Source organism: Galleria mellonella, unplaced genomic scaffold (assembly GCF_026898425.1).
Source record: "Galleria mellonella isolate WM207_F2 unplaced genomic scaffold, CSIRO_AGI_GalMel_v1 utg312, whole genome shotgun sequence".
Taxonomy (NCBI): Eukaryota; Metazoa; Arthropoda; class Insecta; order Lepidoptera; family Pyralidae; genus Galleria; species Galleria mellonella.
Window position 1 is genome coordinate 9553397 of NW_026442074.1, and position 72089 is coordinate 9625485.

At 34.5% G+C, this 72089-nt stretch overlaps 1 protein-coding gene across 1 annotated transcript; it reads left to right on the forward strand.

The window, feature by feature from the left end:
- Positions 1-24863: 24863 nt before the first annotated feature.
- On the forward strand, positions 24864-40966 carry LOC128200929 (craniofacial development protein 2-like). Its single transcript, XM_052895907.1, has 2 exons — positions 24864-26010; positions 40851-40966. The coding sequence occupies exons 1-2, from the start codon at positions 24864-24866 to the stop codon at positions 40964-40966; spliced, it is 1263 nt and encodes a 420-aa protein (XP_052751867.1).
- The last annotated feature ends 31123 nt before the right edge of the window (positions 40967-72089 follow it).

A 72089-nucleotide genomic window follows, 5' to 3' on the forward strand; every position in this document is an offset into this window, starting at 1 on the left:
AAGAGACTCGCTGAAAATCGTAGTGAGTGGCAAGAGCTCCACCGACAAGAGCGCAGCTCTTAAATAGATAGATAGATATGTATATCGTTTAATATACATATATAATGAATTGTTTTCAATTGTTTACGCCCAATTATGTGTAAGTGCTCGTCTTATCAAAATCATGCTGAAGCACATGTTGTATTTATTAACGATATGATTTGTGAATCGTTGTACATTCACTGTCAAGGTTTGGACGCTTGTATTATTCTATACATAGAGTTCAAAGCTTTTTTGTTATTGTTTTTCTTTCGTTATTGTTGTTTTTTGCTTATCTATTGTTTTGCGCACGTTTGTGTTACCTTGTATTATGTAACTCAAAATATTAATTTTTGATCTTTATGAACCGGGCAAGGATATCACCTTAAATTAAAAAAAATAGTACCTTATCTTTTTTTGAAAGGATGCTAATGGAATAGTAACACCGTATGCGCTATCGGTTTACGTTGGTGGTGACGATGGAAGCTAGTCAGAGTTAATTTACAATTATTAACAATAGTTTCCAGGAGTGGCCGCGTGGAGGCCCGCCTGAGTGGATATATTGCTAGCAATATGGCCGGTAATCCCTGTTACTAATAATCCTTTTCCCCAATAAGGTGCTAATTGAAAATCAGTGTTCTTGTTTCTGCAAGAAGTAAATAGAATTGGCATCCTTTTTCAATTTCCATTATGTTCATTTCCATATATTTATAAACATTTTTCTATATTATATTAAGTTGTTACTAATAATGTCTAACTGTATGTATGTTTTGTAGATTAATATAATAAATTTTCATTCATCATTCATAAATAATATTACATTATGGTATCCTTATTCACGCACACATAGATAAAACTGGTAACCTGTGTATGACAGAGCATTTGTGTAGGTACACTCCATCACCACTGTTGTGCGAAATCTGAGCGTCTACCATGAAATGTTTTCCGAAATTTCGAGGCCGAACGAAACACAAAAGTCATATTAGAACTACATAATACGAGTACATACCGTTTAAAAATGTTAAAATATCGTTCGTTCCTTTGGACTTTTATCTATATACTCAAAGTGAGGTTTCAAATTAATAATGAATAAATAAAAAAAAAGCAAATGGTGAACAAACCGATCTTATAATGTCCAATGTATGATCGAAAATACAAGATCTATAGTCCGAAGTCCACGCTCAAGTGCCAAGCATACTGCGTTAAACCGATCTCTCGGTACGTACTTGCCTTTTATTTATAGACATATAGAAATCGATTACAGCAGATGGGTAAAAATAAAAACTGGAGGAAAAGGACTTTAGCACAATACGTCATAAGCACGCTATGTAAATGTGCGTCATGATGCAAATAATCTATAAGAAACACATAGTTCTTATTCCTTAGCGCTACGGTTTGAGTTGTGTGCAGTTTTCTTGCTACAATTGTGTTAGCCAACTATGCTTTGAGCGTGTATTTTTATTGGGAGTTTTTGTCAACGTAACCAATGAGTGGACGACCTGTTTTATTTCCGATTTGAGTAAAGTTCAACATTAAAACTATATATAAATGGTATGGACAAAGGACTCCATGTGGTGTAAGAATACGTGTCATCTATTTCATAGTATAATTACTAAAGTACAATATGGATACACCCTGCCGCCCGCTGCGATCTGACCTCAACACCTTTCAGATACGCGTTAGCACCCAAACTAGTACATTTCTTACTACGAGGTTTCCCTCGGAAACCATCGTGGTTAATCTTTATTAAAGAGGAGGAAGGGATTGTTAGTAATACGGACTATCAGTCCCATTGCCAGCAATATCACTATTAGGTCGACCTCCACGTGGTTCTCCGTGGAAACTATCGTGCTGAATTCCAGGTGTATTCACCACGATGGGCTAACTGACCTGCCCTTTCATCCTCACTTATCACCCCTCACTGGTGCCCCGCCAGCGTATATCATTAGCGCAGGCGAAGTTGCGATTCCATTATCATCCATTGCAGAAAAATCCTTATTAAATTCATCATGTGGGCCAACTGACCTGCTTTCATCGTCACTTATCATCCCTCATTGGTACCCCGTTAGCGTAGCGTAATAGCGCAGATAGGGTCACTATTTATTTTTATCCATTATTAAAAAAAGTTATACAAACTGGTCACGTGGTTAATTCTAGTTGAATTTGTCACAATGGGCTAACTGACCTGCTTTCATCGTCACCTATCATCCCTCACTGGTGCCCTGCCAGCGTATACCAATAGCGCAGGTGGGTTTACCATTCCGTTATCACTCATTAAAAAAACGAGCATGCGGCTCACCTAATGGTAAGTGACTACCGCCGCCCATGATCACCAACAACACCAGCGGCATTGCAGGTATCGCATTGCATTGCACATGTTTGCAAATGTAATTCGCTCAAAAACGGCAACAAGCAGTTTTGTTAAGAAAAACAGTATCTTCAGTCGTGATAAATTCGCACAACAAAATTGCAAACCGATCGCTCTGAATTAAGTAAATCCTCTTTAAAAGTCGCTTAAAAATTGTTTTTCTCTATCGACGGTAGAACCATGCAGTTATGTATCATCTTAAATATTTTTTGCCACGTATCAATGCATTGTATTTCAACATGAATAAATCTTTTCCTGTTAAATTTACATATTTGTATTAGATATTAGCATATAAAATAAACAAAGAAACATACTCGCTTTCATATTTATAATATTAGTAATAATATTACGATTAAAGTTAATTTCTTTTTCGAAGCATATATACATATATACATATATATATATATATATATATATATATATATATATATATATATATATATATATATATATATATATATATATTCAACCAATTTCAGAAAAGGAGATTGTTCTTAATTCGGTTGTGTTTTTTTATGTGTACCTCAGAGCTCCGTCATTTGTAAACGGACAATAAAAAATTCTTTTTATCTAAAAGAATATACTTTAATATTAATCCCATAGAAGTTTCATCAAAATCAGTTCAATCGTTTAGTTTTCAAAATTAAAATAACTAGTTGTTCCATGACGGAAGTGGGTATTGATTTCTGGAACAAAATATTAAAATTGTATTATTACCATGAAAGTGAAACCGCGTGCGAAACCATACAACACATTCTTCATACTATGTAAACACACAGAAAATATAAATGAAAAATGTTTTATGTAAATATACAAAATATATTAACATTTAAATATATTAGGTTTGTAGTGATCTCTCTGCCTTCCTGGGTCACAACACCTCACTCCGACGATACAATGTCAAGGAATAGAAAAAAAAAACAAATGTTACTTTATGTACGGTCAAGACATAGATAAAATATTAATATTTTTTTTTTCTTATAGTTAAATTTTGTCTCTTATTAAATACTAGTTTATGCCCGCAACTTCGTACGCATGGATTTTAGAAATATAAATAATATAAATAATAAATCAGAAACAATAAATAATAATAAGCTCTTTTAAGTCATTTTTTATTATTCTACTGCTGATAGGAATGTCATCTCAAATTTTTCAAAATATCTCCTATGTATAGACATCGTGTAGTTACCATTTTATTATATTAGTAAGGTATTATAAAATATAATTATTAATATAATTATTATTAAAGAGTATATTCCTTTTTAAAAGGCCGGCAGCACACCTGCAATGCCGCTGATGTTGTGGGTGATCATGGGCGGCGGTAGTCACTTACCATCAGGTGAGCCGCATGCTCGTTTGCCCCATGTGTTGTAAAAAAAAAAAAAGGTATACGATATTGAGAAATAGATATTGAAACTATACATAGTATGCTACACCCGTGTAGCATATGTAGTTTATATAAAATCTTCCATTTTAATGTCACTTACAGTGCTATGTAAGTAATGGTCACGTATAGTGCAATTTCAAAAGAATTATCTCCCTCGAACGTACAGGCTGTGAAATAAACTCTCTACCTAGGTTTTTCTAAAGATGTATGGTTTTTATAAAGTATGGGGTTCTTCAAAAAGGGTATATTAAGGCTTTTTCAAAGTCGGCAATGCGCACATAACATCTCTAGTATAACAGACGTCTAAGGACTACTACGTATGGGCAAACGCAGTGTAGGACGATCCCCCACTAGATGGAGTGACGACCTGAAATGCATTGCAGGGAGTCAGTGGATGCTGGTGGCTCAGGACCGTTCTTTATGGCAGTCTATGGGAGGGACTTATGTCCAGCAGTGGACGGATAATGGCTAAAATAATGAAGAAAGGCTACAGTAACCGTTTACCATCAGACGGGTTGTATGCTTGTTTACCACATTCGTGATATAAAAAAAAGAACCTAAACCTACACATGTTTACAATAGTTTTTAATACCCCAAATTCCGTATTGTGATAGTAATTAAGTCATTATAACAATTAAAACTAATATAGAATCAAACAAAACACTTTCTCTTGCATATTTTAGTACTAGCTTGCGCCCGCGACTTTGCCCGCGTGGTATTTGTTATTCCTGTTTTGTATGTATCGATGTATGTACCTTATTATGTCTGGGAATATTGTACCGAAATTACTAAATGACGTGTCGTTCTCACTCTTCGCCTTAGGCCAAAATGGCTTTACTTAAGTAGGTCGTGTACTAAACTGTATAAGTTCCTATAGTTTTTTAACTATCCCACGGGAACTCTTTAATTTTCCGAGATTAAAAGTATCTAAAATATTGACCCGAGATGTAAGGTACCACCATGCAAAATTTCATTTAAATCGGTCCAACAATTTCGAATATTAGCCCGTTCAAACAGACAAACAGATAAACAAAAAAAATCAAAAAATAAAAAACATTCCACTGACTCGGTTTTATGCGTTTTTTTTATGTACAGACATTCGACCTCTACAGTTTTATTATATGTATAGATTATTTACAAAATTATCATTCTATAGTTATAAATGAGAAAGTTTGCCATGACATTTCGATGTTTGTTATTCAATAACACTTAACTGCCCAAAACGAACTCAAATTTAATATTTATTAATCGTCATAATTTATATTAGATAAACATACACAAAATGGGCCACCAGCATAGAATAGGTCACTCCTTTCTTTCCCGTGGGTGTCGTAAGACTAACAAAGTCTATGGTGGAGGGATGGACAGCAACGTTTTAAAACATCTCTAAAACCTAACTACGGTTACCAATCCACCTGTCAAGCGTGGCAACTACTGGCAAACCCCCTTAAGGAAGGCTTATGTTCAGCAGTGGATAATTGAAGGCATATCAGCCTTTAACTATCCACTGGTGATGATGAAAGATGTACAAAAGGCGAGCCTAACTCTGCAAGAGGTTTATTTAATGGGTGATAATGAAATGGTATGGCCTGCGCAAACGATATACGCTGGCGAGGCACCAATGAAAGATGATAGATGAGAATGAAAGCAGGTCAATTAGCCCATCGTGAAGAATTCCACGAGTAGTTATCACGATGGTTTCCAGGAGGAACCACGTAGAGGTCGACCTGATTAGTAACATTACTAGCAATAGGACTATAAGATCGTATCGCTAACAATCCCTTTCTCCCCACTCTGCAAAAGTTCTCTTCCAGCAATCTCTGAGTGAAAAGGAGCATTAATTACCAGCTGACAGGGTGCGTACAATAAAAAATGGAAACAATGTGATTGTTTCTATTAAGAAATAATAAATATACCTTACTAAGTATAATATAATATTATATATATCACATTATGTAACACCAATCGCGACGATGATGTAAGGTATCAGGTATTTAAATACATTAATACTCTAATTCCAAATATAGACAATTTAATTTAGACACTCCAAGTAGGTACATCACACATAGTTGTTCGTATGCTAAAGTTTCACATTACTCAGCGAGCTATGAAGAGGGCATTGCTCGGAGTTTCTCGGCGTGATGGAATCCGAAATGAGGATATCCGTAAAAAAACTAATCACCTTCTGTACATCTTTCATCATCGTCATATCAGCCACTAACTGTCCATTGCTAAATATATGCCTTCCCCTTAAGGGTTTGCCAGTAGTTGCCACGCTTGGCAGACGGTTTGGCAACCGCAGTTAGGCTGTAGAGGTATTTTAAGAGAGATGCTACTGCCTATCTCTTGCCCTTTATTAGTCGGCTCTTACGACACCCACAGGAAAGGAAGGGGTGTCCTATTCTATGCCGGAACCACTAATAAAATGGCAACCCTACTTACGCTGGGGGAAAAGGGATTGTTAGTAATAGAGACTCAGAATCCCATTGCTAGCAATATACCCAATCAGGTCGACCTCCTCGCGGTTCTCCCTAGAAACTATCATGGTTAATTCTTGATGAATTCATCATGATGGGGGCTAACTGGCCTGTTTTCATTCTCATCTATCACCCTTCACTGGTGCTCCGCAAGCGTATCCCATTAGCATATACCATTTTCACCCATCAAAAAAAACCCTGCTTGCGCTATTGGTATACACTGGCGGGACACCAGTAAGGGATGATAAATGAGGCTGATGAGAGGCAGGTCAGATGACCCATACTGACAAATTCATAAAGAATTAATCAAGATGGTTTCCAGGGAAAACCGCATGGAGGTCGACCTGAGAGGGTTTATTGTTAGCTATGGGTTTGTTAGATCCCCAATATTAACAATCCCTTTTCTCCCCCACATGGCGAATTTAACGAATTCCTTCCTCCCACGAACACTCAGGTTGTGGAATGAGCTCCCTGCCGAGGATTTCCCAAGAGACTACAACATTGGGTTCTTCAAAAGGGGGGTAAAGAGGTTTCTTCAGGGTCGGCAACGCACGCGTAATACCTCTGGTATTGCAGGTGTTCATAGGCTACAGTAACCGCTTACCATCAAATGGGCCGTATGCTTGTTTGCCACCTCAGTGGTTTAAAAAAAAATAATTAAAAAAACAATTCTGACTAATTGAGAACACTTTTTTATTAGCCTAAAAATTAACAGAGATCTAATAATAATGGCCAACTCTGGCGCCAAGGCTTAGAAAGTAATACTATTACAATATCGTATTACGAATTTTATGTCAAATAGGCATTACTAATGCAACATGCTATGAGGAACGTGCGTCGTTTTTAGCCTACGTATAGAATAGAATAGAATAGAATAGAAATCATTTATTCAAATAAACTTACATTGAAGCACTTTTGAAAAGTCATTACATTTTTTTTAATTTACCGCTCGTTCGGAAAGCTGTCTCATCACAAGAAGAACGAGCAAGAAACTTGCGTGATGCTCTTTTAAATAATTTTATTATTACTTTACATTTTTAAGTTTAATTGTGTGAATACAAACCACCAATTAGCACTAATTCAATTAAATACTCAAAAAGAAAAAAAAAATATTGAATACATAACCAACTGGTTAAACAATTAATAAGAGGAAATCAGTCATAGTGATTAGAGCAGACCAGTCCCTACAAGCAGCACCCGTTCACGAGTATGACGGATGAGCCAGCCATCACTGCGCTCGACCATATTTTAGGGAGCCCAATGACCCGGCCCACCACGCCGCCACAAGTCTGGACATTTTAGTGAGCATGACTACTCAAAACACTAGACCACGTCAAAGCTACTCACAATTGCCATCTGATAGTTATAGTATTCACATTTTACATAAGAATGCATGCGGCAATTAATATAAAAAACCGCTACGCTTTCATATTTCTAAAATTAATCAATTAAATCAAGAAAGCAATGAGAAAATAAAATTATAACGTTGTATGCTAATAAACTAATTATTTACTTGATATGTTGTCATCTATGAATTCATCTATCCTGTAATAGGCTTTCTTACATAAAAATTGTTTAATATAAGATTTGAATTGCCTCTCTGTCAGATTTAATGCAGATTCCGGCAGTTTATTATAAAATCTTATGCAATTACCATAGAATGAATTACTGATTTTGTGCAGACGGCATTTAGGTAAAATAAGCTTATTTATATTGCGTAAGTTTCTACTTGTACAGTCTTTGAGTTTTTTAAAACTCGCTAAGTTCTTCCGTGTATACATAATATTTTCATAAATGTATTGTGAAGTAACTGTGAGGATATTTGAGTCTTTAAAGCACTGACGTAATGACTCTCTTGAACCCATACCATAAATAGAACGTATGGCTCTCTTTTGTAAAACAAATATAGTATTTATATCGGCTGCTTTACCCCACAGCAGTATGCCATAAGACATTATGCTATGGAAATAACTAAAATATACAAGTTTAGCCGTCGCCACGTCTGTTAATTGCCTAATTCTTCTAATTGCATATGCAGCAGAACTGAGTCTACTGGCCAATTTTGAAATATGGGGCCCCCATTGTAATTTCGAGTCCACTGTTATACCTAAAAAAACTGTATCATTAACAAAATTTACTATTTCGTCATTAAGCAATAACTGTGTATTTATTAGTCTTACATTAGGAAGTGTAAATTTTATACACTTTGTTTTGCTGGAATTTAATAATAGGTTATTACATGTAAACCAATTTAATATTGCAGACATAGCACAATTTACATCGTCTAATTGATTACTTTGACGTCCAATTTTAAACACTAACGAAGTATCATCCGCAAACAGCACTATATCTGCAATTTTCTCTACCATAAAGGGAAGGTCATTTATGTAGATTAAAAAGAGAAAGGGGCCTAAGATTGACCCTTGTGGAACGCCCATCTTAATATTAGCTCCTTAGATTTTACACCGTCAATATCTACAGTTTGAACCCTATCCTCTAAATAAGTTCTCATTAATTTTAGATCATTATCTCTTATACCATAATGTTCGAGCTTGTACAAAAGCGTTTTATGATCCACACAATCAAATGCCTTTGATAGGTCACAAAAAACTCCGAGTGCATCCTGTGACCTCTCCCAAGATTCGAAAATATGTGTCATTAGCGCAACACCTGCGTCAGTGGTAGACTTGCCGGCGGTGAAACCATATTGCTGACTGTGAAGCAGTCCGTTAACCCTGAAGTGATGTAACATTTGATTTAACATTATCTTTTCAAACACCTTACTTAGAACTGGCAAAATAGATATAGGTCTATAGTTCCCTGGCTCAAATTTATCTCCTGATTTAAATAGTGGGATTAATTTGCTAAATTTCATTAAATGTGGAAAAACGCCATTATCAATACATTTATTAAAAATAGTGGCTAGATATGGAGCAACAATATCTATGAAAGAACTAACTACTTTTACAGACATGCCCTAAAGGTCTTCCGTATTTTTTAAATTTAGCTGTTTGAATATTTTTATGATATGAAAGGGGCTAACATGTGAAAATTTAAATCTTAAAGAACAACAACCGATATTAGTCTCTAGTAATTTTTTTGCTCGAGATTGAGATGAGTCCAGAGAAGATGTAATATCAATCGGAATATTAGCAAAAAAATCTTCAAAAATATTAACTACATCTTTTGTTGTTGTTATTAATTTATTATCATAATTTAATGTAAATTGATTACAGGCTATTTTAGATCTTCCAGTTTCTTTATTTATAATGCTCCAGATGGTTTTAATTTTGTCAGAAGACTGCTTAATTTGTTTATTAAAATAATTAGACTTAGCCATAATACAAACTTTTTTAAAAATTTTAGAATAATTTTTTACATAAGTGGTGAATTTGTCATCAAATCGATATTTTTTTTGATCGTATAAATCAAACAAAATATTTCTACTTTTAAGTATTCCTACTGTTGCCCATTCCGTGAATTTAGATTTAACATGAACTTCTTTTTTCTTGAAAAATTGTTCATATTCTCCGGATAAAATATTAATTAGCTTGGTGTAAAGATAATCAGGATTATTACTAGATTGTAACAGCAAATCCAATTTATTTTTAATCGCGCTTTTGTATTTTAATAAATACAAAAGCGCGATTAAAAATCAAAAAGACAAATAAACGTTTACAATATTAATATATTGTAAACGTTTATTTGTCTTTTTGATTTTTTATTATTGTTGACTTTATTGATTTGACTGCTAAACTTAACAACTTGACCACAGTGATCTGAAGGAAGTTTATTTATTATGAATTTTTCTGTATACTCGCAGTTACAAAAAACATTGTCAAGACAAGTAGCAGACGTGGCAGTTACACGAGTGGGTTCATGAAAGACATGACATAAATCAAATGACTGAAATAAACTAATAATTTTTGTACATGTGGGTGTGTTACAAAGAATATCAACGTTAAAATCTCCACATACAATAATTTTTTTAATACTATTAAATACTTTTTTTAAAATATCCTCCATCACCCCTTCAAAAACATTGTAATCACTATTAGGAGGCCTGTACACACATATAAGGATATAATTTTCTAGTTCTATACAAGATAATTCTATACAACACTCAATAGAAAGTCTAACAATGTCAGCACGTTCCTTTACTTTAATATTATTTCTTGCAATTATCATAGACCCGCCTCTGTTAACTGACTTTCTATTGAAGCAGCTGACAACGTTATAATTATTTAAATTGAACATCATATTGCTTTCTTTAAGCCAATGTTCTGTGAAACAGACAATATCAATATTATACTTTTCTAAAAATAATTGTATAATTAACTCGCTGCCGTGAAAACTTTGTATGTTCTGATGAACAATTATTAATTCTGATTGCTTTCCCTTTGTCTTTGTGAGCAGTTTAAATCTGCAGTCATAGTACTTATGTCACAAATATTAATAGAATTATCTGTTATGTCAGCATTTTTATGTTTAAGTTTACCATGTAAACTGTTCATGTAGTCAATATTATAAGCCACTAAAGTGGCTATTTTATTTTTAGATGATTTAGAAAGATACATTGTATCTTTTGTCAAATAAAAATCACTAATAAAACTATTAGTATCAAAAAATGTCAAAATGTCACTATGACGACATGTCAATGTATGTAATAAGTTATTCAGGTAATGTACCTTACTGTTAATTTTTTTATGAAGATGTCTATTTGTGTAAGGAAAAGCGCACAATACAATCTTATAGATTTTAATAAATCAATTAGTTCAGCACAAGTTTATAAAATATTTTAGTTATTAGTGAAATAAATGTAAATCATTATCATCGTCATATTAGCCATTACCAGAGGGAGACTTCGTACAAAAGTCGATTGCTTAGGTACCTCTGTCCCATTCGTGTTTCTACCGTGAAGCAGTTGTGTTTGCATGGCTGTGTTTCGGTTTGAAGGGTGGGATATGGCATGAATGTACAGGGTACAGAGGATTAACACCTGAGTCCTCAGGAATGGTAACGTAAGGGGGGTATCATGGGCGAAAAAGTATACTCTGTTATGTCCATGGTACTGCTCATTTCTATAAGCGACGGTTACTACTTTTTATCAGGTGGGCCGTCAGCTTGTTTGCCATAAGACTGCCTTTAGATGGCACGCTTGGCAGACGGGTTGGCAATCGCAGTTCGATCTTATTTTGCATTGTAATTTCAGCACAGAATGGACCACCCGTCCGTGAGTGTCGTAAGAGGCGACTAAAGGAACTTAATAGGTGAAGGATGAAGAGCAGCGACGATAGATGAAATAATGAAGGTGAAGTCAGATCTTAATAGATGAAAATAGAATAGTAACTCCTCCTACGTTATTGGTATACGCTGGCGGTGCACCAGCGAGAGATGACAGATGATCATGAAAGCAGGTCAGTTAGCCCAACGTGGCGAATGGGACAAGAAATAACCACGATGATTTCCATGGGGAACCCCATGAAAGTCGACCTGATACTATATGTTGATAACAATAGGGCTATTAGGGCTATTATCAGGAGAGCTGCATGTTGATTAACTAAACAGGGTATATTGCTAGCAATGAAGATTACTAATTATTAACAGTCTCCCCCCCCCCCACTACCTTATTAGATATTATAGTAGTAAGTATATTTTTACATGTCCTCACATGTGGACTATAAAAATGTCAAGTCATCGAGTTGATATGTGTAACTTTAAAATAGGTCATTCTGCAGTCATTTAAATAATGTACGAATAAAAACTAATAGTATGTTTTTTACCTGACAACGCCATTTTAAAATCCATATGTCAGTATGACGTCTGTGACTCAAAAACTGCGTCATTCTTTAGTCACTTTGAATAACCCTAAAACGACTAAAAATAATTGCGTATTTTGTACCTTTTTTGCCTAACAAGGCAAAAAAATTAAGCTTTTTTTACCACATTCACCAAGATACCATTGGATTTCGAAATTTGGATATCTATACTAATTAAGAAAAAGGTTTTATTTAAAAGAAAAAAAAATATTAAAAGAAAAACCTATTTGACTGAAAGAAAATAGATGTGATTGTATGTTTGTTTGTAATGGATAAACTCAAAAACTACTCAACAGATTGTGAAAATTCTTTCATCCGCAGAGAGCTACATTAATTGTATAGGCTTTATATTATTTTCGAAATTTCTATTTAACCATGCGAAGCCAGGCCGAGTCACTAGTGTAATAGATAAACGTTGTGTTCAGTTGATGAATAATTATTCTTAATCGCTTGTCACAAGTTAGTTTTTTCCTTGCTTCTCTTCCTGTTGTCCTTGATCTGACAACCCTTTCTGACAACTTCCGAGTTCAATGTACTAGTATGTGTAACTTTTCACATATTTCACTGAACAATGAATTCAATTTGGTATACAAAACATAAATCACTTGAGCATCGTGACAAATGAGCGCCATTATTTCAATTTTGTATGTTTTTAAACAATTTTTTTATTATTCTTACAAATTCCATATTATTTTTATCAACATTATATTCTTTGTTTCGGTATAAGGTTGATGAACTACTGAACCGGTTTTCATTGAATTCAAACGCACATTCCTACTTCGTACCTAGTAACAGCATAGTCCCGGCATAGAAGGAGCCACCCCTTCCTTTCCAGTGAATGTCGTAAGAAGCGACTAAGGAACTTAATGATCTCTCTTAAAATATCACCAAAATCTAACTGCGGTTGTCAACTCTCCCGCCAAGCGTGGCCACTGCTGGCCTCTCAATAGGCCCCTATTGAGAGGCCAGGCCTATGTTCAGCAGTGGACAGTTAACGGATATCATGGTGATGTTAATTCTCTTGAATTTATTGTATTTTTTTTTTTGGACAGTCTCCTAATCGACATTAATGTCAATATATAAATAGATAGATAATTTATTTGCATTACTTACAGCACACAAATTACAATACAAACATACACATAATGCAGACATACACAGTAAAAGAGATAAAAGAATGAAAAACAAATAAATAACAAAAAAAAAACAATAAGCAAAATATAAAAACAACTGTGGTAATTGGGCACAATTATGGTAATAATATATGACTGTAGTAATTAGAGACTTAGCACAAAAATTGTCGACATAGGTAGCTCTTTCGCTCTCTTGTTCTTACCTCTCAGGAGCTATAAAACGCATAGATGGATTCCGGTTTGTAGAGTAGAAAATACCGTTCTTACACCATGACTTGTCAAACTGTCAAACAAACATTTACCAGAGGGAGACTTTGTACAAAAGTCGATGGCTTGGGTACCTCTGTTCTATTCGTGTTTCAATCGTAAAGCAGTTGTGTTTGCATGTTTGTGTTTCGGTTTGAAGGGTGGGATATGGCGTGAATTTACTGGGTACAGAGGAATAACACCTGAACCCTCAGGAATGGCAACGATTGGGGGGTATCATGGGCGAAACAGTATACTTTGTTATGTCCATGGTACTGCTCATGTCTATAGGCGACGGTTACCACTTTCTTTCAGGTGGGCCGTTAACTTGTTTGCCATTCTAAGTTGTATAAAAAAAAAACTTCAAGAAATACATGTAAATAATTTAGCCAAATTAATTCAATCATTCTTGCGATTAATTTCTATTCAGATGTATCAATTTTAAAATATTATTCACATCAATATTATTGGAGTTATAGATTCAAACAGTTGCGACTTGCGTTTAAAATAATAGGAAATGAAAACAAATTAAAAAGCATTCATAAAACTCAATCTGTTTTCATTGAGGAGGACGCCTTTTACAGTTGTACAAACAAAGCTACCTTCGATGAAAGGGACAATTGTGGCCTGTTGATATAAAATAGATTTGTATTCTCTCTAGTTACGGTTCAATGGAACAGAAAGGAAAAAACAACGGAAGGTCATAGCCGTTTCGTTGTTACGTTTTACACAAAAAGCAAATTGGTATCCTCTTGAAGAGGAACGTCCAATTAGTCGTACGTCAATTATTTTTATAAGGCTTCTCAAAGGAGATCTCATTTGTGATGCTATTTTTCGTACATATTACGCGATATCTTCGCCAATTATAAATCGATTTTTAAAGTATTTTTTTTAACAGGATTTACTTCCGTGTTTCCAAATTTGTCACGATTGAAATCGCTTGTTTAAAAAAATAAAAATCGTCTTGTTATGTTAAAAACGCTTTAAAAGAAAATCTTTATAAAATACCATTCACACAAAGAAAACAAAAAAATAACATTTTTGTTTTTAATTATTTTCCATCCATTACAATATGTGTTCAAAATTTCAAATTTCATTTAGTAATTGCCAAGATATAATGTCATATATTACAGCGGACAGATAAAAGAATGGAGTCATACTATAAGGGTTACTTTGTACCTTTCTGATTCGGAGCCCTTAAAGAATCAATACAGTTTTAGTTTTAGTACACTAAAATTTTTTAAATTGTGCCCTTGCCAAAGACCGTAATTTAGTTTATATATATATATATATATATATATATATATATATATATATATATATATATATATATATATATATATATATATATATACTAGTTTTTACCCGTGACTTTCTCCGCGTACCCGGGATATATTTGTATCTATAATTATTTTAATATTGTAATCTTTTAGATACTTGCTAAAATTATGATAATGACAAATCTTTGGGAGGAAACAATAAAGAGTATCTATCTATTTATGTTTACCAACCTTCATGTAAAGCCTATGTCCATCTCCATCTCGTCTAGTACCTGTATTCCAAATTACATTGTAATTAGTAAAACTGTTAAGACGCCAAATGGTAACAAACTCATTGTCATATTTATAACATTAGTAAAGATTATTTGTATAATCTTGATAATCAAATCAGATCTTATAATCTGAATTTATGTTCTTAATATAAATATTACAAACAATAGAAACGACCCAATATACAGCGGGATCCTCCCGGCATCCCAACATCAAACGGCACAACTTTATATTTCGAACTCGACTACAGGAGCACACGGTGGTGAATTTCCATACAAAAGGTGTGCGCAATTAGAATACTATTTGAATAGGTGGAAAACGTTGATAATTAATTAATGATGATCACGTACGGCCTACTTTGTGTCACATGAGTGGCGTCCTCGCAGACGCGGAAGGGAGAATGCGACGTTGACACGTAGATATAGGTATATAGTTTTAATGAAGTATAGACAATAGTGGTCATTTATCTCAGTTTTGAAGACAGAATAGTTATATAACTTTATTTTGATATAGATAGAAGGAAAAACAAGCTAAAGTGGCAATAGGCTGGTCATAGCTCGAAGAACCGACAACTAATGAGAAAGAAACGTTCTTGAGTGGAGAGTAACGACCTTAAACGCATTACAGGGAGTCAGCAGATGCAAGTAGCCCAGGACCGTTCTTTATGGCAGTCTATTGAAGAGGCCTATGTTTAGCAATGGACGGATAATGGCTGAGATAATGATTTCCATCTATTAAAGGTTTTGCCAGTAGATGCCACGCTTGACAGGCAGATTGGCAACCGCAATTAGGATTTGATAATGTTTATATAGAGCCGCTTTCTGCCCCTCCCTCGACCTTGATCTTGTTCCCTTAGTCGCCTATTACGACACCCATAGGAAAGAAAGAGGTGGTTCTATGGTATTCTATGCCGGGACCATCCTAACCATGTAATAGCCGGGGGGAAAGGGATTGTTAGTAATGGAGACTGAAAATCCCATTGTTAGCAATATACCCAACCAGGTCGACCTCCTCGCGGTTCTCCCTGGAAACTATCATGGTTAATTCTTGATGAATTCATCATGATGGGCTAACTAGCCTGTTTTCATTCTCGTCTATCACCCTTCACTGGTGCTCCGCCAGCGTATCCCGTTAGCGCAGGCGAGGTTACCATTCCATTTTCACTCAACAAAAAAAAAACATGTAATAGTATAATATTTGTAGAAATTTAACAAAGGTATTGTCTAAGTGGAAAACTATGTCAGTGAAATTATAAAAACTTTTCCTCGACTCGTCTCCTTTGATTACAATAGCAAAAAAGCTATTTGAATCGCTGGACATGTATCGGAAAGTGGCGCTGTCTCTTCAACTAATATCACTTTCAAATAATATATACTACATTTAAATTTCTTCAGAATTGAGAGATTAGAAAATATGATCTTTGACAATTTAGAAATAAAGCCCTATTATAATATATTAATTATAATTATAAATCTAAATATATAAGTCTATATCCTTCTCTATATCACATAGTTACGCTCTTAAAATGCTATGAGGGAATAAACAGACTCACTTTCATATTTGTAATATTAGTAAGGAGATTAAAGTTATGTTTTTTTTTTTTTTAAGAAAGAAGCTGTTTAAAAATATAGCTGTTTTTATTGGACGATGTGCCTTTGGACATTGACTACGAGAGCTAAGATGAGACCCGATTAATTATTTTATGAATTTCCGTTGTCATGATTCAATACGTTTTGTCCGGAGTCAATGATATTTTATTTTGATTGAATCTTGATTCTGTTTTATGGTCCCCCATAGGCCCTTTAGTCAACTCATTATGTTCTTTTGTTTTGTTAATTTATATTCTACACATGAGTTGCGGTTGCTACACTGTATACATAGCTCGTTACTGAGTGCGATTTTATTGAAAAACAAAATTTTCAATTAAACAGTAACACAACATTTGTTTGTTGTAGTCGCATTCAATGCGATAATTTGGCTATTGAAATATATAGTTTATTCATTATGACATGTGGCGACCTCTGTTTTAATTGTTTTTTTTTTTAAAAAAACTGTCAATAAATATTCTCAAATTTATTATTAAATTTATAATTTTTATTTATAATAATATAATTTATTCCGGTCAGTTATACCGGTCACGGGGACGAAGTCACATGTGAAAGCTAGAAAAACAACAAAATACACCTATGTAAGAGGAAACAATTCTCAGACATTCGCGGGCAGCAATCAAAATTGCAATTTTTTTTTTTGTTTTGGCATCTGTTGCAGTTTTAATTCTTTTTTGAATATCTCCCATGTATGTACACTCATCGTCCAGTTATTTATTATATTAGTGTAATATACCAAAAAATTGCTAATTAGTAATAAGGTCGCCTGTTGTTGCCTCTTTATCTTGCTTTTATGTAATTAAGTATTCATTTTTGTTATGTTTAAGTAATTTTTTATGGTACTTGTTTATTGATATTTGTAATACATAGATGTATGGTGTGTATATAATTTATTTATTTATTTTTAATAGATAGATTATATTTTTTAAATATTTATATATAGTATTCATTTTGTTTGTGTACATATTATTTATATTAAAAATAATATATTATAGAAAGCAATTAATAATATAGATTGATAATTAAGTCTTCACTAATTGTATGATTGTTACCTTATTATAAATTAACACTATATCTGTGAGTATCTGTGAGAGCTGTATACGTCTCTAATTGATATGTTCATCTAGTCTTAAGCTTACTTATAGCATTGTACCAATTCTGTTTAATTATCGTGAATATATTATTAGTGTGTCTTATATAAATTAATTAATTAATCTTTATAACCTGTTCTTTGAAGGAAACAATAAAGAGTTTTCATTTATTCATACAAAAAAAATCTGATGAATTAAGAACTTCCTTCTTTTTGTGAGTCACTTTTTTTATAAAGTATTTAGCTAATCATTATATATATTTATTTTTACTAGCTTTTACCTAAAACTTTGTCCGCGTGACTGGGATATGTTCACTGGCATGAAATGAAAAGTAGCCTATATTCTTCTCCATCGGTTATATAATACTTCATCATCACCATTTCAGCCATTATCCGTCCACTGCTGGACATAAGCCTCCCCCATAAACTACCATAAACAACGGTCCTAAGCCACCTGCATCCACTGACTCCCTGCAATGCATTTCAGGTCGTCACTTCATCTAATGGGGAATCGTCCTACACTATGTCTGCCCGTACGCGGTCGCCGCTCAAGAACCTTTCATCCCCATCAGTTGTCGATTCTTTGAGCTATATGACCAGCTCATTGCCACTTCAGCTTGCTTCACCTTCAGGCTATGTCGGTTATTTTGGTTCTTTTGCGAATATCCTCGTTTCTGTCATGCAAAGAGACTCCGAACATAGCCCTCTCCATAATACTTATGATTGGTTAAATCGTTTAGGAGATAAGAAGTAACAAACTCACTTTCTCATTTATAAAAATGTATGGTGTGAAAAGCAGGCATAATACTATACCAGTATATAGCATTCTTTCTTCCACCGTGCGTTTTTGAAGGCATTTTCTTCTACACACAACCACTCTTTGGAATTAACTTCCAGCAGCAGTATTTCCGAACCGATACGACATCATAAACTTCAAGAAAAGAGCGTATTCCTTTTTAAAAGGCTGGCAGCACGCCTGCAATGCCGTTGGTGTAGTGGGTGATCATGGGCGGCGGTAGTCACTTACCATCAGGTGAGCCGCATGCTCGTTTGCCCCCTGTGTTGTAAAAAAAATTTCGAAAAAAGAAATGAAATTATGCGATGAAAAGTATCAATCGTTGTCTGTAACAAAATAGGCCTCTTTGAAAGTTTCTACAATTATATTGCATTGACGCGTTTTGTTGTTCAAACAGTACGTATATGTACCTACATGTTTGTTTAAAACCACCTGATCGGACATGCGCAGAATTATTCAAACAGTAATGTGAACTGCTTAAATAATACATAATATTAATGATGACCTTGGCATAGTAGTTTAACACGTGATCTCATCTTCCGATGGATGTAGGTTCGATCCCAGCTCGATACATTTTTGTTTTGATACGTTTGTATTGCTATGGATGTTCCATTTTTACTTTCACTGCATTTGTCACGCGATATCTTCAATAATAGTGTATCAATTTTAATAAATCTTTCTTAAATCATTCGTTTATTTTAAGGCCAATAATGGATTGGTACTACAATAGTTTGTTGGGTAATGATAAATTATTTTACTTTTTAATGGAACTTTAAATTATTTACAACTATATCCCGCGGCTTTACCCGCTTGAATTAGTACATATTCTATATGCTAAGTTAGGATATAACCTGTCTGTGTACCAAATTTCATTCAAATTCGTTCAGTATTTTTTGCGTGAAAAGTAACAAACATTTATCGTTACAAACTTTCGTATTTATTATATCAATAAGATAAAATCGACTTAAATTTTAAATAAATTAAAATACAACAAATATGGGAGTAAGCTTTATTTAAAAAAAAACATGAAAACTGTTTGAATTGAGAACCTCTTTCTTTTAAAGTTGGTTAAAAACATAGTAATACATCGTAGTTCAACATATTATAACAGTGGCACTTAGAGATTAATTTAAGGAAAAAATAAGGACATAGCTACCTACCTATTACAGTGGTACCTAACAGTAGTAGCTGGGAAAATATTTCCTTTACCTATTCTTTAAAGTTTCTTTTACTTACCAAATAAAACAGTCAACGCTAAATTTATATAACAATCTTTAGCAGAAAATGCTTCTTCGCGTAATATGTGATATTGGAACAAATTGGATGGAACCCAAGCCGAACAGAACGGTCTATTATTAACCCTAATTTTGCTACTGATCCATTTTACCTCATAAAGAGACAAGCCATAGATTATTTATCTCAAGATGGAGCATCAAAAAAAATTACAAACTAGAACAAATTTGTAAAGGATAACGTCCCTGTTGTCTGACTGAATTTGACCCGTATTTAAAAAACCTTACAATTATTTAATGTTTCTAGTAGTTTGGTTAAAAAGATGAACTTTGTTTTTTGAGACTATTTTACCTAATATTAATAAATAAATAAACTTTAATATTACATTAGAAAGACTTTAACTTTTTTTGAGACTTTGACTAGAGACATAAACTTTGTACAAAAGTCGATTGCTTGGGTACCTCTGTCCCATTCGTGTTTCAACCGTGAAGCAGTTGTGTTTACATGGCTGTGTTTCGTTTTGAAAGATGGGATATGGCAGTGAATTTACAGGGTATAGAGAAATAACACACGAGTTCTCAGGAATGGCAACGTATGGGGGGTATTATGTGCTAAACAGTATACTCTGTTATAACCTCTCTTTTCAAAGAGATTTCGCGCCGGCTGGTGGAAACCTCTGGTGAGCAGAAGGCTGGCCTATACTTTGGTCAACGCATTTCCATTGCTATTCAGCGTGGAAATGCAGCAAGTATCCTAGGCACCCTACCAGCTGGCAGTGATCTCAAAGAAATTTTTTAATATTAAATTTTATTTTTTATTTTTAATTACTTATCTCTAATTATATATCTAGGTTATTTATACATCACCTTGCAATATAAATCTCTCCCATATAATGAGTAATAACTATACATTCTGGTATCCCTATCTACGCACACATAGGTAAGAAATTGATTTGTTTTCGACCAACTTCATAAAGAAGAAGGTCCTTATTTCAGTTGTATTATTTTACGTTTATTACCTCATAACTCCGAACTGAAAGGATATTAATTTCAGATTAATCTTATAGAAATTTCATCATAATCGATTTAGAGTTTATTTTTTTTTTAATCCAAATAACTGGTTTTATCTTATATTATCAACAACGCGTTTTGTATTGAGATACTCCATCTTGAAATACGTCATTTTAAGGTCTCGCCAGAAAAACAGTATAAAAAAATCTTCAGTAATAAGAGATTTAGGTCGAAGGGCAGAAGGGTTGATCTGATACGCAATTGTCGAGTCATAAGTTTAGTATGTTCTAGATATTTTGCACGTGTTACCAATTTGTTTAGGACCGTTCCTGGGAAAATAAATCTTACTAGTTTTTATTTGCGACTTCGTTCGTGTAACAAAATATATATTTATGGACCGGAATAAAAAAAAAGGCATGGTCCCTCGAATTGAAAGGTAAGCTAAATTTCGTGACATTTGGTGGAGCTCTGTTAATTTTTCGAGGGGTAACACGCAAACTAACGAATACATCGATGATCGGGAATGTTCTGAAGATTGATACCTGGCTGCTGATTTTTAGCACCGTACAATCCGCCGATACCGATAGCGCAGGCGGAGTTACCATGTCATTTTCACCAATAAAAAAAAACCTTCAAGAGCATATTCCTTTTTAAAAGACCGGCAGCACACCTGCAATGCCTCTGGTGTTGCGGGTAATCACTATCATCAGATAAGTTGCATGCTCGTTTGTTACTTGTGTTATACAAATAAAAAAAACTCCGTTTCACATTTAAATTATTAAAGATAATAATAGGTATATTTCTAAGTATGACTTTTTTAATTTTTTAAAAAATTTCATAATGGTAATATCTCCAAAAATTTGTTAAACAAGAATGGCTTTATACATATGGTCCACTGGGAAAATTTGAAAACATGATGATGGTGAAAGTGAATTAGAAGAATGAACATTGCTAAGAAGGACTGACGTCAGGCCGGCGGACGATCGTAAAACTAAAAGTAGAAACCTTAGGTAATATTAATAAAAACATATTACGACGACCCCAAAATTTGTATAATTAGGATAAGGGTAGGAAGATGATGACGATGATGACACCGTTAATGTCTTATAGGTGACGATTACTACATTCCATTACCCGTGATGTAGTTCGTGTCTTATAGATGACAGTGTATATTCCATCGATTTACTATTGTATCATAGTAAAAAATACGTAGTTTTTCATTATTATTATTATTTTATTTTATTATTTATTTGCAAATGGCAAAAAAAACTGACCGTCCACCTGATGGATAGTGCATTTATAGGTGATAGTAAGTCATCGAAAAATGCAAGTATGAACAGCACCATTCTTAAAATAACAAATTTTGAATACACACAAATACAATCAAAGCTAAAATTGCAAATTCTAACAACCCTATCAATATAATAAATGAGAAAATTTATAACCACGGATGGATAGATGGATCATTGTTACTCATGCACGCAAAAACTTCTGAAGGAATTTGAATGAAATTTGGTATATATTCGCTTTTAGCAATAAAGTCGCCCATTGTTTTCATACTGTGATAATTTCTTGTAATTGTTTATATCTAGAATAAGTTTCTTGTTGTAATCTTTTGGAGGAAACAATAAAGAGTATCTATCTATATATGTATCTATATTGCTGTAGCGCTTTAAACGCTGCAGCAATATGCTGAGCACGGACCTACATCACAGAACATTGCGACACACACGCGCGCACGCGTACATTATAATTTAATTACTATCTATTTGTATATAATTATTATTTTCTTTTGTTTGTTTTGTTTTTGATTTCTTTTGTTCTTGTTTTGTGCGCTACTGTGTGGGCCGCATGCTTCTTTTGATTAAATTATTTCTTTCTTCTTTCTTCTTCATATGTAAGTGATACTCTAATTTAGCACATAGAATACTATATACATATATACTGGTTTACGCAGGTGAAGTCGTAGGATACAGCTAGTTAATAATATACGTAGTCAATAAATTTATTTATCGGAAAAATCCACAAATAAAAATCATTATACAAAAGAACTGCTCACAGGTTTGGTATTTTTATAGTGATAAATGTAGTTCTGTCATCGTTAGAATTATCCAATAATGCTGTTAATGTTACATTATCTGCCATATCCCCTGGCTTCTGTCCAATTTGTAGAAGATTATCTACCTTTAATTCACACTTGCCAAGAAACAGGGCGTCGTATATCCGATCTGAATGGATCAGGTGAAATCGAGTGATTTAGTTGAGAAACAGCAATAAGATTATTCGACACAACTTTGTAATGTTTATAATTTATTATACACTTATAATTATTTATACAGCCATCTTCTTCGAGCTGGAGATTAATTTCTTGTGAAATTTTAAACTAAATTCGTAATAAAATTAAAACAGAACTACTTTATAATAAGCTTGACTAACGCCCGCTACTTCGCATGCTTGGATTTCAAATTAGAAAAACCTATGAAAAATACCACTTTTAGATAGCGTATAAAGACCCGATTTTAAGTTAAAGCTTCTAAAACATAACTGTAAAAACTGCATTCAATTTCGTGCATTAATTTTTGCATTATGCCGAAACAAACATACAGGAAATCAGACAAATTTTCTAAAAAAAAACATATTATTTTGTTTTCTATTTTTTTTTTTTTATAATACTATAATATGATGGCAAACAAGCAAACATCTGATGTCTGATGGTAATCGGAATTATCGTAGCCTATTGACGCCTGTAACATCAAGGATATTACGTGCGCGTTAAGAAAACTTAATACGCCCTTTTTAAAGAACTCCATTTTGTAGTCCTTAGAGAAAGTCTCAGCAGCCCATAACCTGTTACAAATAGTAGGGTACAGTAACAAAACATACATGTGTTTGCGATATAAAATGACAAGTTTAGTGAAAAAACACAAGACACATTTTATGAAAATCTGACACAGAACAAACTTAAAAATAATATCTTTGTTCTAAAAAACCTAAGTGTCAACAGCCGGTATTAAAACTCCAACAGATTATTTCACAAAGTGAGTGTGCGTGGGAAGAAGCTCTTCTGAAACCGCACTGTGCATGACCATTCTGGTTCTAATATATGAGGATGAATTCCCTGTCGTTTGCTCTTATTAAGACCCCTTATATTATTTGATATTAAATGTCTCCCATGTACAGACAACGTCTAAATACAATTTTATTATATTAGTAATATTCTTGGTAGTCCATAATATAATAGTATCGCTAATCTATCAAATTTTAATTTAGAGATGTTATTATTAGAAAATCTATTTTAAATCGACCTTGTATTACTAGCTTAATAAATAAATTTGGCGAACTCCTCGTCGTGGGATAGACAATTTGTGTTTATTGTTTTTAAAAGATATAATAATATTATAACTTTATTATAAAATTAAAATTATATTTATTATAATATTAAATTAAAATTATTATAATTTAATGATATTTTTATAATATTTTTTTAGTATAATATTTTTTTATTACAATTACATACAGTGTAAAATTTAATTTATTTACACTTTTTGTCATTCTGTTTTAAACCATAAAACCATCATGCATTTATTGAAGAGTGTGAAACTGTACCAGTTATTATATTGCGACTAATTTACCGAAAATCTGTTACAATACTTTGTTACTGACAATTCATTTCCCTTAGTTATTTCGATTTCATCCGTATGTCCAGATTTTTGCCATGAAGTTTAAAATGGCTTGATGGATTCCTGCCTTTGAACTTCAGGTATTCAATATCTTTATTTCTTTATTAATATCATATATGTAAAAATTTAATTATTTTTTATTACGTTTTAGCACCTTCATGGCCCAACTAATCATCATTAAATTTGATATACATGTGGTCATGGGATGTCCTCTCTATTAATCTGTCCGATTGTGGAGTAAGGGCATACGGGTACGCAACCCCGGCCTCCATAGCTACTACAGTTACAAACCTCGTAATCGTAAATGTCCTCTCCGTAGCTGTAGTATCCCCCATTTTTCCTATAGTTCCTTTCCACTTATCACCTCCTTTCCTTATAACCTATTCCTCTCCCAATGTAACCTATTTCCTTTCCCTATCCGATGTTAAGAAGAGCAGTTCTTTTTCAAAATGATAAGAGAAATTAAAACGCAACTACCCCAGGAGGGTACCGGCACTGCCGGAGAATCCGTCCCTGAGTGCAACTCAGGCAGTCCCATCGTATCTGGGGGGGACAAATTTCTCATCGACGGCGATGCGTTATGCCACGGGTCACGTCATGTCTCCCCTGTTTCCCCAAATGGCAAAAAGAGGGCAAAGGAATGCCAAATTGCAACGATGAATGTTTGTGGAGGTATGGATAGTAAAATAGACGAAGTATGTGAGATGATGAGTGAAAGAAGAATTGATGTATTAGGAGTAAGTGAAACAAAAAAGAAAGGCTGCTCTATTACTACTTATGACCGATATACTGGGTACTGGTCCGGAGTTAATGACTCTGAAAGAAGCAGCCAAGGAGTGGGAGTTATTTTGTCAGAGAGAATGAATGCATCTGTTAAAGATTTTGAATTTGTAAGTCCTAGACTCCTCTGGATACGACTGAAAGTTGGTTTGACCCGTATTTTTCTCCTTTGCGCTTATGCCCCGGATATGTCCAAGCCACCAAAGGTCAGAGAGGATTTCTGGGATAGTATAAGAGAGATTATGACTAAATGTAAGGAGAATGAAAGAATTATTTTGATAGGTGATTTTAATGGCTGGGTGGGAATCCGTCGCGATGGATATGAAAGGAATTTAGGAATGTTTGGAGATAAAAGAGTGAATGAAAATGGTGAAAGTTTATTAGAAGTATGCCTGGAGAGAAATCTGGTGGTGACTAATACTTTGTTTAGTCACAAACTGATTCATATGTATACATGGCAAAGGCAAACTGAGAGAAGTATGATTGATTTTGTAATTGTGGATGAACGATTGAGAGCGAAAGTGAAGGATACAAGAGTCTATCGTGGTACGAATGTCGGAACTGATCACTTTTTGGTGATATCGAGAATAGGTGGCTTATTCAATAAATGGCGACATCGTCCACGTGCTCGTATGTCAGAAATAGAAAGAGTAAGAGTAGAGAGACTGACAGAAGAACAGGTTCGAAATCAGTATCAAGAAAGATTGAATGAAAGATTTAGAGAGCTACTGAAGAAAGATAACTATGAGATAGAAGAATTTTGGAAGGAATTTAAATGCGGAATCTTTGATATAGCTACTCAAGTTTGTGGTGTAAGTAAGAGGAAGAATGTTAAGATGAGAATGAATGTATGGTGGGATGGCGAAGTGAAAGAAATGGTGGCTCTAAAGAAAAAGGCATGGATGGATTTGTTAGCTACCAGAGCTAATAAGAGAATGCAAGGTAATGTAAGTGACATTGAAAAAATTGCAAAAGAGAAGTATGATGTAATGAAAAAGAAAGTTAAAGAATTAGTAAGCAAAAAGAAAGAGGAATGTAAGGATGAGTATGAAAGGAAATTCTCTAGAAATTTTCGAGCTAATCAAAAGCTTTTCTGGCATTTAGTTCGAACAGCTAGAGGTAAATGGGCGTGATAAGGGATATGGATGGTAATGTTATCACGGAACAAAAGGAAGTCTTAGATCATTGGAAGAGATATTTTGAAAGTTTATTTGAACGTGGAAGTGAAAGAAAGAATGTTGAAAATGAAATAATGGACGAAGAAGTTGACAGTGAAAGTGATATAAGTATGGATGAAGTAATGAATGCAATGAAGATTATGAAATTTGGTAAAGCAGCGGGATTCGATAGAATATCTGCCGAAATGCTTAAAGAAGGTGGAGAAATCATTGTAAACCTGCTGTGTCTGCTGTTCAATAAATGTTGGCGGTCCGGTTGTGTTCCAGGTGACTGGAGCAAAGCTGTTATTGTGCCACTATATAAAGGCAGCGGGTCACAGCAGGAGTGCAAAAATTTCCGCGGAATAAGCCTTCTTAGTGTTGTAGGCAAATTGTATGCTAGGATTTTGATTAAAAGAGTGATGAATGAGACGGAAAGTAAAATTTGGGATGTGCAAGCAGGGTTTCGAAAGGGTATGGGATGTACGGATCAAGTCTTTTCCTTAAGGTGCATAACAGAGAAAACCTTAGCTCAACATCAGAAGGTTTTCTGCGCCTTCATTGACCTTGAAAAGGCTTATGATAGAGTGGAGAGGAATGAACTGTGGTCAACACTGGCAATGTATGGGGTGAGCAGCCATTTGATACGGGCATTCAAATCTTTATATAAGGATTCAAATGCCTGTGTCAGAATAAATGGAGTCTATTCAGACTGGTTTGGCATTGAACGCGGTGTTAGACAGGGCTGTGTAGCGTCTCCTTGGCTGTTCAACCTATTTATGGACAGTTGCTTGACCGATTTGAAAGGATCTAATTGTGGATTCAGGATGAATGAGTCTCTGTTTAAGACTCTTTTATACGCCGACGACCAAGTACTTTTTGCATCGTCGGAGTATGAATTACAACAAATGGTGACTATAATGAATGAAGCGTATGCAAGAAAAGGTATGAAAATAAATGCGAAGAAGACGAAGGTCTTTGAGAGGAATGAAAGTTTAACAGCATGCCAGATTATGATAGGAGATGAAAAAGTGGAGCAAGTGAGTGAGTTTCTATATTTAGGTTCTTTGTTTACGAGGGATGGGAAGTGTGAAAGAGATATTGAGAGGAGAGTAAAAGCGGGAAACAGTGTTAACGGTGCACTGCTCTCGATTATGTCAAGTAAAAATGTATCGAGCAAAGCTCGCCTTGCTATAATTCAAGGAGTACTGACACCAACACTCATGTATGGAAGCGAATCGTGGGTATGGCAGAAGAAGCATGAAAGTAAGATAAATGCTGTACAGATGAGAGCTTTGAGAAGTATGTGTGGTATTACTTTAAAAGATAGAGTAAGAAACAGTGTGATTAGAGAGAAGTGTGGACTGAAAGACGATGTAGTGACCAAAATCGAAAAAGGAATGTTGCGTTGGTTTGGTCATTTGGAGAGGATGGATGAAAGAAGAATTACGAAAGAGATTTATCGAGCAAGAATGAATGGAGATGTCGGTAGGGGCCGCCCTAGACGGACGTATGTCGACCAAATAAGCGACGTGCTGAAGAAGGGCCAAATTAAAAGTACCCGTAACCGACGAGCGTGTATGACAAGATTGATGAATGTGGAAGAAGCGAAAGAGGTTTGTTTGAATCGAAGCATTTGGCGTTCCATTGTTTCTGCCTACCCTAATGGGAGACAGGCATGACAGATATGTATGTATGTATGTATTTTTTTAGTATAAAACACTGACTGGGAAAGAAGGCTGTATAGTATTAAGTCCGCTTTTGTACCAAACATTTCTTTGTAATGTGGTCAATAAAGAATAATAAATAAATATATAAGATTTTGGAGAATAACCGCAAAAGAACAAAATAAAACTGACATAGCCCAAAGGATAAGCAAGCTGATGTGGCAATGGGCTAGTCATATAGTTCGAAGAACCGACAACTGATGGGGAAGAAACATTCTTGAGTTGCAATCGCAGTATATGAAAGTATATATTTAAAAAAAAAGATAAAAAAATAAATTTGAACTCGATTTATGAATAACAGATTTCTAAGAAAACAAACATAAAAAAACTACTGAATTGAAAACCTCCTTTTTTGAAGTCAGTTGAAAAGCAAAAGTCGATTGCTTGGGTACCTCTGTTCCATTCGTATTTCAACCGTGAAGCAGTTGTGTTTACATGGCTGTGTTTCGGTTTGAAAGGTGGGATATGGCATGAATTTACTGGGTACAGAGGAATAACACCTGAGTCCTCAGGAATGGCAACGCATGGGGGGTATCATGGGCGAAACAGTATACTCTGTTATGTCCATGGTACTGCTCATGTCTATAAACAACGGTTACCACTTTCCATCAGGTGGGCCGTCAGCTTGTTTGTAGAAAAAAAAATATTTTCACACATCAACGTTTATTCAGCTTCGAATACGAAATTGGAAGTCATTGTTATAATACACTGTTCGATGTATTGAAATTTCCATTATTACATAATAATACAAGAAATGTTCGAACACCTGGTACGAAGCTAAATCATTAATATTTAGTTGATTTTCAATACGTGTTCGATGTATGTATTGAATGGTTGTATTCTTAAAACACGTTGATATTGACCTTGACCGTGAACCTATGTTGAATATAGTGATGTGCCGTGTCGGCCTTTTTTAATATTCGAATGTTTTAGTACTCATTAAAATAAGAATCGATTGCTTATTCGAGTCTGAGGGAGGAATTGTTAGTAATGGAGACTGAGAATCCTATTGCTAGCAATATACCCAACCAGGTCGACCTCGCGGTTTTCCCTGGAAACTATCATGGTTAATTCCTGATGAATTTATCATGATGGGCTAACTGGCCTGTTTTCATTCTCATCTATCACCCTTCACTGGTGCTCCGCCAGCGTATCCCGTTAGCGTAGGCGGGGTTACCATACCATTTTCACTCATCAAAAAAAAATTTGAGTCTGAAGATTTTATACAATATGTTAATTAAAATAACCTTTGTTTTTCTAGAATTTTTTTATATTACCAATAATTAAAAAAATAATTGCCTATGTCGGTACCAACAGCGCTACATAGTACAAAGTGTGTACATCAGAGCCGTAGCTAGACCCAAGTATAAAAGATAGGGCAAAAGACCAGAGGGAGACTTTGTACAAAAGTCGATTGCTTGGGTACCTCTGTCCCATTCGTGTTTCAACCGTGAAGCAGTTGTGTTTGCATGGCTGCGTTTCGGTTTGAAGGGTGGGATATGGCGTGAATTTACTGGGTACAGAGGAATAACACCTGAGTCCTCAGGAATGGCAACGCATGGGGGTATCATGGGCGAAACAGTATACTCTGTTATGTCCATGGTACTGCTCATGTCTATAGGCGACGGTTACCACTTTCCATCAGGTGGGCCGTCAGCTTGTTTGCCATTCTAAGTTCTATAAAAAAAAAAAAAAAAAAAAAAGAACTTTCTGGTAAGGCAAAAGCCATAATTAAGTGGTTATAAAAACTCGAGTTTATTTTTTTTAAATTTAAGCCCTTTATTTAGGGCATTGAGGCTTTTAAGGTAGGGCATTATTCCTCAATGCCCCTCCCCCCTCCTCCAGCTACGGCCATGATGTACGTATTATGTAGTGCCGTTGGTAAAGATACAATTTTTTTTTAGAACTTTACAATCTGCATATTAATCAGCTATTCAAATATATCATACGACTCGAATATTTTCAATTGATTTCTAAACCTAACTTTCAATAAAGATAATAAATCTTCTGTAATTTTTTTTGTAATTAAGGAAAAATTAATTAAGAAATAATAAACAAAATCATATAATAAATACTTATAATAAACTTGCAACTAAGTAGTAATACTCGTACTTACAATACTAGAACCCTATATTCTAATATCATGTATACGAATTCTGTATTTCATACATACATACATACATATCTGTCACGCCTGTCTCCCATTAGGGTAGGCAGAAACAATGGAACGCCAAATGCTTCGATTCACACAAACCTCTTTCGCTTCTTCCACATTCATTAATCTTTTCATACATGCTCGCCAGTTACGGGTACTTTTAATTTGGCCCTTCTTCAGCACGTCGCCTATTTGGTCGACATACGTCCGTCTAGGACGGCCCCTACCAACATCTCCATTCATTCTTGCTCCATAATTCTGTATTTCCATATCGGACATTCAAATTTTGTATATAAAATACAGTATCTGAGTATATCGAGTATATGATATGTTATTCGAGTCAGTACTCATGTCAGCTTGGTTAGGTACATCACTAGTCACTAGTTGAATATAATACCAACTAGTGGTTCCATTTGATTATACCAAATAACCCAACACAGATGATATGAAACATCGATAAATCTAAATATAAAAGAAGTCTGTTACTTTAATAGGCTTTTTTATATTTTGAACTAGTTTTAAATCCGCGACTTCGTACAGGTGGCTTCTGGAAATAGATATAAAACATACACAAATAAATTCTTGTCTCTCAGTGAGGCTAATGATCATACTTTACGCAGTGTCAATAACCTCCGACTCAAATTTCCCACTCATTCTTCTTCCTTTTATTCTAAATCTTTTACTGTTCAGGCAGTTCGTCTATGGAACTCACTACCTACCTCTATTCGGTGCACTCAAACTCTTACTAGCTTCAAAACCTCTGTTAAATCTTACTACCTCTCACTTTAATACTATTTTCCTGTGTTCTCTCTTCGTTTTCCTTCGTCTTTTTTTTTCTGTTGTATGTGTGCTGTTAAGTATGTGTATGTTATGTATATATTTGATTGTGTATATATTATATATGTATGTGTATGTATGTATATATGTTTGTAAATTGAAATTAAAATTGATAAACAACCTGAAACTTAATATCCGGGAAATAGCTGCTCTCCTATGGGGGAGCAATAAATTAAAAAAAATCCTAACTGTGGTTACCAACCAGACTGCCAAGAGTAACAACTATTGGCAAATCTCCCCCCCCCCCCTCCCATGGGAAAGCCGATGGTCAGCCATAGACAGTTAACAACTGATATGACAACATACAGCACATGACATCGGGGGAAAGGGATTGTTAGCAATGCAATTTGACAACCCCATTGCTAGCAACATGCCTTGTTAGGTCGACCTCCACGTGGTTCCCCCTGGAAACCATCGTGGTTAATTGTAGTTAAGTTTTTCAGGATAGGCTAACTGACCTGCTTTCATCCTCATCTGTCATTTCTCACTGATGCCCCGCCGGTGTATACCGTTAGCGCAGGGGGGGCTACCATTCCATTATCATCCATTAAAAAAAAATATATAGAACACTGATAAAAAAATGAGGCAGCTAATTGATGTAATTTAAGGTGTTCCTGACCTATTTCATCCTCACCTATCCTCCTTCACTGATGCCCCGCCGGTATATATATATATATATATATATACAAGTACAAGTAATGAATTTATTATTGAAATATTTTATTGAAGCGTAAATTGAAATCTTGATTTAAGAACCAGGAATATATTCACCTTTCCTGAATATTTAATTGTGAAAAATTATTATTAAAATACGACGGCACATCTCATCAATCTCAGTTAGAGCGTTTCCACGGTGTACGATACGATATTGAACTGTCTGTCGCCGATCCAACGTCGGGACAAGTTTTTATTTTTTATGATAGAATGGCAATCAAGCTGTTGGCTCCCTAATAGAAAGTGGTAACTGTCGCCTATAGATATGAACAGCACTATAGACATAACAGAATACACTGTTATACACATAGTGTTATGCTTTCATACCCTATGATTTTGCTACTATTTCCTACTCTTCACAAAAAAAACAGCCATGCAAGGACAGCTACTTCATCTCAAAGACACGGATTACAAAATTGCAAATTTCATTAATAACTAACCGACCCCGGAGTAAACTTCTGTTTGCGAAAAAAAAATTTAAAATGATAAAGAATTGATATTGTACAACGTGCAGTTTTTGGTTTAACGATGTAACTCGAATGAGAATCTCGTTCTTTTTGAAGTTGGTTAAAAATAATGCGGGACAATCCCTGTGGAACGTCGACTCCATAGATAAAAATTTACGCGAGTACGCACTCTTCTGAAGAAGATATCAAACTTGGTAGTATTTGTATCAATTATTTTTTTAATGGCTGATAATGAAATGATAACACCGCCTACGCTATTAGTATACGCTAGCGAGGCACTAATGAGACACAATAGGTGAGAATCAAGTCAAGTGAGTTAGCTCACCGTAATAAATTCATCAAGAATTATACATGATGGTTTCCAGGCGAAACCACGTAGAGATGAGGTCGACTTGATTGGATATAATGCTAGCAATGGGGCCCCTGTGTAGTTCCGACATAGAATAGGATACCCCTTCCTTTCCCGTAGGTCTCATAAGAAGCGACTAAGAGAAGGCGAGGGATGGGCAGTAACGTCCCTTTCCAAATATCTCCAAAGCCTAACTGCAGTTGCCAATCCGCCTGCCAAGCGTGGCAACTACTGGCAACCCTGAGGGAAGGCTTATGTTCAGCAGTGGACAGTTAAAAGCTAATATGATAATGAATGGGGCTCTTAAACCCCATTACTAACCCTCTCATCCTGTATCAAATAATAGCATTTGTTATTGGTATTGTTTTATTTGTATTGGATAGAATGGAAACGCACTTACTCTATCACGGCATTACATCGCGCACCTGGACAGATACACGGAAATGTTTGCCTCACAAGAATTACAATATAATAAATCTCCACGCCACCGCAATTTGTAAAAAGCAATCGTAATTTATATCGGACGGTCACTAATTGAAACAGTCATAACACAATTTAATTGTGTTCTCGATCAATGAAGTTCAGTAACTACAGGCTCTTGGATGGGTGACCGTTGAAATGGAAAGTATCGTTATTAGAAATAATATTTTTTTTTAAACAGAAGAAAGATATTTTAAATACACTATCGGGATAAGAACACGATTTCTGATAAATAGTACCTACCTTGCTTTTTATTAAGGTATGTATGTACTATTTTCCTGAAACCGCGTCACGTTAAGTCCCGATAGTGTGTTTAAAATATGTGTCAACGACGTGAAAGATAAAATTAGTTACATATAATCAGCAAAAAAGTTAAAGGTAATACAAGATCGTCCATGTACAATGTCGACCCCGTAGATTAAAAATAGACATAAGTACATACTCCTCTAAAAAAGATACCATATCCGACAATATCTGTATTTTTTTATTATTTAATGGATGATAATTAAGAAAATCAGCGGGAAACTACGATAGTGTCCTGGTAAGTGTATGGACCTGGCAGTATATGTTGCTACGAGTGAGACTTACTAATAATTCATTTCCCCTCAGTTTCACTATTAGAATACAATTCGCATTTCTTGAAAAAGGATCGTTAGTAATGGAGTCTAGCAGCCCCATTGCCAGCAATATGCCCTATCGGGAGGAAAGGGATTGTTAGTAATGGAGACTGAGAATCCCATTGCTAGCAATATACCCAACCAGGTCGATCTCCTCGCGGTTCTCCCTGGAAACTATCATGGTTAATTCCTGATGAATTCATCATGATGGGCTAACTGGCCTGTTTTCATTCTCATCTATCACCCTTCACTGGTGCTCCGCTAGCGTATCCTGTTAGCGCAGGCCGGCAGGTTACCATACCATTTACACCCATAAAAAAAATACCCTATCAGGTCGTTCTCCAAATCGTTCTAACTGGAAACCGTTCTGATAAGTTGTTGTCAAATTCGTCAGGATGAGCTGTTTCACTCTCCCCTATCATTCCTCACTGACCCCATCAGCGAATATGATAGCGCAGATGGAGTTACCATTTCATCTACACTATTTAAAAAAAAAAGTCGTAGTTCACATGAATAGTTGTTTATTTAAGCGCCTGCAGAACAAAACTGTTAGTTGCAGCACATATAATATAATACTTATATACTTGGGTACCTCTATCCCATTCGTGTTTCAACCGTAAAGCAGTTGTGTTTGCATGGCTGTGTTTCGGTTTGAAGGGTGGGATATGGCGTGAATTTACAGGGTACAGAGGAATAACACCTGAGTTCTCAGGAATGGCAACGCATGGGGGGTATCATGAGCGAAACAGTATACTCTTGTGTCCATAGTACTGCTCATGACTATAGGCGACTGTTACCACTTTCAATCAGGTGGGCCGTCAGCTTGTTTGCCATTCTAAGTTGTATAAAATAAAATGCTATGGTTGCAGTAAATGTCACAATGTATTAATCCTTATTCAATGAAGTAAATACATGCTCCCCCATCATCTCGCAGTACTATTATAACTTTTTGTTTACAGTCCTAGAGCGAACGCAAGCACGAGCAATGTGTCGTTGACCTTCTATAGAAAAAACCTTGGAAGGGAGAAATATGCATTATCGCCGAGATATACTTCATATGTTGGATAAATTCTTTGTCGTTCAATAATATATTTTGTATGCTTTTAATATAACAGACAAGTTGAAATGTATTAGGTATTAGGTATCGCAAATAACCATTTTAACCCTTCACAATTCATCTGTACTTCTATACTAATATTGTTAACAGGAAAGATTTGTTTGTTTGCTCATTTGTACTGGATTAACTCATAAACTATTCGACTGATTTTAAAAATCCTTTCACCTACAGAAAGCCACATTATCAGCAAATGAAATAGGCTATATATTTTAGTATAAAATTTTATCTACTCGTTCGAAGTCGCCCCGGATCTGTAGTTCAAAATAACTATAATTGTTAATATGTTTCTTTTTTTACTGTGAAAATTTCTGCATAATAAATACACGTATCTTTTAGATTTTCAGTCGGTTTTTTTTTATTAGAGAAACAAACAAGTTACTATAAAGAGTATTATTTGAAATTCAAAAACTTCACAACCGATTTTAAAAATTCTTTCACCTATAGATAGCTACATTACCAGCGAGTAACTTAGGCTATACATTTATTTGCGAAAATTCTATATATCCGTGTGAAGACTCCTCTTAGACTGGCACTCCACTTAGACCTCGGCTACCTTGAACCCTTGACACTTTGAAACTTAATGCCCCTCAATGCTCCCTTGGTGTTCGGATTCGCCTTTGAACCTCAGCTCTCCCTTTGAACCTTGACTCCTCCTGCACACTTTAGTGCCCCTGAACACCACCCAGTCGTGTAAGAGGAAAAGGATTATTAGTATACAATTGCCAGCAATAGAGCTGTAAGACCCCATGTCTTACAGTTCCATTACTAGCAATATACCTTGGAAAGTCGACATTCATGCGATTACACCTAGAAAACATCGCGGTTAACTCTTGTGCTAAAAGACTTGCTGCCCTCCTTACCCATCATCCGTCATTGGTGCCCCGCCAGTATATACCAATAGCGCAGGCGAAATTCCCAATAATCCACCCAACCCCTCCGCCCCTAGGAGCAATAAAGCGCACGCATTACGTAGATTCCTTCATCTAGATCCATTCTTGAGGACTCAGGTGTTATGCCTCTGTACCCTGTAAATTCACTGCCATAACCCACCTTTCAAACCGAAACACAGTCATGCAAACACAACTGCTTCATGGTAAAAACACGAATGGGACAGAGGTGCCCAAGCAAACGACTTTTATACAAAGTCTTCCTCTGGTAATATAATATTCACAGAATAAGGAGACTTTTCAGAATGAGCTTTAATGCGCCGTATATTGATTATAATATATAAGTATAAAATATATAATAACAATATTTTATTGAAATAAAAATAATAGATTATTTACAAGGAAAATGAAATAGGTTATTATTATTATTATTAAGACAGACCTTGTAATTATCGTGCGATCTTATAAAATACAAAAATAAATAGCCATGTAATGCACTTAGCGCGTTTAAGTTTTCCCCTGTGAAAACAAGTTGTCTCTTGTTTATTTTTGGTACAATCAGCTATTAATTTAATCCCTTATATAAAAATAATTGGGATTGAATGATGCGTGGGTGACAGCGGCGCTTGTTACATAAAATCTGTTATATAATATCGCTTGTGATTTTTTTTTTTAATACGTGAGAATGGATTTCGACTGACTTATTCGTGTTTCTAGCATAAAGCAGTTGTGTTTGCATGGCTGTGTTTCGGTTTGAAGGGACATGGCAGTGCATTTACAGGGTACAGAGAAATAACACCTGAATGCTCAGGAATGGCAACGCATGGTGGTATCATGGGCGAAACAGTATACTCTGTTATGTCCATGGTACTGCTCAGGTCTATGGGCGACGATTACCACTTTCCATTAGGTGGTCCGTCAGCTCGTTTGTCATTCTAAGTTGCAATAAAAAATAAAGAATTTTTTCTTTAATATTTAGATACCTAATTCAAGTCCACTACTGGACATATCTGGCTCCCTGTAAAAGCTTAATATTGCAAAGTTGAGCTCCGTTACTAACAATATATTAGGTCGACCCCATACGGTTTCCTTTGGGAACCGTCGTGCCCAAATGAATTCATCACGATGGGTTCACTACTCTTGAAACGGCATTCAACCTCACCTATCATTTCTCACTGGCTCCCTAAGGCCATTATTCCATTCTCATCCATTTAAAAAATAACTGCAAAGTATACAAGAAACATATAGGGTTTTTTTTTTCATCCAGAATATAAGTAAACTTCCATACAGATGAATTTTGTACAAAATCTCCATCAAAGAATGCAGTCTGCCCAAAGAAATTTGTCAAATTGAATTGCTCTATGATTCCAGCTGAAAATGATGAGCTGAAAATGCCTCCTTCCTTTCCCATGAATGTCGTAAGAGACGACTAAAAAATATCACTGGTCTAGGGATGGACAGCAGTGTAACAAGATTGGCAGGTGGGTTGGCAATCACAGATGCCATCCCACCTGCCAATCGAGCAACTACTAGCAAAGCTAAATCGTATGGGAGTCAGTTAACGGCTGACATGATGATGATGAATGAAATTTGTATGAGACAATTAAACAACAAAAAAAAAAACAGAAACCTTTAAATTCTACTAACATTATAATTATAATACAGTAATTTTTTTAAGACATTTATATGTTTTTTTGGTACATAGATGGACCATATACTGAATTAATTATATAGACTATTATCATAATACACACAGGCCAAGCCGTGGGAAACAGCTAGTTGCAGATATTATACGAGTATGAAATTAAGCCACCTTGACGTGTAACATCTCTGTTGGCAACTTTGAGAACTGAGATAAGCCAACATTTGGCACATGAATACTAAAATCCACTGCAACGCAATTACTTTTCTTGTCAGTATTTGCAACGGTGCATGGTGGCCACAAATTACTTCCACGTGCAATGGACTTATAATTAACAATAATTTACAGTAATAATACTAACATTACATTAGATATCTATGGCAATAAGTATCTATGGCACACCAATTGCCCGGCCTTCTAGGTCGAATATCCTGTGTATATAATTATATATTTTATATATTATGTGTTTTTTTATACAACTTAGAATGGCAAACAAGCTGACGGCCCACCTGATGGAAAGTGGTAACCGTCGCCTATAGACATGAGCAGTACCATGGACATAACAGAGTATACTGTTTTGCCCATAATACCCCCCATGCGTTGCCATTCCTGAGGACTCAAGTGTTATTCCTCTGTACCCAGTAAATTCACGCCACATCCCACCTCTTCAAACCGAAACACAGCCATGCAAACACAACTGCTTCACGGTAGATACACGAATGGAACAGAGGTACCCAAGCAATCGACTTTTGTACAGTCTCCCTCTGGTACTAAATTCTCTGCTATTAAATGTGTATGTTTATATTAGTTAAATCATATGTTTATATTATATGAATATATCCGTATTGGTTTCATTTTCCTCTATTCAATAATGCATCGCCCACTTATTTCTCTGTTTGCCCAACGGTTGACTGATAGAGAACACCATCTGGTGTTAAGTCCGCCAAATGTACATAGAATTTTACTGTGCATTAAAGTTTAAATAAATAAATATATTATTTAATTAATTTATTAAAACTGAGTTATCTATAATCATTTCTTACTATCTTGTCTTAAGAAAGGTCCTTGAGTGACGACGGTGTACGGGCAAATGCAGTGTAGGACGACCCTCCACTAAATGGAGTGACGCAGTCAAATGCATTGCTGGAAGTCAGCGGATGCAGGTGGCTTAAGACCATTCCTTATGACAGTCTATGGGGGAGGCCTATGTCCAGCAGTGGACAGATAAAGGCTGATATGATGAAGATAATGATTTCTTGCTGTCTTATCTTACTAATATAATAAAATTGTAACTCGATGACATCTGTATAAAAATTGATATTATAAAACCAATAAAAGCCGACAGGAAGAAGCTAAAACAATCATTTGTAGAAATTTTGTCTAATTGTCCGTCTGTTTTTTTTGTTTTGACATCACGCAGAATTTCGCCACCAAATTGGATGTATTTTTCACAGTTATATTTCTGAATGTTTATCTTAAAAACTAGTGTATATTGTATGTGTATATGTATATCTTGATGCAACATCTAGAAATAGTCTATTAACCGATTTCCTTACTTCTAAAATCTAGTCTATAATGAAGAGAAAAATTAGATTTTTCTGTTTGTTCATTTGTAATGAATAAACTCAAAAACTACTCGACTGATTTTAAAAATTCTTTCAGCTATAGAAAGCTACATTATCATCGAGTAACATAGGCTATATATTATTTTCAAAAAAATTAGAGATCCCTATGAAAATTACAATTACTTAACTAACTACATATAATTAATACTATACATTTAATACTACTTAAAATATACAAAAAAAACCAGAAATATCACTCGAGTATATGAAATGTATTCATTTCATACACTCGAGTACAACATTTTCTTGTCTTTGTTATTACAAAGACAAGAAAATATTGTACGAGGATCAAACCTGTAACCACGAAACGTGAAGCAGTGGACTCGATTCTGAGAGGCGAATGAAAAGAAAAATCTGGACAGAAAAAGTAATGAACAACGAAGTCTTGAAAAGGATGAATGAGAAAAGAAGAATAATAAAAAGAATAGAGAATAGAAGAAGCAAAATGCTGGGCCACCTTACACGACATGACGATTTTTTAAAGAGCATAATAGAAGAAAAATTAGAGGGCAAAAAAAGAAGGGGAAGGCCGAGGAACTACATGGAACAGATAAAGGAATCACTAGGTGTCATGTCGTATAGGGAGATCAAAGATATGGTCTGGAAAAGAGCTGACTGAAAGAAAATGCATGAATTATTTACACCGACAAGAGGAAACTCTTAAATGAAAAGAAGACATACCCTAAAATACCACATATTCATGTCAAATGATAAATTTACACTTGCTCGAAGAAAATGTGCTATAAATTTGTCCCGACCGATGAAGGAAATCAAACACTATAGAAATACTTGTACATCGTTCAAGAAACGGGGTCAATCGGAACGCTTTTCTAGGTTTATATCTATTGAAAAATGTTCAATATCTACGTATAGTACTCTCCCATTTTTTTTGTGTTTTTCTTGTCAGTTTTTTTTTTTTGTCACTTACTCTCAGATTTATAGTTAACTATTTGACCCAGCGTACTTCGTACCGCCTATATCAGTCTAAAATATTTTGATTTGTATTTTTTTGTGTGAATCTTTCCGATATTTTAATAGTTATTCTACTACTCAAAGGAGAGAGGAATCAAACAAATCATAGATCATCCAAATCTGTGTAACCGTTCTGGAATTATAAATGATGTAACTAATCCAACTTTGTTTTATTTATATAAAAGATTAGCAGGAATTAACAGTGCAAATTTAATAACTCCAGTATCTAGAATATTTTGACATAATGCATAAAAAAATAATTATATATAGAAATAATAATAACAAATGCTTGTTTGCTACCTCAGTGGTATAAAAAAATATAACAAAATATTTAGATGTCAAATAAGTACAAGAAAATTAATGGATTAAAAAAGAATATTAATCAAAGCTTTAACATTAAATTAATTGTTTACAAAAATCAACAAATATTTAGACTCCATAATTTTTATGAAATAATAATATATAAATAAAATTAAAAATCATAAAAAAAATCAGGTATGTAATTCTGTCGCGTCGTGAATCTAATTATGTGTACAAAACGCCAAACTTGCTTAATTATACAATACTATCATACCTACTTGTACAACACAGTCCAGTACCCTAAGGTTGCCTTGAAAACATTGCTTACAGCAATAAGACCTTAAATACCTTAATAAGTCTTACTGTACTTACTCAACTGTATCGTTACATTTTAATCGTCTGGCTTATTTCCTATAATGTATAACGCAAATAAAGTATACTCATTCATTCATTCATTCATTCAACGTGAAAGTATAAATTTAAAACGACAAATACATCAGACGACCCTATCAACTTCAGTCGTGAGGATACGTGTCTGACGCATAGAATAATTTATACCACACTAACTACTATATGATAACATATATGTATAAGATATAATGTGGTATAGTAAGACCACATTATCTTAAGTCCAATTACGTATACGAGTATGAAATTACTCTGAGGCGTACTAAAATAGCTGCAAATGTCAACATTGACCGATCTACGTACCTACAAGAGGAATGACCGAGTAACTGCATGGGTGGGACGGTGGAAAATTCGATATCTGCCGATGGAAAACTAGTGTCCGTAGTAATCAATCAATTATAGTGTATATTATATATACAATACGTATATATTACTTCATTCATCTAGATAGGGCGACATGGTGTCAAAGACTTACTCAAGTCCGCGTCGTCCTAGTCACTTTGAACAAAAACGTTTGTATGAAATCTGTGCATGCAACCAATTTAACGAATTTAAAAATACTCTACAAAGAAACTTAGGTCTTGTGATACCTATATTCATCAATATTTTGTAGAAATGCTCGTACATAGTGTAAATAGTTGTACAACATTATACATATTCTTTTAATTTATTCTAGTGTGTAAAATACATAATTTAGTAATTTATTTTACTACTTATTTGTTCTTGATACCACTAAGTACTTGCATGAAAAAATTTTTCAATTTATCAATATAAGGGCAGTACCGACTCTTAAATAACATAGTGATTACGCCCACTTTTTTTAATATTCTAAATGCGCCAATTTTCAGTGTTGCAAGTAATTCCATTCAAAATTCCCCGTTCGGATGGGTTTTTACAAAATACAAGTAGAACTGTTTAGGCAAAGCATTTTGTAGTGAGACTCTTCATCTATGTAGACGTAATTAATCTATAAGATTATTATTTAAATATTCTGTATATTTGTTTCATCCAACTTGATGAATTATCCAAGTTAGATTCTAGGGGAGACCGAATGGACCAACCTAACAGGGATTTTTTAATATATGGTATTTGAAAATCCCAATACCTGTAATTTACATTGGATTTGCCCCTTTTATTTTGCATATAGAGAATAATTATTTAATACAAACATTAATTTGAATGCATTTTTATTAGAAGTACCGCAGGATGTGTGATAATGAAATATAGGTCTATTATTACATACATACATACATATCTGTCACGCCTGTCTCCCATTAGGGTAGGCAGAAACAATAGAACGCCAAATGCTTTGAATGGTCTAATATTCTTATATATTAATATTGCACAGGAATTAACAAAGATAAATAAGACTTAACAAGACAAATTGACAAATAATATCTACGTATCAAATAACTTCTCAACATTAGGTTTACAGGTTCAGCAGCAGAAACCACTAGAAACCTTTTTGTTTATTAATAATGAATAATCAATCAAAAAGATATGTTTATCTGGCTGAAATAACTCGTTAAGTAACCCAAAAACCGTATGTCTCCTATGACCTTGTCCAATTATATTAATTTATATATGCCATTGGCAAATTATGTCTAATTTTCATGCATCATTTCTCTAAATATAAATAATATATACACAAAAAAAACGTCTTAAATTGCAGCAAAACCAATTATTTTGATTTAAAAACAAAACTACTAAACCGATTTTAATAAAATTACTCTGAAACCAATTTGTAAGCACATCCCATCAGATAAAAAAAATACAAATCGTTTTATAACTGGCAAGGTTATGAGGTTATATAAAAACAAATATACACATATATATACATACATACAAATATATATATAACGTTATAATAAAAACAAACACAAAAAAAATCAACATTACTACCAAATTATATTTCTAAAATGTCCTCCTCGTTGGGAGATAAGGGTTATTAATAACAAGGATTAACTGTCCCTTGGAAATAATATAGCTTATCAAGTCGATCTTCATGCATTCCGCTTGGAAACTATCATGGTTGATTCTTTATAAATTGATCACGATGGGCCAACTAACCTGGTTTCGTATTCCCATTCTCACTGGTACCAGGCAAGCATTTTTTTTGATGGGTGAAAATAGTTTGGTATCCCCGCCTGCGCTAACGGGATACGCTGGCGGAGCACCAGTGAAGGGTGATCGATAAGAATGAAAACAGGCCAGTTAGCCCATCATGATGAATTCATCAGGAATTAACCATGATAGTTTCCAGGGAGAACCGCGAGGAGATCGACCTGGTTGGGTATATTGCTAGCAATGGGATTCTCAGTCTCCATTACTAACAAATTAAATGTCGCTGTTTTCTTTTACAAAAGTTTAGAACAACTTTCCTACATTGTTATTATTATTTTCAATTATTCTAGATATAAGCTGTTGATTCCAGATGTAATATTAAAATAAAATAAAAAAAAAAATAAGGATGAGTGAATGGGTGCTTGTTACTCTTTCACGTGAAAACATCTAAAAATTTGAATGAAATTTGGTACACGGACCATACCCAAACTTAGCACGTAGACTACTTATTTACTGAATCACGCGACTAAAGACACGCAATGAAGATAACAGTCGACAAAATAAATAGCTATGTTATACCAAAATATTAATAAAATACGAAGCAACCTACTCGCAATGTACATCCCTTTATAATACGAGTAACAATAAACACGACAAAACACTCACCACAAACCGAAGGCAATGAACTGGGATCACAGTATAAAAAAGTAATATACATTTCAAAGGAAACTACAATAAACTGCGTTTTACCAATTTGTAAATTTGTTTTTTTTATAGCACGTAGATGGTAATCAACCATCATCATCAGCATTTTATCAGCCTCTATCTGTTCACTGCTAATCATAAACCTTCCCCTTGAGGGCGTTTACCAGTAGTTGCGATGCTTGGCAAACGGATCCGCAATCGCAGTTAAGCCTTAGAGACGTTTTAAGAGGGACGCTGCTGCCCTCCCTTAATAGCTTCTTACTACACCCACGAGAAAGGAAAGGCCTATTCTATACCAGGATCATATGGCAATCAAGCATACAGCCAGTCTAATGGTAAACGGTCACTGTAGCCTATGGACGCCTGCAACTCTAAGATTGTCACGTGCGAGTTGCCGACCCTGAAGAAACTTTTATACGCCCTTGTCGTAGAATCCCATACTATAGTCTCTAGGGAAAACTTCGACAGAGAATTTATTCCACAGTCTAGCGTACACTGAACTGACTAAAGACTTGTTGTCAAGAATTTCATATGCACACATTTATTTATTTAATTCTTTATTGTACACACCAGTTATAATAATATGACAGAGGTAATCAAATGTACAAAGGCGAGCTTAACTCTGATAGAGTTTTCTTCCAGCAACACCCAAAGTACATTATATTTTAATTTAATAACTGCCGGTTTAATTTATTTATTTAACTCTTTATTGCACCGTAAACAAAAATATATAATGACAAGTTAATTATTCAAGTGAAATACTGTAACATAAATACACATTGAAATATACATATAAAGGTACATACAATTTATTTGAAGATTTGAAAAAAAAAGATCACCGAAATTAGGCGGTAATTGCATTTGCAACCAAAGGAAGACTTTGTACAAAAGTCGTTTGCTTGGGTACCTCTGTCCCATTCGTGTTTCAACCGGGAAGCAGTTGTGTTTGCATGGCTATGTTTCGGTTTGATGGGTGGGATAAGGCGTGAATTTACAGGGTACAGAGGAATAACACCTAAGTCCTCAGGAATGGCAACGTATGGGGGGTATCATGGGCGAAACAGTATACTCTGTTATGTCCATGGTACTGCTCATGTCTATAGGCGACGGTTAGCACTTTTCATTAGGTGAGCCGTCAGCTTGTTTGCCATTCTAAGTTGTATAAAAAAAAATTGTTGAATAAATGTCATCCAACTACGCAAGCAAACTATGCTTGCATGGTTGGATGACATTTCTGTCGTAGAGCAACTGCTTTATGACGGAAATGGGAGTGGGATAAAAGTACTCTCATAAATGACTTCTTTTTATTATAGGTTATTTGAAAATCCCATTGCTAAGATTTGTGTAGGGGTTTTCTTCGAGTTGGTTATAAATTATAGTTTAATGCAAACATATAAAGTCTATATAAAGAACTATAAAATGTGTAATAACTAAATGTGCGTCAATACACATATAACTATGTTTTTAAATCTATTATACTTATATATTAATATATCACGGGAAATATATATAAATATAATTTGTATGGATTTATTATTACGTGTTATTAAATGCTTTTAGGTTATCTATTATATTTAATAAAAGTGGCTTTAAATGAATTAACGCTGTTTTCTTTCTTGATTATCTGCTGAAGAGAATATGGTTTCGAAATATTTAATAATTGACTTGTTGGTGATTTAAACGGTTATTGGCGAACCAATGATGTTTGTACCTCCCTCTGCTAAATCCTGAAATAATACAAAATATTGTAAATAGACGATTTAATAAATAATAATATAACAGGCGTGTTATGTATACAGGGTTGGGTGGGCAGTAATCTTGATATATTTCTGTCTATAAATATTTGAGTAGGTTTCAACCATCGTAAATGTTATAACACAATACTAAATCAACATCGTTAAAATATGTTAAAATATGGATGCAAATTTGAACTCTATTTCTTACACTGTAATGCTAAGTGTACACGCTACAATGTAAGAAATAAGATTTAAATATAAACAATCGCATCATAATACCTTATACTATAAACATGAAGTATAACTTCTCTGCATCTAAAAGTTATTTGAAAAATATCAATGTTAACAATAAACCTGCCCATTATATACTATGTGATCGTTTTCTTAACATTATTTGATTTTGCTTACTATATAAAAATAGATGTCGTATATGGAGGTCAAAGATATGACCTGGAATAGTTCTAGTTGGAAGAGAATGCATAAATTATTTGCCTCGACAAGAGGAAACTCTTAAATAAAAAGAAAGAAAAATAGATAATCTACTAATGTTTATATGGTGATGGAGTTACACACATGTAGTTACTTATTTTTAAACTCGGGATAAAAGAGTCCCTAGAAATAGGCCGTTTCTGAGGTTGCACATTCTGATTATGAAAATTTAGAAAAATCTACGAAACGCAAATTAGCTGACGATCGACCTGATGTAAAAACGAACCATCATGCATAGAGCTAACTACCACACACCATGGATAACACAATGTGTAAATAAAAGGGTATCTTATTAAATAAATTATGATTTCTATTGAATCTTAATTTCATGCTCAGATTGTGAAATGAACTCTCTATCGAAATTTTCTCTAGAGACTACGGTATGGAGTTCTTCAATAAAGGTGTATTATAAATTGTTCAGGATTTACAACACATACATAATAGTCGCAAGCGTCCACAGGCTACACTGACCGTTACCATCAGACAGGCATTATGCTTGTTTGCCAATTTCGTAGTACAAAAAAATCTTAATGGTGAACTATATTAATTGCGCATTATGTCTTTCTAGTAGCAACTAAACAGACAGTATCCTAAAAACAAACTACACTCGCCATCCTGGTGATGGTGCAATTCTTTTTCTATTGACAAACAAACTAAACTCTAAAGCTTTAACATAGAGTTTAGTTTAATCAGGTTTTGTGTGGATCGTACTCTTTGTGCTCAGAATACAGGCTCAAAATTCCACTGGATGATTTATAAAGCTGAGCACATGCTTCCATTCTGCCTTTGAACAGTAATAGCAACTATTTGATTGCCACAAAAATGCAAACATTAATCGGTTCACGGTCAAGAAGCGATTGATTTACAACCGATGCGCAAGTCACGTGCCATTCTACGCAGCAAACCAACAATAAAGGACTGACGAAACAGTCCTGCAAGGAATTTGGTCTATTGACATTACTAGTTTACTCTGAATTTATTACATTCGCCTACACATGCCCATACTTTCAGACTTAGCCAGCTGTTCCAGAGGTGCATTCCATGATCCTATCCCACAAGATCGGATACGATCTTGTGGGATAGGCGAAAATAAGATAAGATATTATCTTATTTTCGCATATGGGGTCAGCTAAGCCGTTGCACGTCGAGCCATACGGAACTTTTGTACTTCCCTCTACCTTATACCATCATTTCATAGATCCTATGTGTTACCTTAATGATATCCCACGGTTTAAGATATCTGTAGTCCCCTAGCTCTGGATAAGCCGTTCCCAGTAGACTCATACGCATGCTTGCCAACGAATCGCAGTTGCACATCAAGTGTTCCATGAATTACATTACATTAGATCGTAGGTACTGAATATACGATATAGCTTTATATTAAAACTCTATTTCCTGCCAGTATGAATTTGAGGAACTAAAATTCGCATCCATTCGATGTTTTTCCAGCTAGCCAGCATCAATAGCGCCGATGCCTACTTATGAGCAAGCGAGGCAATCTTTGAACCTCGCTGATAATATTACGACTTTAACATTGGCTTTATTACTTTTTTTCTGTTCAAATAATTGTTTATAGAAAAGAAGGTGAGATAACCATTTGCGGTTTGACTTGGTTGAGTTTAAACCATGTCGTTGCGGTATCTCCGTTTGACCTATTTAAATGTACCACTAAATACAAGTGTTATTATTTCATTTCTATTAGCCATACTACAAATCAGGTCTCCTTATTTTTTATACTACCTTTTTGCTACCCTCTACTTACTTACACGTGATTTCAAACGTAGGAAAACCACTGAAAAAAAACAATTCTAGATGGCATATCGACTTAAAACATAAACCACATTATAAGTTATACCTTCAAGATTATATATTATATTACAAGACAATTATATATTGTAAAGCTGCATCCAATTTGGTGCAGTAGTTTTTGGGTGATGCTAGGCCAAAAATTTTTATTTCGAGACCACACGGCGAAGATACTCGTTTGCTTACTCGTATTTGTCTGTTGATATTTCTGAGTATCTTTTCATCTGTTGTTATTTGTTTAATCCAGAATTTTAAAATGACAAAAAATCCAGTAAACATTTTTTTCTCCCATCAAGAAGAGAACATTTGACATTGGCAGTTCTATTAGTAGATAATTTACTGCTTGAATGACCAAATCTCATTTCCGTACACCATCACGAGGACACCTTGTTCAAAGGCCCAGCGTTTAACTTATCAGCTTTATAAATGTCTTCATGCGTATCCGAATGCAGTCCATTTCTCTACTTCGTCCATTTCTTCCTAAGGTCACTTTGTCCAAGACAAAAAATTCTCTTCAACTGTTATAATATTTTTTTACGCAATTCAAAATAGCAAACTCACTGACTACCTGATTAAAGGTGGTACCCGTTTTTTTTTTTTTATTGAATGAAAATGGTAACCCTTCCTTCGGTATCGGTATATACTGGCGAAGCATCAGTGAGAGATAAGTAATAAAAATGAAAGCAGGTCATTTGGTCCGTTTTGACAAATTCAGCAAAAAACCACTATAGTATCCAGGGGAAACCGCGTGGCGGTGGGCCTATTGGGGTATAGTACTAGCAATGGACTTATTAGAGCCCATTTCTAATAATCCCTTTCTCCTATAGACATGATCACCATGAATCCGGCTGCAGAAATACGTTTGGAATAAAGTTACTCAATACTTTTACACAGGGAGAGATGGATTGTTAATAATGAAGACTTACAACCCCATTATTAGGAATGTAGGGTATATTGCTAGTAATGGGTCAGCGAATCAACAACTGCGCGAGCCCTGCTAATCATCACTGTTAATTTCTAATAAATTCGTCTTGTAGGCCAAATGACCTGGCTATCCGAGATAGAATAAGCGGGTTTTTTTATGGATTTATGATGAGTTTTTTCTATGTAGCAAGCGAATAAATATAATTTGATGATTTGATTTGATGATAATGGAATGATAACCCCACCTGCGCTTACGGTATACCCTTAGCGCAGGCGCACCAATGAAGAATGATACGTGTGAATGAAAAGGCAGGTCAATTAGCCCATCGTGATGAATACACTTGGAATTCAGCACGATGATTTTCAAGGGGCACCACGGAGAAGTTTACCTCTTCTGGGTATATTGTTAGCAATGGGAGTGGTAATCCGCATTACTAACAATCTCTTCCCCCCGCACCAGCGGGGTTAGGTACTATTCCATGCTTATCTTATTACAATACTTTTATACACAACAGAATGCTTTATTATTTCAGCCATTAACTGTCTACTGCTGGACATAAGCCTTCCCCATAAGGGAAGTTTTGCCAGTATTTGCCACGCTTAGCAGGCGTGTTGGCAACCACAGTTAGGCTTTTAGAGATGTTTAAGAGGGACGGAGCTGCCCTCCCTTAGTTGCCTCTTACGACACCTACGGGAAAGGAAGGGGTGGCCATTCTGTGCCAGGACCGACACAGCTACAGAACACTTACTAAGTAGTTTATGCAATTATCTTTTATCTTAAGAATTAATCAGTTCAGAATCAATAATCCTGCACTCCTTACCTGGTCAGGAAACTTTTAAGCGTCAGTTTTTTTTTTCTTTTTTTTTTATACAACTTAGAATAGCAAACAAGCTGGCGGCCCACCTGATGGAAAGTGGTAACCGTCACCTATAGACATGAGCCCATGATACCCCCATTACATTACATTCAATCGTTTCAGAATATCTTTTGAATTTGATTTGGTACCGTCATGTCTATTTTGCGTCTCGCGTGACCAAATGCTATGTGATCGACACGTGATCGATAAATCAGTTACTGTTGATGCTTAATTGAAGCCAGTGTCAAAATTAAATTTATGTCAGTCAGAACTCAACAGCTCGGCGGTCTGTATACATACTGTTTATCTAGTTTACATCTATTTATAGCGACCCGCCCTGGCTTCGCACGGATAGATAGATAGATTTCTAATTTAAAAAAATAAAACACAGCCCATGTTCTTCGCAGATTGCGTAACTTTCTATAGGTTTTTTTTTTAATCGGTTTGATGTTTCTTGGGTTTATCCATTACAAACACAAAATTAAGTCAAAATAATGTTTATATCTAAGCAATTTCTCTATTACTTGTGCAACATTTAGACTTGGGTACATAGAGAGGAAGTGTTTGTAAGGAGAACTAGCAACCCCATTCCTAACGATATACCTTGCCAGGTCGAACTCCACGCAATTCTCCCTCGAAACCATGACAGTTAATCGTTGATGGATTTGTCACGATAAGCTTACTGGCCTGCTTTCAATCTCGCCTGGAATCCCTCCAACAACGCCAGCGTATATCGATAACATTATGTAGATACATCGACAAGTCAAACCCTATTTTCTTTCATTGTAGTTACTCTTTTCCTTACTTATTTTATTTCTTTATTTCGTTTTACTATTTGTCATATTTCCTAGTGTGTGCTATGTATATGTATATGTAGTATATTTATATGTATATGTATATGTAGTATATATTATTTGTTATAACATATAGTCTAATCTATATCTATACTTATAATAAATCTGTAGAGAGGTCAATTCTGTACATGAAATATATTTCCAAAATAACTATCAGGGGGTGATTAGTGATCGATACTGATGCCAAAAATGCAATCAGTAAAATTTTTGTCTGTCTGTCTGTCTGTATGTTCGTTATAGAAACAAAAACTACTCGACGGATTTTAACGAAACTTGGTACAATTATTCTTCATACTCCTGGGCTATATATAAAAGTTTACTATAACCTATAGTAAACTTTTCATCACGCTACGATCAATATCAGCAGAACAGTGAAGGGAAATGTTGGGAAAACGGGAGAAGTTACTCCATTTTTAAGCTTTCAGTCGCGTGTGCAGCCTTAATGGCCACTTTTTAAAATGTAAAAATGTCCACCCGTGCGACGCCGGGACGGACCGTAAATAAACAATATATATTTGAAGTTTTTGTGCATTATACATAAAAAGTATTAATTCACATTAGCGCCACCTACCCACTTCTATATGTTCTCCTTTAACCAAGGGTTGTCTGTAAGAGATTGCCCTAGCGATAAAACCGCCTTTTGTACCTTTATATATATATATATATATATATATATATATTTTGATCTATACTCCATGCTAATGTATTTCAGTTGAATTATTTATCTGTCTTTGTTTTTTATTATGTTTTTGGGGCAATAAAGAGTTAAATAAATAAATAAATATATCTTCAAACATGATCCTTTAAAAAAAAACTTAAAAACGTACTCACTTTTAGATAATTTTGCATAGAAAGATATCTATACTTTTTTGTCAGTCTGCACTGCATAGTTGACTCATTGCCAAACTTGACACGCGCCGTATTGCCGCGGTGATAAGTAACTCACCAGGTCTTATGTCTTCAATAAATGAATCTTCGAGCTTTAGATTAACAGTAAGTATTATTAGAAAGCATTTACGTTTAACTGTTCCCGAAATTTCATTTGTATAACCGGGACATTAATTGACCAGGATATAAACTAGGCTACCATATATCCTTCTCCATTACAAATACGCCAAAATTTGTAACGATTATTTGTAGGGATGGATAAAATACAACAATATTTATATATTTTAGTTAATGTATATTGTTTATGCTGGCTCAACAACGAATATGTCTGTTATCCAATATCTAATGTCTATATGAAGAACCTGATCGAAATTATAGATATCCGACCGGTACGGGCGATATCGAAATGCGTAATGACTTTCTTTTACCAAGAATGTTTTTTTTTATACAGCTTTGAATGTCAAACAAGCTGACGGTCCACCTGATGGAAAGTGGTAACCGTCGCCTATAGACATGAGGAGTGCCATGCACATAACAGAGTATACTGTTTCGCCCATAATAGTTCCCATGCGTTGCCATTCCTGAGGACTAAGGTATTATTTCTCTGTACCCAGTAAATTCACGCCATATCCCACCCTTCAAACCGAAACACAGCCATGCAAACACAACTGCTTCACGGTTGAAACACGAATGGACAGAGGTACCCAAGCAATCGACTTTTGTACAAAGTCTCCCTCTGGTAAACCCAAAAGAACCCAATATATAAATATTGGAACAGTACCAATATTAACCATGCTTAGTTGTTTGAGTTATTAAGGCAAAAGGAAGGAAAACAAACTCACACATTTACATTTGTAACGAATTAAGAATGTACATATGTTGAATATTTTATATTATATCTACTAACTGGAATAGTTTTTTTTTTTATACCACGAAGTTGGCAAACAAGCATTTAGCCCGTCTGATGGTAAACGGTCACTGTAACCTATGGACGCCTGCAATATTATATTATTGAATAGTCATTTTTTTTATTTTTCTTCACAACCGTCTATTCGGAATGCAATTTCAGCCAAGGAGAACGAGCAAGAACGTCAACTGTTACTTTAAAAAATTAATTATATAAATAATGAATTTAGAATTGCCCGAAATAATAATGTCGATATTTATGATTCATATTTTTGTTAAATACGGACTTCCTTAAATATGGTATTTACAGCATCCATAAAAACCTTTAAGTTGACGATACCAAGAGCAAGAAGCCTCTATGTATCCTTATACGCATCTCTTTTACTTATCATTCATCTCATGTATAAGTTTCCGAGTCCAAAGAGTTTTAATTCCTCCCTCAAGTCTATGTCGCTCCACTAACAAGAACAAATGAACTCACAATATAATATGCCAATTTAAAAAAAATCCAGGAATTTATTCTCATCATTGATTCAACTAATTGCATAATTTACACAGCCTCTTTAACTATACCCAACAATAAGGAAATACCTGTCAATCATTAACATGATAACGACAAATCATCGCATGCTGGTTATTTTTTGTTTTGAATCAGAACAAGCGTAAACTGACCTACATCCACATGACTAGAGTTCTAAATACAACTTCCATGTTAAATGTTTAAAAAACTGATTGTATGTCGTTAATTTAAGAATAGAATCAGTAAATTGTATGTAAATATACAGTTATAAGGAATTCAGATCTTTTTTAAGGTAAATATTATATATAAAAATGGAAAAATAACCCCTTTGCACTATTAGTTCATACTGGTAAGATGCCTGTAAGAGATGGTAGATACTGATAAAGTTTATTTTTCAAAAAATAAAAATATATGATATTTAATAAGGAATAACACAAGAATTACAGAAATTTTAAACGGTTACAACGGTTTCTTCGGAGTCGGCAACGAGCACGTGATGTCCCTAGTGTTTTATACGTCTATAGGCTACAGTATCCGTTTACCATCAGACAGACTATATGCTTGTCACCTTCATAGTATAAAAAAAATTGTAAGAGATATTGCGTTACATACCTTTACATACAAAAATAAATAGTACAAGAGTACAGCCACGAGAAAGTCCTCCTAGTTTCTCGTGCCTGTACTTACTATATTTTTTAAGGCACATACAAATTGTATTTATCACTAAAAGTATGTTAAGAAACTCTCTTCAAAATAGTTTAAAAAGTTTTTCAAGAAGGAACTGAAAAACAACGAACAATGTCACACGATTGCTTTTTTTTCCCATTATTTGCGTCAACTCATGCGCAGAGATAATACAATAATTTTCTAAATTACACCCCTACAAGGATATAGTTACAATTCTAATTAGTTTCCACGAAGATTAATTGCGTACATGAAGTATCTTAAAGATTTCAATTCTAGTTATCTAATAAGTACTTTCAAATTTAATTAAAAATCACTGTGTGGTTCCGGCATAGAATGGGTCATCCCTTTCTTTTCCATGAGTGTCATAAGAGCCATGTGTAAGGGAACTTAATGATCGAGAGATCAGTAGCAGCATCCTTCTTAAAACATCACCAAAGGCTAACTGCGGTTGCCGATCCGCCTGCCAAGCGTGGCAACTACGGGCAAAACTTTATGAGGGAGGCCTATGTTTAGCAGTGGACAGTTAACGGCTGATATGATGAAGATTTTAATTGAAAAGCTGTAACTATTCAACATAAAAAAAAATAAGAATAAATAAATAAGAAAAAAACAGAAAAAAAACTATTTATTTCAATAATTATTTATAAAAATTATATGTAAATTACAAAAGTAAATTCTGTATCTTACACAGTATCTCATTACGTACAATTCGGACCAACATATATGTGCATATAATATATATATAAATATATACATATATATATATATATATATATATATATATATATATATATATATATATATATATATATATATATATGTGTGTGTATATACATCCACCATACAAACCTAACAAAACAGGAATTAACCAAATAAGATCAGGCGTTCAGAAATAATACGCTGACAGATGTTCGACAATTGATTTTTATTTATATGTAACATTATTATTATTCAGTGTTCTTCTAATAGAGTAAAAGACTTTATACTTGTACAAATGGAACTAAATAATTTAATAGTATTTGCTGCATAATACATACGCTAGGCCACATTCAAGTGGGTGCAACAGGAAATCCTTGGAGTAACATCATCCGTTCAGGCGAAACAGTGCTTTCAAGGTGATTGCAATATGTTTGTTATTGTTTTGCATCCCTATTCTGAATGCATTCAATATATAATTTAATTAATAAATAACTATATATGTTTAGTTGTTTATACCATTAATATGTGTAATGTTAGCGGAATTACACAAAATAATTTCTAATCAAATAACCAGCGTTATGGACTTCCGCAAGATAACACCTAGTTCAATAAAATAATTATTTTTATGTTGATAAAAGTATACGTACTATATTATTGTACAAGTATCATTCTAATACAAATAAATAGATTTTATTGTACACGTGTATTTTCCTTTCTTTCTTAATTACTAATATGTGTGTGTATATATGTATATATATAATTATTTATAATTTATGTAAATATTTATTTTAATTTCTGTCTTGCACTACTACTGCCCACTCACTACTTCCTATGCCACTGCTTTAGGTTGACTGGAAGAAATTTCTTTTAGAGATAAGTTCGCCTTTGCTAACATTGTTATTAACTTATTGTTGTTACTGTATGTTTTAGTGCAATAAAGAATATATATATATATATATATATATATATATATATATATATATATATATATATATATATATATATTAAGACTTTCTAATATATCTTGTAATAGTATAAAAACTCAGTACCTATCTAATGGAGAGTATCACAGATTACACTTTGACACCCATGATAATAGCACCTAATGTATCTACAAGAAACAATTAACTAACCAGTTATAGATATTCAATATAAACAATAAGTTCGAAGTAAATATTTAATATTACATTACGTGTGATTAATTCGAGTGTTACGTTGAACACAAAATAATAAAAAATTCAAATAAAAAAAAGAATAAAATTATACCTAAAATATACACTACCGTATTCCTGTAAAATTCCAACTGTGGATGGAAAAATGGCGTCGTCCCCAATGACGAGAGATGACGTCACAAGGACGGTACATTGCACTCGATGTATTGCATCGCGATGAAAATTTATGAACACCGCTAAGACACCTGCTCGTGTACTGTTAAACTATTCATTTTAAGAAATTTGCCTACGTCATAGCGAATCTGTCGCGTTGAATTATTCTCTACTATAAAAAAATACAAATATTGCTACTTAAAAAATCCTTCTCAACTTTAATCGTGACAATTGACCACGCGATATATGAAAGAAAGAAAAAAGAAAGAACTAAAGAAAAAAGAAAGATTAAAAAGAAAGAAAGGAAGAAAAAATTAAATATTTATAGATACAGTCACTATTTCTATTTAAAACGCGGAATCGCGTTGAAAACGCAAGTTTGTTGTGCAAGTTGTAAACTTTTACTAGCACGTGTAGACACAACTATATTTGCATTGCAGTTGTTTGCTTCACAACAAAAGATAACTTAAACTTACAAATAAAATAATAAGAGAGCAACACCAAAGATCGATTATAAAATTAATTGTAACAATCGCTTCAGAATCGGCGACGTAACTGAGTGACAAAAATAAATATAAAAAAAAAAACAAAAGAATTTAAAAGCTTTCTTCTTTTGGAAGCCATTTAAAAATAACTCGAGATGCCAGCTTCTTCAATAAACAATGCTCTTATTTAGTATTGCCAGTCGTTGAGATGATTCCGGACATAACTTGTCGGGCTATATTAAACATACCGATTTTCGTAAGACTTTTTTGTCCTTGCGCTAGTTAATACGCGTGGGCTACATACACAAACAATTCGACTCGCTGCCCATAAATAGGCAGTAACGCGTGCAAACAAAACCACAGCTTTTTTATTTTCAAAATTGTAAGTACATGTATTGTATTCTGTAATCTTAGATTATGCATATAATTTGTTATAATTTTAAACAATCTAGTTTTTTTTTATCAAATTTAGTTATTATATTTCAAAATAAAATAAACAAACAATTAATAATATACCATAATATGTAATCAATTAATACAAAAACACTTTTAATTTTCGATAAAAAGAGATACCAAGATAACATTCTAATTATGCTAAGCATAGACAAACAGATTATTTATATAAATAATATAAATTCTTTAAGAGTTACAAAGAAATAGTTGAAAATACTTATAACTTATGTTTCATCATTTTTTAAATTATGAATTCAATGGAATAGACAATATTCAACTCGAACAGTATTGTTTATTCTTTTTATAAATGAGGCAACGGAAAGTACCTATATATACATCCTAATTAGAAGTCTACAAAATTATTGTCGTTTTTTCAAAAACAATTAGTTACTAGACTATACAGCCTATTCTTTGATGTTTTTAAAATAGATTTACGTCTTTAGAATAATAAACAGCCAGATATTATGTCTCCTTAGAACTACTTCAACAATAATGGGTAATTTTTTTTATTTGCGCGATTCTTGTAATGCTAAATTTTTTTATTGATCTGTGATTAATCCTTCTTGATGTACTAATCTATAATTGATCCTTAACCGATGATATTAAGAAGATGGCGGCAAATAGATAGATGTGAAAAGCAAAGGATCGCACATAGTGGAAGGCATTGCCCAATGTCCAGCAGGAGATAGATCCTGTATCTATCTCCTGCTTACATCTTGTAATCAGTGACGGCAGTCAACAATTTGATGGACCACTGCATATAATCTGGTTTACCATATTTATTATTTGGCGTTTTTATAGATTAATTTCTCTTATGAATGAGACTACTAAAAATTTCTTTTTTTTTATAAAACTGAGCAATGGAACAACGAGATTTAGAACGTAGTATTTGGCCATCATCCAAATGCCTGGAAAATTTAGGTTTATTATTTTTAGATACAGAAAAGAAATATGACTATTCCCTTCTTTTTGAGTGTATAAATTACTAATACCTAGACAGATATAGGTGCACCATATCGGGTGAGAGTAATTGTTTCAGAATTATAGTTGTCTATATTGTAAAAGCCTATATAAATAGTCACTCAATAAAATCTTTATCCTTAATTATACATATAATATGTAAACACTAAAGTGTCATTTTTTTTTAGCTCAACCAGTAACTATGAAATTTAACTTACATGTATTTCCTATGACGATTAAATAGATAACTTTTATCTCTATGAATCAAAAAGTCCAAGAAAGCGGACAAAGTCGCAGGCATAGATAATGAATGAATGAATAAAACTTTTTATTATTCGTCTTAAAAAATATTACATAAAAATGTATAAAAAAAAAACATAGTTACAAAAAATAACGTAAAGAGGCAACACTCAAACAAATTGAATGATATAGGAAAATTAATAGTTGAACTTGTTTTAGTCTGGGCGTAATAATAGAAATAATAAGACTGACAATGGGGATAAAGAGTATTTTAAACTCAATATAAATAAAAATAATATATTATATAAAAAAATATATTAGTCATAACGTTTTGTTCAGAATAAGAAGCGGTCTGCTGAATTGTCTGAACACTCGACCATTTCGGGGCCGCGCTGCGCTCTTCAGTAATGGCGCTTTTATCGATTTAGTGATGGAATATGTCGATTAATTATATAAATGGTTATTTTACGAACACTTGAAACAAAATGTAAATTAAAGAGTAGTCAAATTATTAATCCTACTAATTTTGAATCATTATTACCATCATTTCAGATATTATCCGCTTTAATTTCAATAATAATAATAAAATAAAATAATATAAATGTGAAAGTTTGTTACTTAATCATACTTAATAAAGTAAAGGGATTTGAATGTTTGGTACACAGTTGGACCATATGTTGAATTACCATAGGATACTTTTATCCTACTTCATACGAGCAAAGTCATATAACACTGCTAGATAGTATAGTATATTTGCATGATACAGCTTTTTTTTTTTTTATATTTGTTATATGATATTTTTTTAGATAAAAGAAAATTCAAAATATATATTGTAACTTTGTGTCGTCCTTCGTTTTATTATTCGTTATAATATTTTATTATTATTAACTATAATATTTTATATTATAGTTGGCGTTCGTACTGAACTGATTTTAGTACCTGTATTTATAATTTTCCAGAGAATTCGCCTAGACATAATTATAAGAATTCTCTTACTTTATCCTGTCATTAGGTAGACACCATAATGTAACCAATTAGTAGGTACCAAGTAAATGAGTTAAAATTAATACCGTTTTCGATTTATGTAATTGTTTTGTTATTTAGCCAATTACTAAACTTAGATCTAATACTTCGTTTATTTTATTATAAAAGTTACTTTTTAAGAGATAGCTTTTTTTAACTCTAATTTCAATGTAATATTGAATACCGTGTTGTCCCGGCATAGAATGGGCCACCCTTTTCTTTCCCATAGGTGTTGTCACTAAGGGAACTTAACATTTATGGGATGTGCAGCAGCATCTCTTTTAAAACATCACCAACGACTAACTGCGGTTGCCAACCTGCCTACCAAGCTCGGCAATTACTGGAAAACCCGCCAAAGGAGAAGCATATGTTTAGCAGTCTACAATTTACGGCTGATATAATAATGATGATTAAATACTGTATCAAATTATCGATATTCCGATGAAATGACTATTGGTATGTCACTATTCATCCAGACGAGGTTGTACACAAGGCAAAACTGCACTTAAAACTATTTACTCGTTAGATCCACTTTAACTTTGAGTATCTGATTTACTCTTGACATTGTCTCTACTTCACTGTGTTTTTCAAACAAATACTTCATTATCAGCTACTTAAATAATTATTTGATAGCCTCTAGAATTGCTTCTGCAAAGATTCAGAAAAGTAATGGGATTACGTTTTGGGTCACACGTCTACGTCATGATAGTGATTCTTTAAGTAAATTATGCTGAAGTTGAATTCTAACTGAAATTCTAAATATTAAGTGCTTTTATCCTAAACTTCTATTGCTGACAACTTGAACAACCGTCCTCTTCTTATATATTTGTATTTCTTTTTTTAATATTCTATGTGATATATATATTTTTTAGTTTTTCTTTTAGCTTAGCAAGCCGACTTACAACGAGATCATAAACCAATGATAATATTTTTTAAATTCAGTTCTTGGTGATGGTATTACTGCAAAATTAAAGTATTTTATAGATAGTTTTTAAAATGGAAATACAGATATGGCTGGCTATAAAATTAATAGAAAATGGCTGGTGCCTAGAAGCGTAAAATTTTTGATATCACTTTTGGTGCAAAATTATGTGCAATAGAACCTAACAACTCAGTGTAAAGTTCCTTCATAATATTGCTAAGGAAAAAGAATAGAAATAATAGAATTTAGAAAAACACGTCGTGTGAGAGAAAGTGTAAACTTTTTTTTTAGTACGTTTGTTCCGTTGTGGAACAGTCTTAGGTCGGAGACCATGCTGCCTAGTCTTCAGTATGATAATTTGTCTGGAATTCAAGGCGTAGCTTAGTAAATTCACGCGTAGAATTATTAAAGTTGAATTAATTGTGTATCTATCCCTATTTTGTCTGTGTCATTTTCAAAATCGATTCTACTATCTACAAATAAACATATTTACATTCTGTTCTATTATTACAATATTCTAATGTTAATATTTCCACTTGACACTGTTTCACGTCTGAAACAGGCCATGGAATGCGTTTTTGTAAGTCTCAATCGTACAAACGCGAAGCATACAGCATTGACATATATTTTACTAATCACACGTGTGACTGCCCTCTTTATCAGGTACTTACAGGAACAAAAGTGGCATAGGCTTGAGGTTGACTGGTAGAAAAGTTTTTTTTTATACCACTGAGGTGGCAAACAAGCATACGGCAATAAAGTAATTTAAATATGGAATACTGTTCTCACCTATAGGCAGGAGCGCCACAGTACCAACTCCTTCCGTTAGATCGCATTCAAAGTCGGGCAGCTCGAATTGTTGACTATTGGCGCCTTACTGTCCGATCGACCCACTGAAACTGCGTAGAGATGTTGCGTCTCTGTGCATCTTCTATCGAATTTATCATGGAGAGTGCTCTGAGGAATTGTTCGGATTGATACCTACTGCTGATTTTCACCATCGTACAACCCGCCATAAACTAAAATTTCATCTCAATCATCTGGACGAGTCACGGTCCTCCATCGTGCGTTTTTCAAGGCACTTTCTTCCACGCACAACCACTCTTTGGAATCAACTTCCAGCAGCAGTATTTCTGAACCGATACGACAACATAACCTTCAAGAAAAGAGCATAGTCCTTGTTAAATGGCTGGCAGCACACCTGCAATGCCATTAGTATTGTGGGTGATCATGGGCGGCGGTAGTCACTTACCACCAGGTGACCCGCATGCTCGTTTGCCCCCTGTTTTGTAAAAAAAAAAGTGAATAGGCATGTATAGAAAGGGGGGCCGGGTGGGCCATACCCACCAGAGAATTATCTGTTGCCCATCCCAGAATAATGAGCAGAGGTTTCAGCAATAGACAATAATATGTTTGACATACATATACATATGTTGGCCATATGTACCCTATGGCTCTTAAAGGGGCTAGGCTACATATGGCCAACATATGTTAAATGTATGTAGGGCTACACCCCCCTACCCTCCCAACAATAATCTTAAATACACCAATGAAAATAGTAAGTAACAAAAATATTAAGAGGATACGATTTCCCACCAGAAGAAACCTGTTGGGAGAAAGGGATTGTTAGTGTTGGGGTCAAATAACTCCATTACTAGAAATATACCCTGTCAGGTCGACCTCCACCTGGACACCATCGTCGTTAATTCTAGTTTAGTTTTTCAGGATAAGCTAACTGACCTGCTTTCATCCTCATCTGTCATTTCTCACTGGTGCCTCGCCAGTCTATACTGATAGCTCAGACGGGGTTACCATACCATTATCACCCGTTAAAAAAAACTAAGAAACCTGTTTAGTACAATACACTATAACGCATTATTGTGACGCATTACTTTGATCTAGTAATTTTCGCATCCAATAAATCCATTATTGCATTTGTACTCGGCTGTCCCCCAGGTACCATGTACATAGTCGCGTGTTAAATTCGAGGTTGAATTGTAATTTTGTATGTATTACACGTGATAAGTAAATTACGCAGTGTGTATTGCCACTTGCTCTATTTCGACTTATATAAAAATAAATTACTAATATTTTTTTTTCACATGTAAATTGTTTGTTATTTGGTCCTAGGTTCGATTCCTGGTGAGGCTTATTTTAGAATCGAACTTTTCTGAATTGAGTCGATTCTTGGTGTTTTAGGTTGTGCACCCAGGTATTCGGCGCCTGGTCTCTACACACACATTACATACACAAGGTATCCTAGCATCCTAGCTGGGGAAAAAGGGATTGTTAGTAATGGAGACTAAGAGTCCCATTACTAGCAATATATCTAGCCAGGTCAACCTCCACGCGGTTTCCCCTGAAAACTATCATGGTTAATTCCTGATGAATTCATCATGATCGACTAACTGGCCTGATTTCATTCTCATCGATCACCCTTTACTGGTGCCCCGTCAGCGTATACCGTTAGGGCAGACGGGGCGGGGCTGCCATTCCATTTTCACCCATCAAAAAAAAACATCCTAGCTTGAAGACCAGGCGATCGGTGTGATTATGTGGCACTTATTATTAATATTATCTGATCATATCATCAAATCAACTGTTAACTCTCCACTGCTGAACACAGGCTTCCTCTATAAAGATAGGTATCATGGGCGAAACAGTATACTCTGTTATGTCCATGGTACTGCTCATATCTATAGGCGACGGTTACCACTTTCCATCAGGTGGGCCCTCAGCTTGTTTGCCATTCTAAGTTGTATAAAAAAAAAGGTTCTGCCAGTAATTGCCACGCTTAGCAGGTGACTTCGCAATCGCAGTTAGGCTTTGGTGATGTATTAAGAGAAACGCTGCTGACCATCTTTCGTGTATTAAGTTCCCTTAGTCGCCTTTTACGACACCCACAGGAAAGGAAAGGGTGGCCAGTTCTAAATCGTGACCACACGGCAATTGTTATACTAGTAAAGTCCTAGTTTTTATACGATAAAAAATATTGCTAGGAAGAATTGTGAATTGTTAATTTATTACAACATCAATTTAAGTCGATTGCTTGGGTACCTCTGTCCCATTCGTGTTTCTACCGTGAAGCAGTTATGTTTGCATGACTGTGTTTCAGTTTGAGGGGTGGGATATGGCGTGAATTTACAGAAGAATAACAGCTGAGTCCTCAGAAATGGCAACGCATAGGAGGTATCATGGGCGAAACAGTATACTCTGTTATGTCCACGGTACTGCTCATGTCTATAGGCGACGGTTACCACTTTCCATCAGGTGGGCCGTCAGCCTGTTTGCCATTCTAAGTTGTATAAAAAAAAAGCCTAAAATTCAATTCTAAATGTTTTTTATTTAACTTGGATTGTTAGCTTGTAACGGCACATCTGATGAAAAGTGGTAACCATTGCTTATATACACATATATCCTTACTATTATATGTATTTGTACTATTTTGATCTTTACAAAATTAGTTTGAGGTCAATCATGGACGTAACCTCTACAGATTTCAAAAGGGATTATGGAACGCCGTTATGCAGCTCCTTAAATAAACACTGTAAAATCTTATATAAACATAACAATAATATTATCAAAGTTTAGAAGTAAACAAAATGTTCAGGCGGCTTTTATGATAAAATCATATTTAATTAATATTATTTATCATAATATTGGATTAACTATCCATTGTAATATAACACGATGAAGTTATCCTCTTGAATTTAATTTATTTAGATAAAATTGCCAAAATATAATTAAAGTTTTGAAATACAAGAATGGGTATTAGAAATTTACAAGTACTTGAGAAAGATATTATGAATTTTACGAGTCACACGACGAATGCATTAAATAACCAATAAACTTTCAACCGACTTTAAAAAGAAAGGTTCAATTCTACTGCAGTTTTTTATATACGAAAATTAGTTTTATGCAACGGTCGTATTAAAAATTTCTGGCATGTTATATCTGCATTGACAAGAAAAGCAAATTGACATATTACGCCGTAAATAAAGATGTTTTCCCTAAAAAAATGGGAGAAATAAACTTGTTATAAACTACAATTGTCAATCCTTCATCCCCAGAATAAGAGGCAACTAAGGAATTAGAACACTTTGTAATATTAGGAGAGAAAGATGACTGGAAAAATGACTAAAAGAATTGTCGACGATCCGTAGCTCACAGGAGGTATCAAGCCCTAAGTCTAAGGCGAAACTTTATCTCCTCTTGTGTGTTCTACCGCTTGTATAATAGAGTATGTTCTGAGAAATTGTTCGAAATGATACCCAGAACCATCTTTTATCATGGCACCGCTTGCTGTCAACAGAGAACTTATCCTCGCACTCTATAACCTAAGTGGACGCGTACAGTGCGGATTCAGAGGAGTTTCCTCCCACGAACGATCAGACTGCGGAATGAACTCAATGCCATGATTTTTCGTAGAGACTACAGTATGGAGTTCTCCAAAAAGGCCATATTAGAATGCCTTCAGGGTCAGCAACGCGCACACGATATCCTTGGTATTGCAGGCGTCCAAAGGCACAATGATCGATCGTCATCTGACGGACCGTATACTTGCCATCTTTATACTAAACTAGCAACCCGCTCCGGCTTCGCTCGGGTGCACATTGCATCACATCACATTAGAAACCTTTAAAACTATCAGTGTTTCTCTACAATATTATACATGTGTTATACATATAAACCTTCCTCTTGAATCACTCTATCTATTAAAAAAACCGCTTCAAAATCCGTTGCGTAGTTTTGAAGGTTTAGGGACGGACAGACGACAGCGACTTTGTTTTATACTATGTAGTGTCGTATAGGGAGATAAAGGATATGGCCTGGGATAGAGATGGCTGGAGGAAGATGCATGAATTAGTTGCACCGACAAGAGGAAACTCTTAAATGAAAAGAAGAAGTGGTGATAAAACTCTGTATCAAACCGCTTGACTGATATATAATTATAAAAAAGTATTGTTAATCTATGCCTTAATATCTGTTATACACAGTTCGCGTTCCCAATAGTGGGACACACGGATTGTGTGTACACCAATACAAAATTTATGGTATGGAAATGAAAACAAACGGGACACGGAGATCATTGAGATTTCTGTGGCCGTATATTTTACATACATCTATTAATAGCACAAACTGCACTCAAAATGCATTAGGGTCAAATCCCTTTGCGCCATGTGAGTTATTTGTGTAAACGTAGCTATGTAACAATAATATTTAAAATAGCCGCGACTCCGAACGATCATCCGCGTGCCTCATGTTACATATATATAAGACTGTTTCCCGCAGCTTTGCCCGCATGTTTCATTAAATAAAGTATTCTATGTTTTAGGTTAGAATGCAACTTAGCTATGTACAAAATTTCATTTAAATCCATTCAACTGTTTAAATCTGATTGAATAACAAGCATATAAATATCTAAACATCTTTACAAACTTTCTTATTTTTTTATTTTTTTTAACGTGCCACCTACCCATTCATTTTTTAATTCCTTTTACGCAAAGGTTGTCTGGAAAAGATTGCTTAGCAATAGGACCGTATTTTGTACTACACTATGATTATTAAAAATCCTTCAAAATTTTTTTATATTACTTAGAATGGCAAACAAGCTGACGGCCCACCTGATAGAAAGTGGTAACCGTCGCCTATAGATATGAGCAGTACCACGGACATAACAGAGTATACTGTTTCGCCCATGATACCACCAATGTGTTTCCATTCTTGAGGACTCATTATTCCTCTGTACCCTGTAAATTCACTGCCATATCCCACCCTTCAAACCGAACACAACTGCTTCACGGTTGAAACACGAATGGGATAGAGGTGCTCAAGCAAACGAAATCTTCCTCTGGTAAAATTTTCTTTCATATATACATATATATCTGTCACGCCTGTCTCCCAATAGGGTAGGCAGAAATAATGGAACGCCAAATGTTTCGATTCAAACAAACCTCTTTCGCTTCTTGCACATCCATCAATCTTTTCATACACGCTCGCCGGTTACGGGTACTTTTAATTTTCTTTCATACAAATCTTATCGTTATAATTACAGACTCATACAATTAACCAAATATTGATTTTTATTTACATACTAGTAAATAAGAATAAGTTACTCTCTTACGAACTAAAACACTCAAACATGATATCAATAGATACGTTTCTAAAAAAATGCTTTCTAATTTGCTGTACATTTTCGGCACTAAGATTATTTTCCATGTCTCTTATTTAAGTTCGTTTCGGTCCCTGGCTAGTTGTAACAATGTATAGACACTGCATTTGCGAACTAAAACCGGGTCAGGAAGCGCATTTGGCGCCAAGAACGCAGTTTATAAACGTGTTACCTGGTGCTCTCAACTTATTTCAGCTCAGAGAATCATTTCATACTAACAAACCTAACGTCGTATACCTACATCGCACTAAATTAATCGAGAAACTTCCTCGCACAGCAAAAATGTGAATAACGCCATGTGTTAATAAGTCGCCATAGTTCATAAGTCTGTCATTAGAAACATTTAAAAAAATGTAATTTTAAAATTATTTGAAACGGATTTAGGACCTTAACATTGAGACAAACTGTGCTATGGAAGTTGCCAAGTTCTAGTTCAAATATATTTTAGTTCGAGAGAAGAATTTGAAAAAAGGGTGTTGTAAATTATTATTTATTAATATTCTGAACCACGATAACTATTCTTCAATAAATAGATAAATATATAAAATAATCAAAACGATTAAAATCGATTATTTTTTTTATTCCAACACGATTTATATAACTCAATTAGTCACTCACTGAAATTACTAAATCAATTCGAATTATATTCTAAATAAATGTAAATTTTTCTTTTAGTACTAGGTAAAATCGTTATCGCCTAGGTGAATTTGAAATTTTTAATCCCTCCACTGCTGGACATAAGCCACCCCTTAAACTGCCATAAAGAACGGTCCTGAGCCACCTGCTCCACTAACTCCCTGCAATGTATTTCAGGTATGTACTCCATCTAGTGGAAGGTCGTCCTACACTGCGTTTGCCTGTAAATGATTGTCACTCAAGAATCTTTCTTCCTCATCAGTGATCAGTTCTTCGAGCTATGTGCCACTTCATACCATACCAGCCCATTGCCACTTCAGCTTGCTTATCCTTCTGGCTATGACGGCTAATAATCTCTATACCGTAGTGAAATTACAGGGAACGGAGGAAAACACCACAGTCCTCAAGAATGATAAAGCATGAATGGTGGCATAGGTATCGCAGAATATTCTGTCACGTTCATGGTGTCGTTCATGTCTATTACTGTTTTCCATCAAGTGGGCCGTCAGGTTGTTTGCCATTCTAAGTTTTATAAAAAAACACTTAAGGGAAGAAAACAAAAATCAAGGCTGTCACGGTTGGGAAAATTAATTAGCAATCAGAGAAAAACTATCCGATGGCCTAGGAAGCGCAAAAAGTTGATCGTTTAACACTTTTTGCGAGACTGTTGACCATTTTTTCCTAAAAGAAAAACAGGTAATGACCTGCAAAAAAAAATTTAGTAGGAAAAAATTGATACGTCTGCCTGGCAACGCAGATGAGGAAAAGGGTTTTCGCAGGAAATCACTTTTTTTCTTCCTGTCTCGATCATTCTAGATAATAAAAAAGTATATACAAAAATATGTACCTTAATTAATATATATTTAGACATTCGCAGTATATCTAGATTTGGAAATATCTTTTTTTTATATGCCTCCTTCGAGACATATTAAAGGGAGACTTTGTACAAAAGTCGTTTGCTTGGGTACCTCTGTCCCATTCGTGTTTCAACCGTAAAGCAGTTGTGTTTGCATGGCTATGTTTTGAAGGGTGGGATATGGCGTGAATTTACTGGGTACAGAGAAATAATACCTGAGTCCTCAAGAATGGCAACGCATGGGGGATATCATGAGCGAAACAGTATACTCTGTTATGTTCATGGTACTACTCATGTCTATAGGCGACGGTTACCACTTTCCATCAGGTGGGCCGTCAGCTTGTTTGCCATTCTAAGTTGTAAAAAAAGAGGCTCCGATGATTTTACTAATATCAAAGTTGGAAGAGACATTGTAATTTTATCGGTGATGCGATAACATTTCCTTGTACGTTACAAATATCTTTCTTTTCTAAGATGTGATATTTAACTACAAATTAACTATAAACTATATTGAATGAATTTGACAAAATTTCGAATGTCACATTTACTCATACTAAATTCCCTTAGGTTATAATACAAATAACAATTATCGAAGAATGATAAAGAAAAGCGTTATGTATTCAGAAAAAAACACACTCAAAATATTTTTTTTTCAATTGGTTATGAAAATTACACATTTAAATTTTTTTTTATGTAACTTAGAATGTCAAACAAGCTGACGGCCTACCTAATGGAAAGTGGTAACCGTCGCCTATAGACATGAGCAGTATGTACATAACAGAGTATATTGTTTCGCCCAAGATACCCCATGCGTTGTCATTCCTGAGGAATAAGGTGTTATTCCTCTGTATCCTTTAAACCGAAACACAGCCATGCAAACACAACTGTTTCACGGTAGAAACACGAATGAAACAGAGGCGCCCAAGCAAACTTTTGTACAAAGTCTCGCTCTGGTAAATAAGTGAGAATCATTTTGTTACTATTATATATCTAAAATATATTATTATACAATATACTACATAATATTTACAATGTCATGAACAAATGTTATTTTTTTCAAATTATTTTATACATAATAGTATAAGAAAATAAATATTGTAATAGTTATGACTACCCTTACAATTATATTGACTCGATTGTTTTAGACATCTTGTTAAGAGGTAGTTGAGATATAATTTTAAATGAATACTTTAATTTTTTTTTTTACATAATGATACAAACTGCAATATTGACTGTAATAATATGGATGTAGACCGATTTTCGTAAATTTTCGAGCGATTTTGTTAGTACTCTTTACTTTCCGTGAAGCAGTTGTGTTTGCATGGCTATGTTTCGGTTTGAAGGGTGGGATATGGCGTGAATTTACTGGCTACAGAGGAATAACACCTGAGTCCTCAGGAATGGCAACGCATGGTGGGTATCATGGGTGAAACAGTATACGATTTCACTTTCCTTCAGGTGGGCCGACAGCTTGTTTGCCATTCGTAGTTGTATAAAAAAAACCTATATTAACAAGAGAGTTACAAAATACAGTTTCATTAAATTTCTACTAAATGTGAGCAATGATAATACTCATAAATTTACTAATATGAAGCTTTTTATTAAGTGCATGCATACTAGCTTTTATCTGCGACTTCGCCTCTGTGACTAGATTACATTTACTGACCAGAACAAAAAGTTACCTATCTCTTTCTTCATCCCATACTGTATACGAATATGTTCATTGACCGGAATAAAATGTAGCCTATGTTCATTTCTATACAATATAGTACGTATATACCTAGGGGGGAAAGGGATTGTTAGTAATGAAGACTGAGAATCCCATTGCTAGCAATATACCCAACCAGGTCGACCTCCTCGCGGTACCCCCTGGAAACTATCATAGTTAATTCCTGATGAATTCATCATGATGAGCTAAAGGGCCTGTTTTCATTCTCATCTATTATCCTTCACTGGTGCTCCGCCAGCGTATTCCGTTAGCGCAGGCGGGGTTGCCATACCATTTTCACCCATCAAAAAAAAAAGTACGTATATATCAAATTTCATATTATTTAATTAAGTCTTTAAAGTGTCTAGAACTAATAAACAAGCAAACTGACTTTCCATTTATAATATGACAACTACGAGTAGTAAAAATAATAATAATTAGATTGTTACAGACAAATATTGCAATATAAATAAACTAACATCTATTAGGTCAGTTACTTTTATATATATTATTATAACATATAATAATCATCATCAATATAACAGCCATTATCCGTCCACTGCTGGACATAAGCCTCCCCCATAGACTGCCATAAACAATAATAACATAATATCTTCCCCTTAACCGTTAGTGATAGTAGTTTTGCGTCATAACTTGTCAGAACCAGAAGACATTAAAATTATGCATAACAACAATATAAGCGGCGTTTGTTTACAACAAGAGAGCCCACGCGCTTTGTAAATCCAGAAGTTCTTGGACGTAACCACTTGGCGGAAATCGTCTAATTAGTTTATTTTAATGAGCACATGTAACTACACTACTGGATATAGAAATGAATGGACCTGAGCAAGATATTATACGAAAATCATCTTTTTTTTTTTACAACACAGGGGGCAAACGAGCATGCGGCTCACCTGATGGTAAGTGACTACCGCCGCCCATGGTCACCCACAACACCTACGGCATTGCAGGTGTGCTGCCGGTCTTTTAAAAAGGAATACGCTCTTTTCTTGAAGTTCTAAGTTGTATAATTAAAGAAAATAGTTCTTCTACATAAGAAAGGTCATCGGCCGACCCTGTTAAGACGTTATGAAAATTTGCCAATAACGATGATGAATCATTTTGGCAATGGTAATCTACTACTCATTATACTATTTCTGTTATTAATTGTCAGTTTCTAAAGTCCTTGGAGAGATTACAGCGATGCATTTCATTATTTTGTAAAAGTTTAATACGTCCTACTAATATGTCCCATTCGTTTTTTTACCGTGAAGCAGTCGTGTTTGCATGGCTGTGTAGCATGGGGGGTATCATGGGCGAAACAGTATATTAGTCAATGGTACTGCTCATGTCTATAGGCGACGGTTACCATTTACCATCAGGAAGGTCATTAGCTTGTTTGCCATTCTATGTTGTATATATATGTATATATATGCTTATTATATATATATATATATATATATATATATATATATATATATATATATATATATATATATATATATATATATATATATTAATAAGCATCTAAGAAATGTAAAATATTCAAATCTTTATTTTTTGCAGAACTAAATGTACAAGCAAGCAGAAATTAATTATAAAAGAATAGTTTGTATACGTTTTGTTGTATGTTCATATTATTTTAAATGACATCCCCTTGATTGAAGCAACAAAATCATTCTGCAACTAAATATTAGTAACACGGTATGTCCTCGTCATGTTCCCGCTAATTTAGGAATACCATCTCCTTGCGGCCACCTGTCCATAGTTCACTGAACTATGGTTAATCATTCAACTCATTTTTACTACCAGTGTGATGACGAATGATTGGTAATTACTCAAAGTAAAACGCCTGTAAACAGTTTAACTGTAGGACGAATAACTTAAACAGCAAAATGTGAAGACAAGGATTTATTGTTTGATATTTCGCAGAATTTATTATAACAGGATCTAATAGCTAATTAAATATTTACTTGTGAGGAAGGGATTGTTAGTAATGTGGACTACTAATCCCACTGCTAGCAATTTTTTTTATACCACTGAGGTGGCAAACAAGCACACGGCCCACCTGATGGTAAGCGGTTACCGTAGCCTATGAACGCCTGCAATACCAGAGGTATTACGCACGCATTGCAGACCCTGAAGAAACCTCTTTACCCCTCTTTTGAAAAATGTGGTCGTGTGCGTGAATTTACTGGGTACAGAGGAATAACACCTGAGTCCTCAGAAATGGCAACGCATGGGGGGTATCATGGGCGAAACAGTATACTCTGTTATGTCCATGGTACTGCTCATGTCTGTAGGCGATGGTTACCACTTTCCATCAGGTGGGCCGTCAGCTTGTTTGCCATTCTAAGTTGTATAAAAAAAAAGTAATGTAATTAAATGTAATCGCCGTGTATGCCCCGGCATAGAATGAACCACACCTTCCTTTTGCCGTGTGTGTCATAAGAAGCAACTAAGGGAGGACAAGGAATGGGCAGCAGCGTTCTCTTAAAACACCTCTAAAAGCCTAACTGCGGTTGCCAACCCGCCTGCCAAGCGTGGCAACTACTGCAAAACTTCCTTTATGGGAAAGACTTATATCCAGCAGTGGGTAGTTTACGGCTGAAAAAAAATAATGAAATATAAACGCTCTTATTCCTAAAAACCTTAAACGTCTCATATAGCTATTTTAGCTTTCGAACTGTTTTGTCTCTCTCTTTTATGCTACATTCCCAATTTGAAAGAATGTGACCAAACAATCCAATAGCTAAGATAGATTTGTAGTAAATTTAGTTTTTATGAATAAGGGGGAAATATCTACTATTGATGGAAGAAGAGATTGTTAGTAATGGGGATTAGCAGCCCCATTGTTAACAATAAACTCTATCAAGTCAAGCTCCTCGCGGTTCCCCAAGGTAAATTTTTTTATAATGTTAGTATATGAAGATGATTTTGAACTAATATCTTTGAGATTGTTGTTACTAGCAATATAACCTATCAGGTCGACTTCCACGTGGTCCCCCCTGGAAACCATCGTGCTGAATTCCAGATATATTCATCAAGGTGGACTAACTGATCTGCCTTTTCATTGTTACCTATCATCTATTACTGGTGCCCCGCCAGCGTATACGGCGTTAGCGCAGGCGGCGTAACCATTACATTATCATCCATTAAAAAAAAATATCAACTGTTAAAATAACAACATACTTGATACAAATACCAGCAACCAGACGCGCACTAATGGTGATATCCGAAGTGCAATGCGAATGCAGACAGAAATACGCGACCGACAACGTGACTCATGATACAGTGTAAAAATATGCTGTGTGCACTGTTCAATATCAATTTTCCTTATAACCTGCGGTCCTAAAATGGACACTATATGTGTTTCATATTTTTAATCAACTTCAAAAAATGTTTGGATTTTTTTCCAACTGACTTACTTTCAGACTAATCTAAAAAAATTTTTATAAAAATCTGTTGAGAGCTTTAATTTTGAAATCAAAATTGACAAAACTTATCTTGCTGGTTTCAAAGTCGT

Coding starts and splice junctions, on each gene's coding strand:
- LOC128200929 (XM_052895907.1), top strand. CDS start 24,864: ATGATAAGAGAAATTAAAACGCAACTACCCCAGGAGGGTACCGGCACT. Junction 26,011..40,850: donor TACTCAAGTTTGTGGTGTAA/GTAAGAGGAAGA, acceptor AATGTGGTATAG/TAAGACCACATTATCTTAAG.